Source organism: Lygodium microphyllum, chromosome 14 (assembly GCF_053477565.2).
Source record: "Lygodium microphyllum isolate KBCC chromosome 14, Lygodium_microphyllum_v1.1.10, whole genome shotgun sequence".
In the NCBI taxonomy this organism is placed as follows: Eukaryota; Viridiplantae; Streptophyta; class Polypodiopsida; order Schizaeales; family Lygodiaceae; genus Lygodium; species Lygodium microphyllum.
In genome coordinates, this window is record NC_141148.1 from 140,758,294 (window position 1) to 140,830,382 (window position 72,089).

The following is a 72,089-nucleotide window of genomic DNA, read 5'->3' on the forward strand; positions in this document are numbered from 1 at the left end:
GATCACATGGATGTGCATCCAACAATGGTAGAGATTGGAAGATATGATGGCACAAGCTTAGATATTGTGAGTGCGATCATAGCAGCACAGGAGCATATTACCTCAGTTGAAGAAGATTACCTTGAGCCCGATGCTGAAATTGAAGCACTATAGCATGATTTGTTTGGATCAAGGCCCCAGCTTCCTACCAAGGAGTTTGTAGATCCCTTTGCCCAAAGAGGTGCCTCCCTGACACACGAGAAAATGAAGATACAAGATGATCTGGAGAATGTGAGATTTCTAACAACCATATATTTTTATGCAATGAGACTTGATGGTAGGGTGCATCGGGTCCCCAGAGTCCACCGGTGAAATCTTGGCAAAAAATGATGCCTCCAGCTGCCCTATCTGAAGTCTGGCGTCTGGGCCCAACACATCCTACCATCAAGTTTCATCGCTTTTTTATAACTCTAGGTTAGTCACAAAATATATTATTTGATTTGACTTTGTCATTCAGGACATACTTTATATAGATGAATTTGCATCAAGGCAAGGAGGAGCTCGACATGTGGATCAATGTAAGGATTCAGCTCTTAAGGAGTATATCGGTAGCCTTATTGCAGATTTGGTGGTCTTCCATAATAAGTACTCACCAGGAGGGCAAGAAATAATCATGAAAATTCGAGCTTTGACCAGGTTTAGACCTTTTCAAGTGATACCTGTGACATCTAGCTTGGAGAAGGTGGTGCTAATCAAGCGGTCAAAGCTTCTTTACTTGTTTGACCAAACGCGGGGTGGAGCAATGTGTGTGCTTGCAACATTAGGCGACCTCGCTAAAGTGTCAGATCCGCTTCTCCTGGAGAAAGAGCTAAAGGGCGAGCGCATCATTTTTGAAGCAAAGAAGGAACTTATATTTTCATCGAAAGCTGGCCCCTCCTCTCCACCACCGATGAAAAAGCCAAGGAACAACTGAGAGTTCTTGTTAGCTATCGGCTTTTTGTATCTACCATCACTAACAGCCATCACATATATTTTTCTTAATGAATATAAGATACTTTACTTTGTCCCTACAAATAAATATTTATTAAATAAATATATGGTTCATATAAGTGTGGCAATAATGTGTAGTACGTGAATCATGCATTCGCATATGTTAACATAATTCAACGCATAGTACTGCACTTGCGATTGTATAAGTGTGATGATAATGTGTGGTACGTGAATGACGCATCTGCATATACTCACTACAAGATATAGGCCTTATACCAATGTTAAAAGCGACAAAAATGTAAATAACAAAATTGTCCCCCGTCGTCGCCAAAAACGTCGTTATTGATGACGCCATAGAACAATCAATATTAGCGACGTATCACCGTCGTTATTGGCATCAGTATCAGCGTCACAAGATACCAACGCCAATAACAACGTTGATACCGACGGTCTGCGACGATAATAACGATGCCAATAATGATGGGAGCAATAAATTTGCGACACTGATAGTGACGGTAACAGGGAAAATTAAAATTTGTGACAGGGCAGCAAGCTGCCTTGCCACATATAGCAATGTGTGCTTTATTTGAGCCATACAAAATAGTTTCTGCACTGTGTACAATGCTTGTGAAAACAAAAGCAAAGTATACTGAAATCATAACACTGATACATGAAATAAATACATGATCGCATAATGAAAGCGATTGGTACAATCATGACAAGATATCACTAATACATAGAAAATGTCTACACAGATCTGGTGACCAAAAAAGAAAGGTGTGTGAGGTCCAGGGATCCAAGGGCGAGCTACATATCCTCGCCATTCGAAATCTTGTCCCACCGCAAAGGAGCATTGAATGGACTCTGCAAAAAAAGAAACAACAATACATTAGTCCACCATACAATAATGCATTCTAATTAAACATGGTAACTACAGATAAGAAAGATGAGTGACTTATAGGGCCACCGCGTCTATACAATCGGTCGATCAATGCAGTGAGACCGTGTCTCTCTGCATATCGAGTCTCAAGGCCGGTCGGATCGCGATTTGTAATGGAGTGATGCAAAGAAAACAAAATACTAATTGTTAGAAACATGATTGTCAGTACAAAGGCTATTGCAAAAAAATAAATAAGCAAAACAAAAGAAAAACTTGCAAAGTCCTCCAAATATGTCCTGTGGCCGCCACTCCCAAGATGATGGACCACTCCGACCTCGAGTCGTGCCCTCATTGCCTCACGCTGCTGACTCCAACGTCCTGGAGAATCTGTAGCCTCCTCCCTCAGTCGGCATCAGTCGTCTGTGTCTAACCACTCGGGCTTTGCAGCCGCACTCTTGAGTGCCTTCTTGCATGCGTCTGATCATCTGTGTGACATATATGCACTCATGCAATCCATCATCCAGCCCGTAGAAAATCTATCTACTGAGGCTGGAACCGGAAACTCCTTATGCAAGGATGCTACTATGTAGTCCTTGCTCCCCTCTGATATGCTACTATGTAGGCTGGAACCGGAAACTCCTTATGCAAGGATGCTACTATGTAGTCCTTGCTCCCCTCTGATATGTTCTTTCAATGATCTAAGACGTTATGCCCAAAAACTTGTTGGCACAACTCTCTCATGCAAGCCATTAGTCTCCTCTCCTCATCATTCATGATGATGGCTCCTGACCTATCATCGACTAGATATGCATATCCCCCTGGGGTATGCCTAAGATGGGTGCTCTCCCATCTGCGTCCACGCTCATGGGCATATCCAGGAGACCCCTGTGCATCCGGTGTACCGGCCGGGGTAATATCTGTTAGAATGGCACCCATAGGGGTGCCACCTGCAAATGCCTGAGTAAAAGCCAGAGTAACTCGAGTAGACATCGCCACAAGTGTGACAAATCCTGGAGGTGACGCAACTCTAGCTGAACAATGAGATGGAGACACCGCGTCCGTGCCTCCACAGCATCCACCTGAGCTTGAGCCACGCTCCCTGGAACTGCCACGAGAGAGAGGAGTCGCACTTGTATCGCATGCCGACCGCATGCTCACTACCTCCCTATCTCTGTAGCATCCCCCTGACCCTGAAGCACTCCCTCCCTCTGGCCCAAGTCTGGAGCGTCAATCTCAACTACTCGAAGCTGAAGCATCCGAACGCACTAAAGTAGATCTAGCAGAGCGGCCTGACGATGTCCAAGACAGCTCCTGGTCTGCCATGTCTCTGAATCTCGTGATCTAGTCTGGAGACATGCGCGTGAAGATATGCTACAACTCCTCATCGCTCATTCCTCGACTCATCCTGAAAATGTCACCTACACAGACAAAAAATGATGTTAGAATAATCAATTTAAATCATGCAAAGCACAGTAATATAAATCCTTAAAAAATGATCTCACTTAAAATGCATATCTTATGTACCCTTATAAGCGATTGGTCAATGAATTGAGTAAGTGGATGCTCCAAGTATGAAGTATCCTATGGTCCCATATCAATCTCCTGACATAACTCCACATAGACTGGAAGGTCGATAGACATGTCACCACAAAAGGATAAGTCCACCTCGTTCTTAAAGAATTCTTGGACTCCTATATTTCCATCATTGTTAGCCGATGCTGGCTCCAAGCTTTCGATGGCCTCCATCCCTTGCAATATCGACCCCCCTATTTGCATATTGTCTTTATCTATGCTCAGAACATTGCTTTGATAATATATTTTGGGAGATGAAGGTTTAACATACCACCATCGAGGTTGTCGGGGGTTTGGATAGAAGATTACCTGTTCACAAACACGTACAAGAGAGTTTAAACTATTGTGACATGCACCATGTCATAATACAATTAATAAACAAATGAGTCCATGCACCTGTTCACAATGGGCCGGCAACACAAAGGTGTCGCACAAATCCATCCATTTTTTTTCGGAATCTATTTCGAGAAATCTAGATGGACCTCGTCGAACTGTTGCTCTAGTTTCTTCAAGTACCACTTTGAACCACTGCACATCAAATAGTATCATCATGGAGAAGCTACGGTAATCCACCATAACAATACTTTGCAAGTTTCTAAAATACTCCATCTCATCTATAACCATGTTTGGATCCGTTTCTTGTTGCCGGCTCTCTTCCAACACCACGACCCAGTGAATACAAGCTTGAACGACATAAAATATAGATATTACCAACGAGAACGAAGGCCTATTTACCTGAGCACTCTCCGAATCCCAGAAAGCTATGCATCATCCACATGAGAATGGTTCGAATATTGGCAGACCGCCGACCATCGTGCTTGCTCATATCTTGCACAGTGACCCCCTTCTCCCACAAAATCTTAAGCTCATCGACTAATGGATGAAGATACACGTCCATATTTTTGACTTTGTAGCGGCTAGGGACGAGTAAGCTAAGGATGAGATGTTCTTTCTTCGTAGAAAGCCATGGAGGGATATTGTAGTTGACAAGGACAATAGGCCACACACTGTAAGAAGTTGAGCGCAAACCAAATGGGTTCACACCATCCCTTGCAAGACCGAGCCGAAGATTCCTTGGCTCTCGAGCAAAGCCTGGGAAGGTAGAGTCAATGTGGCTCCATGTATGTGAATCCATTGATATTCGTTGAACTCCATCCATGGACCTATTTTGGGCATGCCACATTGTCAAGCTCGCCATGCCAGACGTACGAAACATGTGGTTTATGCGGGGGATAAGCAGAAAGTGTCCGAGAACTTTTTGAGGGATGGTTTGTCCTTACAAGTCCAGTCGATACGTGTGAGCACCACACTTTGGACATGTCTCCATAGTCTCGTATTCTCCTCGAAACAATATGCAATCATTGATACATGCATGGACGTTGTTGTAGTCCATGCCAAGCTTTTGTAAAACATGTCGTACATCATCATGAGACTCAGGCATGGTATTTGCAGGTGGTAATATATGATATTTCAATAACCTGAAAATAATCATAAAACACCTTGAAAAAGTACAATTTTTTTTAATAATAGTGCCGAAAAAAATCAACAAAGCGTATATACAAGGTACCTGAACAACTCGGTCACACTCGCATTGCTCTACCCGTATTTTGCTTGCACACTTAAGAGTGCAAGCAGTGTCTTCAAGAGAGATACTCGGCACCCATCATATAATGGTATGGATGCTTCCTCTCTAAGCGGATCAAAAGTCTCGACATCCATGGGAATCAATGCATCTATCATTGCCTCCATCTCAGGCTCCAAGATTGTAGGTAAGTGTGGAAGGCTGCCTGTCTCCTCTGGCAGCATTGATGGTATAGATTGGCCTTTCAAGTGGTGGATTGTCTCATGCACTCCATCCATCGCACGCCCATGAACTCTTCTAATTGGCTGCAAAGGGTGCACTCCTCCTTGGGACGAGACGTCACCTCCCTGGATAGAAAATTTTCCAGCCAGACCCAATCATACTGTATATGGTATTCAATTAGCTTGGGAGTACAATGCATGATTGATATTAGCGTTTCTTACCATTTGTTGAAAATCCACAATTGCTTGATTAATGATCTCAGATTGAAACTCGCAAAATCGTCGTACATGTTCTATAAGCAATCGACATTTTCCTCTAATTGCCAGCTTGCATTGAGAGTAAGGACATGGGACAAGCTGATTGAGATACACCTCGCGATCTTGAACAACAGGACCTCCCTCGTTTTCTCCTCTCCTTCCATCTCTCTCTCTTTTTCTACGTTACGACTACGACCACGACCACGACCACAACAACCACGATGATGACTACGACCACGACCACGACTACGACTATGACTACGACTACCACCATGACTATGACTACCATGACCACGACCACGACCACGACCACGACCACGACCACAACCATGACGACCACGACCACGACGACCATGACCGCAACTACGACTGCGACTACGACCATGACCACCACCACGACCATGACCATGACCACAACCATGACGACCACGACCACGATGACTATGACCACGACTACGCTATGACTACGACTACGACCACAACCACGACCACGACCACAACGACTACGACTATGACCATGGCCATGACCACGACTACCATTACGACGACCATGACCACAACCCACGACCACGACTACGACCACGGCCACGACCATGACTATGACTATGACTACGACGACCATGACCATGACCCACGCCATGACCACGACTATGACGACCACGACCACAACCACGACTATGATCACAACCACGACGACGACTATGACCACAACCACGACCACAACCACGACCACGACTACCATGACCACGACCACCATGACCACGACTACGATTATGACTATGACTACGACTACGACTATGACTATGACCACGACCACGACCATGACTACGACTACAACTATGACAACCACGACCACGACCACGACCACGACCACGACTATGATGACCAGGACTACGACCACGACTACAACTACGATCATGACCATGACCATGACCACGACTACGACTACGACTACTTATATAGAGATGAAGAGAGAGACAAGAGTTGAGAGAAGAGAGAAGAGAAAGAGAGAGAGATCCGACGAGAGCATTTGACACCCATAGTCAACACACTGTGGAAAACACAAGCACAAATTGACTTTGAATTATGGCAAGAAAATCGACCACAAAACAATAATTATAATACTCGAGGTAGGATTTCGAAGTCTTATTGATTTCAATCGGTCATGGATGCCATACTATGGGTAGGTTGCACTCACTAAGAATAGGATTGGAGATTCATCTCATCTTCTCTCCATCATCAATAGAATTCTCCTTTACCATTTACAACTCACCCACCTTCTCTCCACACTATTGCACACTATAATCTCTATGAGGGCATGAGATTGGGATGGACAAGGGGGGGATGTGGGTTAGAAAAAGAGGGGACACGTGCGAGCGGGGAGGTTAATGTGGGGGGGGAGGGGGGGTTTACACGAGCGGACAGGGAGGGAAATGTGGAGGGGGGGTTAAAAATAGGAGGGGGGGGAAGAGATGGACAGGCGGATGTCAAGAAGGACGACGGGGCGAGGGGTGCAGAAAGATACTACACGGAGGGGGGGAGGAGGGGAGAAGTACGACGGGGTGGGGGGTGTAGAAGGACAAAAAATGAATAACAAAAAATCCAAAGGGCAAAATAGGGCGAAGGAAAAAGGAGAATTGTGCAAGAAGGGTGGTCGGAGAAGGCTATCTAGTCAGAATTGAATTTTGAGGAAAATAGGGCAAGTTCACATGGAAAAAGGTCAAAAACGTACGCGAAAAAGGCACGAAACCACACAAAAATTAATTACAGACAAACCGTACGTCAGAATGATAGGTGATGAAAATAAAAAATATCCAAGGAAAAGAATAGGACATGGTTGGTATGTTAGATCACTGTTCCAAAGCGAGAAGGGCCGTTCGCATGGAAATACATCCAATTGTGTAGGAAAAACTTCAAAAATTAATAACGCAAAAACGGTAAGCCAAAATAGGGGGATATAAAAAGGAAAAGTGTGTCATTCAAAAAGAAAAACATGGCTATAAGGTTGGATTGGGAGTTTGGTGAACGTAGGGTATGTTCACATAGAAAATGAAAAAATTACACAATAAAAGCAACCACAAGGAAAATGGCCTTGACGACAGAGGGGGTGCGAGGGTGGGTGGATGAGGAAGGGACCCCATCAGGGCAAAACTAGTATGTGGTAGACATGCATGATTGGGTAATGACATATGTAGGGGGTATGCACATTAGATACACAAGGACGCATCCCCACACTTAAGACCTTACCGGTTAGGGTAGATTGATTGACATAGCCGTGGACTTGTCAACCGACTAGACGCTAGCGTCCCCACACTTAAGACATAACATGCACTTGCAAACAGAAAGGTAGGGTTAGGAACACTTGGCCCATGTTGTAGATGATTGAAGGGAACCGTCATGGTTGATGCAGGAATATTGAAGCCATCGTCGAGCGGCAAGAGGGACCAGGGCATGCCACAGAACATGTCCAGCATGGTAGGGACTATGCAACAACACCCAGGGAGGTAGCTTTATCGATAAAGTCCGTCGAGTCAAGTGTCGATGATGAAGAATAGAACTCTCAACTCATGGGCACTCAAGAGGATGATGGAACAATCGCTCACCCCATGACGTACATTGTTCAATGAATAAGCATGAAATCCCATAACTCATGACCGGTGTAGAACTAAACAAGGGAAAAGTGATTGGGAGGGAGTATGTCAATGTTCACAATTAATTGTACATTTGTGCGTTCCACCTATCTGGCATAGGTGCAAGCAAGAAGGCTAGGGAACCTTATCATGCAGTGCACAAAATAGGGTGGCATGGCTTGTGATGGTGGTAGAGACATGTCCCATGTGGGTAGAGGAAAACAAAAATGTACCTAACTCCAATTGTCGTAACATCCCTCAATGTCACCTCTCGGAATTGATTGAGGAGAAACACCAGTCACACTCAATCCACCCTCTATCACACACTCTGTTGAAAGATACAGAGGGTAGCCCATTCCTTACACCCATTGATGTAATCCTCACATTCACTTGTGTAGAATTGTTGTATGCCTTGTGTGCATTTGATAGTACAACTATGTATCCCACCCTTTGCCGCTATAAGGTGCAAGAAGGAAGGCCAGGGAGCCTTATAGTGTAGTACACATAAATAGATCCTGCTTTGTATATTGAGAGGCCCAACCGGTGCGTGTAATACTTCATTCACACATCACACCTCTCAATTGAATTGATGGAAAAGGATTGGTCACTCACACCACCCTCTGTCTCATGCTCACTAATAGATATAGAGGGCAGACCATACTCACATTCCCATCTGGTTAGGATGAAATCTCACATCACTTAGGAGGTTGTCAATGAAGGTTTCTTTGTCTGTTGATGAAGAGGCATACCCAGGGAGGTAGCCAACATATTGGAACTATGTATCAGATATAGATCATGTCGTCTACTAAAAGACATGATAGAGAGGCACATGACATAGCGTACCAAGGGAGGCAGCTTCGAAACTGGGTTCTGGAGATCTCAACTGATGGATCAACTTTCTAGACTAGTGGATGTTACTACCTTTTCCACAGCCAGCTTTCTGCCCAACGATGTTGGCCACTTTTCCTTGGAACAAGGCTCGCTATGACAAGGAATTGCTTCCTTTTCTTCCATAACAATTTGTTTGTTTTTAAAAAAAAATAAAGAGTATGGTAGAAATACTATGTGGTAGGACCATCCACATTACCATTGCTGGATCAGACAAGAGGAGAACATAGTAAGGATGGGAGGTATCTAGGAGGGGCTAGAAGAACGAGATTGCCTCATGAGGAAGATCATAGGGGCTATTAGAAGCATAAGGAGAAGGACAGTGCGATGCCCACAAGGGAAAGGGTGCGTCGACTGTGATTGTTAGGATTCCTAGGGAGGGAAGTACTTCTTCAGGCGATAGCCATTGATCACAAAGGGATCATCAAAGGCATTAACAGACTGCACTTGGATAGAGCCATTAGGATTGATAGCAAGTACCTTATAGGGACCCATCCAACGTTGTTGAATCTTGCCACGAAACTTCCCATATCGGGAATCATAGGCTAGGACAAAATCACATTCTTTGAAATCCTTGTGCTTGATGAAGCTATCATGATAGGCCTTGCATCACGCTTGAGTGGTTTCCATGCATTGTAGGGCCATCCGTCGAATCTCATCCAAACATTCCAAATGTAACAGGCGGCATTGGAGGGACTCATCATCTCTGAGGCATTCTTTAACTGCCACTCGCAAAGAGGGCAACTCCAGCTCAACAAGGAAAATACCTTCTATGCCATACACCAATTGGAAAGGAGTTTGTCATGTAGCTATCTTATAAGAGGCTCCGTATGCCCATAGGGCCTCTGTAAGTCGATCATCCCAATCGCAATGATATGTGGCAATCGTCCTTGTCAGGATTGAGTAGAGGATGCAATTGGTGACTTTGACTTGGTTGTTGGCTCTAGGGTAATAGGGGGTGGACTTGCGATGGGGGATCTTATATAGTTCCGTCAACTCTTCCATGATCTTGTTAAGGAAATGAGTGCCTCTGTCATTGACCAGCTCAAAGGGACTACCAAAACGCATGATAATTATGTTCTACATGAATAAGGCTATGATGTTACCATCATCCTGTTTCAGAGCTTTAGCTTCACATCACTTTATGACATAATCTGTATATACTAAGATGTATCTATTCTACTTCCGTCTGGTAGGTGGATCAATGGGACCCACAAAATCAATCCCCCACTTCTCAAACGGCTTTAAGGGAAGGATAGGTTGCAGTGGCATGACACTTGTTTTGGTGGGTTTCCCCATTTGCTGACAAGCATCGCATCTCTTGCAATAGTCATAGGCATCCTTGTGGAGGGTCGGCCACTAGTATCCTACGAGCAGAGCCTTTTTGGCTGTTGCTTCTCCTGCAAAGTGTCCACCACATGGCTCCTAATGACAATCCTTAGGAATAATCCCTATCTCATCTCCTGCAACACATCTTCGCAACACTTCATCTTTGCCTTTCTTGTACAATGCACCACTTCCAACAGAATCTTCTTCTTCTCACAGCCTGAGATGCCAGGAGGATACTGTTGAGTTTCTAGGAGGTTGGCTATGTCTACATACCATGGAGTAACTATTTCAACTAGAAACAAGGAAGCATCAGGGAGGTCTGGATCATCTTGTTCCTCTTATGCAGTTCGAGGGATCCGTGACAGATGATCGGCTAGGACATGGGAACGGCTGGGCTTAGTGATCACTTCAAAATCAAACTCTTAGAACATGAGCAACCATCTCATCAGTCATCCTTTGACATTTGCTTTGTTCATCATGAAGGATAGGACTTCATCATCCACGTAGAACTTGAAATGTGTTGACAATAGATAGTGTCGAAACTTCTCCAATGCAAGCACCATTGCTAAGCACTCAAGCTCTATCACTGTGTAGTTCCGCTCGTGCTTTCCAACTTGCATAATAGATCGGTTGATCTGATTTAGAGGGGCCCTTTTGACATAAGACAACACCTAGCCCTTCAACTGATGCATCTGTGTACACATGGAACTCCTTTTTCCAATCAAGTGGCTGCAGGATGGGTGCTCTGAAGAGGCACTTTTTTAGGGTATTAAAGGCTTCTTTGCAATCATCAGTACAAAGGAAATCCACATCTTTCCTTAGGAGCTTGTGCAAAGGGGTTGTCTTGGTTGTAAAATATGTAATAAATCATTTGTAGTAGCCCATATGGCCAAGAAATCCTCTGAATTGCTTGAGGTTTGTTGGTGCTGTCAAGGCAGCAATCTTCTCAATCTTTTTGGGGTCTGCTGCAATCCCTTGTGCAGAGACAATATGGCCTAGAAGAACTCCTGATGAGATGCCAAAGACACATTTGTCAGGATTGAGAGAGATTCCATACTCTCAGCATCAGTCAAAACATTGCTCTAGGCGTCCCCAAGGCTCAGGGATTAGGCTATAGACACAGAAGATATTTGTGCCTTCTCTCTTCTCACGTACCTCTGCACTCCTTCTAGCACTTGCCTCTTGATTGCGTCATTCATTAGGGGGTTGGCTCCAAAAATTTGGTCTATACTCAACAGAATAGAATCAGAGAGGGGCTTTAGTCTCTGGAGGATTCTCTTGCCAACATCTCTTCTACTTCCTTCTTTTCAATATCTTTGAATTCGGCTTTCAAACCACTACAGAGGGGGAGATATTCCCTTATGAAAGTATCAAAACTCATTCTTCTTAGGTTCTTTGTTGTGCCATGATTATAATAATGCTAGCTTATGATGGATTCAATAGTGTATGTTGTAAAGAACACTATATCTACCAACTTCTTGGGGGTTGCTAATTGGACAAACAGAAGATTGTCAAAACACCAAGCATTCCACATATCTTGTTGTTGAGCATCCACGAATAAATTCAGACTCTTTTCTTTCTTGTTTTCGTGAACCTCCACACTGACCACAAATCCTGAAACTTCTTCATGATCTCCCACTTGATGATGTCTCGAAACTTCTCAATGAATGCCAAATCTTCCATGGATGGTCATTCTCTCTGTTTCTACCCTTCAGTTTGTTCTCAAACAATTTGCCACCAAGATGCAAGTTTCTGCTGCTTCAACAGGAAGAGGAAATAATCCACCACATAGAGCTTGCATCATGATGGTAATATGTTTTTGCCATTGTGGGATGAACTTCTTATAGAAAGTGGCTTTGATAATGAGAATCTCCAACTCTTTAGTGGAAGAAGGAACTTTGCAAGCATCCATTAAATTTTCCTCTTCTTGGCAATGCCACTTCCTTCATTTTGAGCCTCTTCTGATGCTTGTTGATGGCAAATTTCCTCGGCTGCGCACCAAAAACATGGAGCCCAAAAAGGAACACCAAGGAAAATGGGTTTCTACTGCAAGAAAATCTATCTTATATCATCAACAAGCTTTTGTTTCATTCTTTAGAGAACCATAACAAGGAAAAGAACAAATCTTCGCGCAACATCATAGTAGATATCTCCCACGGATTTAATAGAATCAACCATAATATTCAACATCTTCATAGAATCCATCAATAGAACAAGAAACACAAAACAACCATCTAAATGTCACCTTCAAAAGAGAGATATAGCATTAAGAAGCATAAAAGATACATCCATGGGTATCAGTGAAGATGATTCCAAAGTAAACATCCTGCCATCCCTTCTGCCCTTGGCAATTAGCTTGCAGCCATTTCCATACTCCTCAATGAAACATCCATCCTTGTTAAACCTCACTTGCAGATTCTGTTCTGCCATTTGATCCACAGACAACAAATTCTTTGTTATGGTCGGTACATGTAAGACATCATGCAAGCCTTTCTTCTTGCCATCAGGCATCATCAATGGAACAATCCCTTTATGCTTTATGTCATGTTGGGTATCATCCCCAGTACATACATGACCATGTGTACCTGCAACCATCTCATCAAACCACTCTCCATGCGGGGTCATGTGGTTTGATGAACCAGAGTCAATGTACCACCTGTCATCTCTGTTCTGCCTTGACGCAGTCTTGGACACATGCTGCATGGCAAAGAGTCTATCAACTGACTCATCATGAGCACCACTGGAAGATGCATAGTGCCCATGCTGTCTGCCCTTTGCCTTCATATCTCCTTGCTTCTTGTAACAATCCTTCGCTATGTGCCCATACTTACCACAATAATGACAGTGCCAAAAGTTCCTGCTGCTTGTCTCTCATACCACTGAAACGCCGTGCCCTTGAAAGTGGCGGGGAATATTCCTAGCCGATGCTAAGGAGTTCTGGCATTGTTAGCCACACATGCTACCATAAAATCTGCTACATGAAGATCAGGGTCTTCATTGCACTCTCCCTTAAAAAGTGGCAATGGGACTACATTTGCTGGCCTGTCATCAATATTTCTAGGATGAATCTGACTAGGAAGAGGACCTTGAGGTACCATGGGGACTTTTGTAAAGAGTGCTTTTAGGGTGTCAAAGGAGGCTTTTGTTGCGAGCTCGTTCTCAACTTTGATTCTTGCCTTCTCTCTTCTCACGTACCTCTAGACTCATTCTAACGCTTGCCTCTTGATTGCGTCATTCATTAGGGGGTTGGCTCCAACCAGTTGGTTAGTACTCAACAAAATAGAATCAGAGAGGGCTTCAGTCTCTAGGGGATTCTCTACCCAACATCTCCTCTACTTGAAAACTTGATGATTAAGAAAAGGATCCATGGATAAGGATTCATCTACAAAAGATTTTGGAGGGTTCTGAAAGAATTAGACATCCATTCTAGCAAGACAAGGTATCTGCTAGGTAGATAACGAGCATGAAAATATAGGCCATCCAGTTGTTGGGAATCAATGTTCACATTGATATTCATACAAATCTTGGGAATGGCCTTTTGATTGTTATGGGAATGTCTATGCATATATTGATGTAGAGTTGAAATATGAACATACTATGACTGAGTCAGGTAGAGTGTTTGAAGATGATGTTCAAGAAGTGTATTTTGATACCATGTCTTGTTCTAAATTGATAAAGTCAAGAATATAAGCATGGGTAAATCGACACATTAAGAAGAAGATATTTAAGGAGGACGATCTTGTCATGGTGTATAATTCAAAGCTTGGAAAGAATCCAGGAAAGTTGAAGTTGCAGTATACTGGTTTGTGTAAGGTTGTTAAAGATGTGGATCAATGAACTTTTGTGTTGACTACATTGCAAGGTGAGATAGGTTACAAGGATAGGTTGCAGTGGAGATAGGTGAGAAAACATAACGGGGTGGAGATAAACAAAGAGAGGGGCAACAAAACATAAGGGGGTAGAGATAAACAAAGAGAGGGGCAACAAAGAAAGAGAGAGAGAGTCTCACATAAGGGGGTTGAGAGAAACAAAGAGAGAGGGGCAACAAAGAAAGAGAGAGAGAGAGAGAGAGAAAGATATCAATTGAGAGAGTGAGAAAAAGAAAGGAAAATGAAGAGAGAACAAGAGAGAGAGAATATACATAAAAGACAACAAAGAAATGGGGAAAGAGAGAGAGAGAGAGAGAGAGAGAGAGAGAGAGAGAGGAAGGGAGAGAGGAGAATGAGTGAGAATATAAGGGGGTGGAGAGAAACAAAGAGATAGGCAACAAAAAAAGAGAGAGAGAGAAAGAAAGAGAAAAATGAGAGAATATAAAATGAAGAGCACAAAGAAAGGTGAAATGAAAGGGGGAGAAAACCAAGACTTTAGTTTATTTTAATTTTGTTGAGTTACAAGAGAAGAAATCCCTTTTCAAACAAATTAAGAAAGAAAAAGAGAATGAGAACAAAAACAAATTGTTTTTCATAATGTAGAAAAAATGGAAAACGATGAAGATTGTGATATTCAAGATCGTGAGGTATATCTTAATCAGTGTGCCCTATGTCATTGCTGTCAATGCAAGCTGGCAATCAGATGAAAGTGTTGCTTGTTTATAGAACATGTACGACGCTTTCGCGAGTTTCAATAATCAGAGATAATTGATCATGCAATCTTAGACTTTGATCAAACGGTAGGCTTAGTATGTATCAATTGTGCATTATATTCGCAAACTAATTGAATATCATATACATAAACATTGGATGTGGCCATAAAATTTATACAGGGAGGTGATGTCTCATTCCAAGGAGCAGTGCACCTATTGCGGCCAGTTAGAAGAGTTCATGGGCATGTGATGGATGGAATTCCTGGGCCAATCCACCACTTGGAGGGCATTACCCAGTCTATACTGTCAATACCAGAGGAGACACAAGCAACATTTTAGCCTTTCCTACAAACTTGGAGCCTGAGATAGAGGCAATGATCAATGCATTGATGCCTATGGATGCCAAGACATGTGATCCACTTAGAGAGGAAACATCCATACCATTATATGATGGGTGCCACGTATCTCACCTAAAGACGTTGCTTGCACTCCTAAGTGTGCAAGCAAAATAAGGGTGGAGAGATGCAAGTGTGACCAAGTTGTTCACGTACCTTCTACGTACTCCTCGTTGATTTCTTTTTGATAGCATTATAAAAAATAATTGTGCTTTTCCAACGTGTTTCATGATTTTTTTTCAAGTTTCTAAAATATCATATATTACAATTTGGAGATACCATGCCTAAGTCTCGTGATATGCACCACATATTTTACAAAAGCTTGGCATAGACTACAACAACATCCATGCATGTGTCAACACTTGTATGCTATTTCAAGGAGAGTACGAGACTATGGAGACATATCCAAAGTGTGGTGCTCATAGTTATCGACACTTTTCACTTATTCCCTATATACATCACATGTTTTGTACATCGAGCTTGGCGAGCTTGATAATGTGGCATGTGCAGTATAGATCCATAAATGGAGTCCAATGAATATCAGTGGATTCATGCGCATGGAGCCACATTGACTTTACCTTTCCAAGCTTTGCACAAGAGCCAAGGAATTTTTGGCTCGGTCTTGCTATGGATGGCGTAAATCCATTTGGTCTTCACTCAACTTCTTACAGTGTGTGGCATGTAGTCCTTGTTAACTACAACATCCCGCTATGGATTTCTGTGAAGAAAAGACACCAGATCCTTAGCTTGCTCATTTCTAGCCAGTACAAAGTCAAGAATATGGATGTCTATCTCCGTCCATTAGTTGATGAGCTTAAGATCTTTGGGAGGAGGGGGTCGCCATGGAAGATATGAGAAAGCACGATCATCAACGGTCTGCCAATATATGAGCCATTCTCATGTGAACCATGCATGACTTTCTGGGATTCGGGGAGTGCTCATGTAAGTAGGCTTCCATTCTCGTTAGTCATATCTATCATAGCTCGTGGAGCATATCGACAAAATGTGCTCCACAACCGATTGTGGTGTCATGGCAAAGTTCGAGCAAGAGAGCTGATGGTTAGCCACAGTGTTACGCGAGCGGCGATTGAGAGCAAGCCTCTTCCACAACCCGATAACGAGACGTTAAGGAGTGCTAGTTGGGATAATTGACTTTGTTGGATGCACAACACAACTTGAAAAATTCAAATATTTGACAATACACCAAGAAAAACAAAACAATAAAAAACTGCCTCTTGTAGCTCAAACAACTAAAACCCTAATCCGGGTAAAGCATCACACAACCACAACTCAACAAAAAACATCCAACAATTTGAAAATAAACCAAGTGAAAAAATATTCTCGTACCTTAACAACCATGATCGGACGCTCGGCGCTTTGACATCCAAAGGCTCCGACCTTCAAATTAGCATGACAAGAGCTCATTCTAGCATGCGACCCTCCTCTCTCCTCTCTCACAAAATACAATTGTACAAGAGGGGGATGGCCCTTAACTCTCCATTCTCATCTCCTTATATAATTTTCTATCCACACTCACACACATTAGGCTTTTTGCTTTTAGCTTTTGGCTTTTGCTTTTCTACTGCTTTTTACTATTTTCGTTTTTTCTACCATATGCGTGTTTGCAACTTGTTTGGATCATAACTTCTCATTTGAACTCTGAATATAGTCGTTTGGGTACTCAAAACAATTGGAATGTATCTGGTCGACAAGCTAGTGCATGCAAAATTACGAAAATCCATCAAAACTGAGCAAAAATATTGATTTTCATAAATCACATCATTTTTCTCCATCTTTTATCTTGGATAACTTATTTCCTTCCTTGGCCTATTGTTATTGTAATTGCACACACTTTCACCACACATGTCCTCTTTTTCTTCAAGAAATACTCACTGACGATGTAAAACGTACAATCTTTTCCTTTGATCCTTGAGTCTTCAAAATAAATATTCTCTGGATATGAACCTATTCTTTTTTATGTAGTGTGCCCTAGCAAGAATATGCTATGAAAGAGAACTTCGTGCACAACCATACATGATTTGAGAAAACATGCAATTGATCGAATCCATAACATGCTACCATTCAAACAATGCTCACACAAAAAATATGGATGCACTGAAGATATTTGTGCCTAGCCTATCTAGAGGTGATTGTGCGTCATGCAAGATGCAAACAAAATTCCTTAATTAATTAAAAAATCCTTATCCTCACCTCTCAACTCTCATAAAAAAGATATGATATACTCCACTCCACCCATCCAAAAATCTCACATTCACTCTAGAAAATGATGGTTCTCAAGATGTTGACCAAATATGAACAACCCTTCTCATAATTGATGGCATCCTTCACGACTCTCTAACTCTCCCAACCACCTTACACTCTCAACCAGAGGTTCCTAACTTTGTGATGAACATCCCAAATGGTGCATGCAAGAAATGTGCATGCTCAATGATAGGTGCTCTCTCATGTGTGCGTGCATCTAAAACTTACTGCATATAGTTACAGCGGATCTCATGCTGTGCAAGTGCTCAACGATGGTGCAAAGCGTGCATAATTCCAACCCATGGCATGGAAGTATTTGATAGGAACAGGAGACGACCCCTGAGTACAGTGCATCAACAAGTGCAATGTGAAGTGCTCGTGAACCCATAATCCCCGTGATGTGCAAGAGTCTCGACAAGAATGCATACCTAGCTCCTCAATGTTCAGTAGCTATTGACAAACACAAGCTTCATCCTTTTCAAGAAATACCAAGCTCGACCAAGGCTATCAAGTTTCACACTAAAAAAAATGATAGAAGCAAATTCTAAGCTAGAAAAACACAAGAAATCCAACTACGAAATAACAAAACAAACCGTCACGCAAATAACTAAGCTAGCAAAAATCAAACCTAACTACAATTTGACTAGGGCTTTTCAGTTTTAAAAAAACTCTTGACAACGGATCCAAACATCATTATAGAAGAGATGTGGAGTATTTTGGAAACTTGTAAAGTATTTTGATGGTGGATTATTGTAGCTTCTCCATGATCCTATTCAATGTGAAATGGTTCAAAGTGGTACTGGAAGGAGCCGGGGCAACTGTTCGATGAGGTTCATCTAGATTTCTTGAAATAGATTTTGAAAAAAGATGGACATATCTCTCTTATATGTGATTTTGAATATGTAATTTTCTATCCAAACCCCCGCTAACCTCGATGGTGGTATGTTGTACCTTTAGCTCCCTGAAGTGAGAGAGTATATGATGAAAGCAATGTTCCCAATGTAGATGAGGATAGTATATAGATAGAGGGGTCGATATTGCAAGGGGTGTAGGTCGCCCAAAGCTTAGAGCATGTAGAGGAGGCGAAATCGAGTAATGATGATGAAAAGACAAGAGGCTAATAATCCTTTGAGAACAAGGTGGACTCATCCTTTTGTGGTGACCTTTCTATTGACCTTCTAGTGTATGCGGAGTTGTGTCAGGAGATTGACATGGGATCATAGGCTACATCATACTTGTAGCATCCACCTACTAAATTCATTGATGTATCGCTTATAAGGGTACTCTAGAATATGCATTTTAAGTAATATCATTTTTTTTAGAGTTACATTACCGTGATTTACTTGAAACCTTATATTGATTATGCTAACATACATTTTTGTATGTGCAGGTGACCTTTGTGGATATTTGGATAGCACGATGAGTCGAGGGATGAGCAACAAGGAGCTGCAGGAGATCTTCACACATATGACTCCAGATCAGATGGCTTGATTCTGAGATATGGCAGACCAAGAGCTGTCTTGGACACTATTAGGCCATTCTGTTAGATCTACTTTGGCATGGTATAATTCAGAGATATAACGGATTAGGAGCTATCTCGGATACCATCAAGCCATTTCATTAGATCTACTTCAGCACGATCTGATGCTTTTATTTCTAGTATACGAGGTTGATGCTCCAGACTTAGGCCGAATGGAAGGAGTGGTTTTGGGGAATGCTGTAGAGATGTGGATACAGTGAGCCCACGGTCGGCTCATGATAGAAGTGCTACTCCTTCCTCTCGTATAGGTTTGAGAGAGGGTGGCTCAAGTGGTTATTGTGGAGGTACCAATGCAGTGTCTTCATCTCGTCCTTCTATTGGAGTTGTGTCACCTGAGGAATTTATCATACCTATGGCAACGTGTACTACAATCACTCCAGCTTTTGCTCAGGTATTAGCAAGTGGCACCCTTATGGGTGCTACTCTAAGAGATATACCACCCCCGTGGATACACCACATGTACAAGGGTCTCCTAGATATTCCCAGGTGAGCTGTCACAGGTAGGAGAGAACACATCTTAGACATATCCCAGAGGGGTATGGATACCTTGTACATGATAGAATAGGAGGTTTAATTATTTTTCTCTCTCCTTTTCCTCTCTTATTTTTTTCTCTCTCCTCTCCCTCTCTCATTTCATTTTCTCCCTTTCTCTCTCTCTCTCTCATTTCCTCTCCCTCTCTCACCCTCGCCCTCTCTTTCTCTCTTTCTCTATTAGATTTAATGATTTTTTTCTCTTTTTCTCTCTCCTCTCCCTCTCATTTTTTTCTCTCTCCTCTCCCTCTCTCATTTCCTCTCCCTCCCTCACCCTAACCCTCTCTTTCTCTCTTTCCCTATAAAGGTTTAATGATTTTTCTCTCTCCTCTCTCTCTCTCTCATTTCTTTTTCTCTCTCCTCTCCCTATCTCATTTCCTCTCCCTCCCTCACCCACACCCTCTCTTTCTCTATTTTCCTATTATGTTTAACATCTTTTCTCTCTTTTTCTCTCTCCTCTCTCTCTCATTTCCTCGAAAATCTAGGGAAAGGAACCAACTTTAGTTCTTAACGAATGAGCAACAGCAGGTTGTGACAACCTTGGCAAGTGAGCTGGAGGAGGGAAGAAAGAAGATGGAAGAGAGAGCCAATGAATGGGAAAGAAACAATTTTGAAAGAGTTAGGCATTTAACAGAATGCTTGGCGGTGGCTGAGTGCAAGAGAGTGCTTGTTGCGAAGTCCAGGGCAGAAGCTGCTGATGTATGTGCCAACGCACAAACGCAAGCCTTCCTCAGCACAGAACTACATGTAATCCAGGCGGAGGGCAATGATTCAGTGGAGAAGATAAGAAGGAAGCTAGAACTGACCACCCGAGCAGTAAAGTATGGCCTTCAAGAATAGGAGCTTCCAACAGGCACAGGAATCACAAAAGAGCAGCAATTTCACTACCTAAGTTGTGCTGGCCGCTCCACTGTTGAGCTTAAGAAACTTGGGTTTGAAGAGCAGTAGCATATCATGAGTGATGAGGGGAGGAGGGTAATGGCTTGTATGAGAGAGTTGTGCTAACATGTTTTTTGGCATAACACATTGGATAATTGGAAGAACATACTGGAGGGGAGCAAGGACTACATAGTAGCATCCTTGTATGAGGAGTTTCCGGTATCCAATGTACCAAATAGGTTTTTCACATGCTGGATGATGAAGAGCATGCGTGTGTACATGTCCCACAAATGATTGAATGCACACAAGGTTGTTAAGAGTGGGGTCTCAAATCCCGAGTGGCTAGATGTAGATGGCCGGGACTCACTCAAGCAGGGGAGCCTACAAATCCTCCAAGACGTTGGAGATAGTAGCACGAGACAACAAGGGCACGAATGGAGGAAAGAGTGGTCCATCATCTTGGGAGTGGCAGCCACAAGACTTATCTAGAGGACTTTGTAAGTTTTTCTTCTGTTCTTGTCACTTATTTTTTTGCAATATCACTTGTATTAACAATTGTATTTCTAACAGTTGTATTTTGTTTTCTTTGTAGCACTCCATTACAAACCGCAATCCCGCTGGCCTAGAGACTTGATATGCAGAGAGACAAGGTCTCACTACATTGATCAATAGATTGTATGCACGCAACGGCCTAGTAAGTCACTCATCTTTCTTGTCCGCAGTTACTATTTTTAATTAAAATGCATTATTGTATGGTGGACTGATGTGCGTTTTTTTTTTGTAGAGTCCGTTCGATGCTCCTTTGTGTTGGGACAGAGCTTTTGGATGGCGAGGATCTATAGCTCGCGCTTGGATTCGTGGAATGCACATCCTCTTATTTTTTGATCTTGTGATTTATGTAGGCATTTTCTATGCACTATGTTATTATCATCCTTTGTATCTTGCCATGATTCCATGAGTGCTTTCATTAAGCGATCTTGTATTTATTTTATGTATCAGTCTGGTGGATTCAAGTACACTTTGCCTTCATTTTGATGAGCGTTGTACACTTTATATGTAACCCATTTGTAGAATGTAATCACAATACATAGTGCTACATATGGCAGGGCAGCAAGTTGCCTTGCCACAAATTTTTTTACTCTGTAATCATTGCTATTAACGTCACAATTTTACTGCACGCGTCGCTATTGGCATCGCAAAGCGTTGCTATTCGTGTCGCTATCTACGTCATTATTGACAATGCTAATAATGACACAGATAGTGGCGCTAATAGCAACACCAATAACAATAGCTCTATGGAGACACTAATACCGATGTGCTTAGCGATGACGGGGGGTAATTTTCTTTGTGAATATTTTCATCACTTTAAATGTTAGTATGAGGCATGTATCTTGTAGTGAGTCCTTATTAGGGCACATATATACTTTGCAAACAAAATTAAAGCCAAAATATGCATGCAATCATATACAAGATCCGAGGATAAATCAAAGCCATAGAGATCATATAATCTCCACAAGCATGATCTACTAGAAAGTCCTATGTCTTTTAATTACCCTTCTTTATTTGCTTGAGTGAGGGCTCTCTCTCTACCATGATCAAAGAAGTAAACATTTTATCACTTGATTTTTTATTGGTCTAAATTTCAACTGAAACTTATTTCGATCATACAAGTAACATCTCAATCCCTTAGTTTCCAAGGAAGATATTTCTTTGTCTCTATGACAAAAAGATTAACCACCCTCTTCAAAAGATCCAATCTTACATTGAGCTGGATGATCGCTCATTAAATGAAATTTTTACTAAGATAATTTCTATATTCTGTAATGTGTGTTATTGGATAATGAAAATATACTTTAAATCTATCAATAAATATACTTTCTAACTCATCAATCAATGTGGCTGCATGAAGATATGAAAGAGCTTGATAGAGCTCCCAAGAACCTTTTTATAACTAAATGGGATATATAAAGCTGGTATAATTCCAATTAAAGATCTCTTTCTAGCATTGAGAATCTTGACCTCAACAACTTCACAATTCTTTTGGGTTATCTTTGAGGCTTTAAATCCATCCCAACATAATAGTAAAGTAAAATTGCATGGATCACCCTATTTATTAAAATAAAAAACATGTGTATTTTAGTAATCTATAGAAAAGACTATTAATGAGGATTTTTAAAAACTTGCATGGCAATAAAGTGTACCTTACAGAGCCTTTTATCCTTGTTGATATGAGTTTGATATGATTTGTAAAGAAACTTATAGGTTTTTTCTAACTCATTCCAATCATCTACAAGTGCTCATGACCATTGGGAAGGAGGTCATGCTTTGTACACTTGCTTGTAATGCACCTTGTTACATATCACTGAAAGCTAGATGTATGATTTTGGATCCCAAAAATCTTTTACACTCCTACACTTTCCACCATCCCAAAACTCATTTATTTGTGAAGTACCAATTGTATTCTCCTTTGTTAACCTTTTTTTTTAATTTCTCCACATTTCCAACAATTTATAATATATGATTTTACTTCTAGTAAGCAATTGTAGGTGCTATAATAAAAAGAAAGCATATCTTTCCTAGGTAGTGAATAGTTGGAGCACTTTTCATAGCATTGTGAGTAATTGCACTTTAACCTCTTCCTCCCCATGGCATTGGCATTGCATTAACATTCCAAAGTGTCTTGGGTAGAATTATCTTCCTTACTTGGTTGGTAGAGCAATGGTACATGAGATGAACTCTCAGGTCCTTGGCATATCCTATATTGTTGAGAGTTGATTGTACCAAGTAATGTTAAAATGACATACCAACAAGTGGTAAAAATTATAACACCTAATTCTCCATCCCATGTATTGGGTAATTGAACTTGCAGTTTGCCTAATCTTGCAATAAATGTATTATTTGTATGAGTTTGAGAAGGTGTCCTCCTAACAATATCAGGAGAAACAAAATCTAAAGCATCTTGTCTTGAAACTCAATCAAATCTTGATGCTCATCCCAAAGTTCTTGCATTTGAATGATTTTATCAAACAAAGATGGCTCAATATCATCCATCTCAAACCCATCAATCATATATGGATCTAACTCATCATCTTCACCATCATCCAAGCTATCAATCTCATGTGAGGACCCATTATGGGCTTTCTTATCCAACTCATTATCATGGCCTTGCAGAATGTCATCCAATAATAAATCTTGAGTCTCATGTAAATGTAGATGGATTGTAAAACTCTCCAATCTCTCCTCAATGTTTTGGTGTCTTTGATAAGTTGAAGGAGGAACCAAACTTCCACCACCACAATATGTTTTGCATCTACATCATACACGTTTTCCTCTAGGTAATGATTAAGATGATACTTGACTTCCAAGAGGGTTGTCATCACCCATACTAGCATTATCACTCAAAGAGTTTTGACTAGTTTGTTCAACCACAACGGATGGATGTGTATTTTCATAATACCTTGATGACTATGTACATAACAAGTTTATCTTGTAACATCTTAATAATCAAGAGATGAATGTCTGCACTTGTAATTACACTGACATCTCATGATACGACTCATTATAACTACCTAAAATATAGACATTTATCAAAGATAATCAATCCATATATTCAAAATTTATGTTAAAGGAAGAATCTTCGTGCATATTACAATCTATAAATGAACTTATGTTAGATGTGTTGTTTCTTAAGCTAATCCTAGATTTGTTCATAAGACTCCATCAATTGTCTTGCCTCGATGTGGTTGATAGGTTTCAAAAAGTGGGTAACTATGATAAAAAATATCATGAGGGATGGCATGATGCCTTTCCCCAACTTCTATGTGCAAACCATAAGCACCAACCAAATGATGATCAGATGAGGAAAATGTGCTTTGTCCTAGCCTATCAACATGCAAGCTTGCACTCAAGGGGTTGCTAGGATTTCCTAAGATATTACACTTCCAAATTCAATAGGGACACAAAAATGAAAGAATATTTGTAATATAAGGAAATCATATTCATGAAAACTTAGATATTACAATCCATATCATGAAGATAATACTTGAGGATATTATAATCTATAAAGAAACTTGTGCTAGACATGTTGTTTCTTAAGATAATCCTAGACCAGTTTGTAGGAATCCATCAACTATCTTTCCCCCTCCCGACATAGTTGATGGGTTTCAAAAAGTGGGTAACTACGATAGAAAGATTCAAGGGACGGAATCATGCCTTTTTGCACCTTCTACCCATGAATCGTAAGCACTAACTAAATGATGATCAAACTAGGACACAGTGCTTTGTCCTAGCCTATCAACATTAAAGCTCACACTCAAGTGGTTGCTAGGATTTCTTAAGATATTGAAATACTATAAGCCTAAGGTTTTATGTTTTTAAACTAACAATACAAATGGAATCCGAATTTGGTACTTGTGGATGTTGCAATGTGTAAAGGAACATGTGTGAGAAGTGTTGTTTCTTAGGATAATCCTAGACCAATCTATAGGACTCCCTCAATTGTCTTGTCCCTTCCCAAGGTGGTTGATGGGGTTTGAAAAGTGGGTAACTATGATACAAAGATGGTGGGGGATGGCATGACACCTTTCCCCACCTTCTACCCATGAACCATAAGCACAAGCCAACAAACTAGGACATTATGCTTTGTCAAAGCCCGTCGGCCTTGAAGCTCACACTTAAGTGGTTGCTAGGATTTCCTAAGATGTTATAGTTCTAAATTCAATAGGGATATAATTGCAAAATATAGTGTCTCCAAATATTTCAACTAATCTCTCAAACAAGTACAAATTGCTAATATGAAACAATAGCAATAATCTAGACCTAGACTAGTTTAAGAGCTACATAAATATGAACTATCTCAATACTTAAAGATACCAAACCAAACATAGATAGAAAAGTGGTGTCCTTGGAACTTAGTAGTCCATCACAACAATTATCCCTTCTAAGTGTGGTTTAAAATCTCCTCGTATGATGATAGAATATATATCTCATGGTTAAAATTGCACACTAGTAAGCACATGGAATCAAACTACACAACTAGTTAGGACCTAGAATAGTTTAAGAGCTACACATGTTTTTAACCATTGAAATGTTTTTATTATACATTTAAGTAAATATTCATAACTTGACTTGCACAAAACTCTGCTATGACAACACCTCAATGGGGATCTCTGTGCTCTACATGTCTAGGTTTAAACCTTCCAAGCTAGAACTATGTCTTACATTCAGCTTGCAGAGAAACGTATGTCCATTATTATGATATGCACGTGAACCTTTCAAGCCGTTAGAATATTGTGTTATGAATGTGATTGATAAAACATAGCTTCAAAGGATAAACCTTCCACCACAATCTCCAAATGATAAAATACATGTTAATTAAATCACAAAGCTTCAAGTACACACAATACACCAAGATAGGTGACCTACTAATTCTATGATAAAGCTTCAAAAGTGTATAGTACAACAAGATATATAGGTGCTAAATGACCTAATGAGAATATGATCATGATTATAGCAGGTCATTAATAGATTGATAGTTGGTCTAGCTAGTATCATTGTGATCGTAGGAGGGTAATAGGTCATTAACTATTTGATAGGTTTTGAGTATCATTGAATATTTTTACTCTTGGTCTTACTATCCTTGTCGCTATTCATGGTCCACCTCGATACCAACACCATTATCTTTGACTAAGAGTCTAAAATGAGACTAAACATATTGTGTCAATGATAGCTGTATATGCATGCATATTAGCAATTGGAGCCTTCATCATCTTGCATGGACTACCCACTTTGCTAACTGAGCTATGTGACTACATGGCCAAGGTGGCACAAGAGCACACTCAATCATGGACACATGTATAATGACCTAATCATCAATTATTGATGATGATCATCATTGCAAGGAATGTTCTGTGATTTAGGTTTCCCTCTACTACCGTCGATGCCTATATAGGTATCTATTCATGGAAATCCAAGACCCCTTATATCTTTTAGACCCTGTGTGTGCCCCTTTTAATGATTAGTAGCTTGAAAAAATAACTATAAAGACTATCAAACATGTCTCATTAGATAAAAAGAAAAGTTGTATAAACAATACCACTCCTATCTGACAACTTATCCCATGGGCAAGAAAGGTCCTTATTGTCCTTGTAGCTCTTCATGCTCCACCTCAACGGCAGTGCCAGTAGCTCTAATCAACGCTCCAAAAATGAAATTGAACCTATCAAGTCAATGATAGTATATCCGTGGTATGAAACAACCTATCAAATTAATGACCTATACTAATACAAGGGACTTTTAATTGATCCCTATATAGGAAATCTTGTAAAATGTAGCAAATGTTGCAATATTTCCTATGTTTGTATGCATGTATTCCCTATATACAAGTAGTGAATCACATTCCTCACATCTAATAGTAGGGAATTAAAGGTGAATATAGACTATTCTCGACCTTCTTTGAAAATTCCCTATATAAGAGTATACAAGAATGGAATTCCCTACTTCTACTTGTAGGGAATCATATGTCACTATGAAGATTTCCTGTGTTCTCTCAAAATTCCCTAAGAATGCCATTCCCCAACTATAATAGTAGGAAACTATAAATACATAGAGAATTGGCTACATTCTCTCAAAACACTATATATAAGATATTATAAGAAATTCAAACTTTGATCTACCTCGTAAATAAAAGATCAAAATTAATGAAATTGGAAGTAACCATATGGAGGTGAACCTAGATTTTCTAAAACCCCCCCCCCACATATGAACAAGTTGCATGTGCACTCACACACATGAACACATGTACACATGCATACACACACACATAGATGCACACACGCAACCCTCTTCACTTTTAGGCAAAAATCCATATCAAAATATAGTCATGAGCTTGTTTATCCTAGCATTAAATGTTGAAAATCACCACCATGTTGTAGAAAAATGAGGCTTCAAACCAAGTAGTTACATACCTATTTTGTGCAACATTACTCTCTTTTCTCTAATTTTTTCTAGTGATGTAACCATTTAACGCATATGTTTTGATATTTCATGCTGACATAAAATATAGTATAATGGCACACATGGGAATATTTTGATTAAAAACCTTATATGGTTTCATGTATACCTTGCATGAATTGGTCTACAACTCATGCTTCATTCAAGAACAATAGTGAAGTACCCACCCTTGCAAGATTGGATGTGCCAAAGTAAACAAAATCTTAGTCTAGCACCCTATGAGCCTTCGGTGAGAAATCATCAAGATTTTGAATGGTTTTAGTACTTGGACTAATGAACTAGATGGTTGAAATGATCCAATTTTTTTGAGATATCCTATTGCTCTTGTTAGAAGAAAATGTTGGTATTTGTATAACCTTTTAAGTGAGTAAGATGGTGCTCGCCTTTGACTACCATTGTGAGGACAAGTGTCCAATGAGACATAATATTCCTTTAGTAGTTCTTAAAATAGCATGATACATATGTTGTATCTTCTAGATAAATCAAAAACCCTAGGATCTCCTAGTAAGGCCCCTTATGGAGTAATTTTTAGATGTCTCTAGAAAGAAGGAGTTACACTCTATGAAAATTACAACCATAAAAAGAAAAATACAAAATACAAAGCAACAAAGTTCAAAAACCCATTGTGATGCCTTGGTTGGTAGTCAACATGATAGAAGAATCATCCAAATGAATGTAAGTGTGGCATTATAAGCTTGGATGGGGGCCCTAGTCATAAACAAGAACTCCACTTTTGCTTCTTTAACACAACTCATTCTACAGTGACAATGTTAGCAAATATCCATTTTTTAGCTATGTCCATGTAGTACATAAGGGACATGGGCATATAAATTAAGACAAAAGTGTTTTCCATTTGGATCAATGCCCTAGAGTGACTAGGTGCCATTTCATTTTCATTCAGGGATAGATGGGTGCAACAAAGTTGTTAATTGAGGTCGAAATTATCCAATGGGGGGTAAGGACTATCTTAATGTTGCTAAATTTGAGAATCAGGAGGTGAGTGGATAGTTCTCTATAGTACACAAAAAGGAGTGGCTAGCCGTTGACACTGATCAAATGCATGCAAACATCCAAACAAATTTGAAAGCAAGAGCACCCAAATCATGTTTTATCTATCTTTCATTACTTTTGATTTATGCATTCTAAGGTGTTTGTTTATCTAGACATTTATGAAACCTTCCTAAGCCAACAAATTTTCTTAAAGCGATGAGATCCACAAGTTATCTTTGGCTCTTTATATCCATAACCTGGTACGTTTAACCAATAAAGCACCATTCCACCTCTATTCATAACCTAGCACATCTAACCAAGCTCAAACAGAGCACCATTCCAAGTATATTCATAAATCACTCTTGTTGGCTTGTATATTGTCCAACTTACAATGATAAAAGGTACAATTCGAATATAGTGATGAGAATACATCTCACACAATATAGTTATCAAAGATAGCATGGAGAAAATCAAATTACACCAATCAAAATACATCATAGAGAGAAGAAATGGATCCATGCAAAACAGAAACATAGTTTAATTCTGGTTATGGCATGTGAGCTTTTGGACGGCTTGTGCCTATGTGGTTTTTGAAGCATGTGTGACTCACTTCAATATTATAGTGTTAGGAGATACAAATGGATCCCATAGAGTTTCGTGCACTAATGGAGCGTTGAAAGGTAGAAGTGGTTATTGAAGGTAAATTATGTGCTCTAGGATTCGTTTTAATTTTCTAGGAAGAATGGACATGAGAAGTGGACAATTCTGTTGGAATATTTTCTCTTGATCTACTTCCAATGTATTCAATAGTCAAATTTTTGCATGTTTCTACTAATATGTAGATAGCTAAGGCATACATTTCACATTTGAACCTTTAGCAGTTGTTGACCTCTTGCCAGTTGTATGACAATTCCACTATGCATCATCAAGCCACATGCAACTAAGCAATTAAATAGGGGGGGCTATTCTTGGATAAGCAACGAAAGAACCGATTATGGTGAGCCCATGAGAACCTTGAGTAGGGAGTGCTACTATCTTTAGAGGGAGGAAAATGATATTTTGGACTTGCATCAAAAAGAAGAACATGGTGAAGAAGGTAACCAAAATGTGAAGAGGCTGATCCAAACACAACCAATGATTGTAGGAAAGAATCAATAAAAGGGTGGAAAAGTTCTTTTGAAAGAAAGACAAAGGGAGCATTGCAACAAACTGATCCTGGTCTTCTCATGCATTGTACAACCTCATATACCATGTATTTATTTCTACCATAAGGGAGACCATTTAAAAATACCTACAAACCATCATCCACAAGTAGAGAGCAAGCACAATGTAAGCATAAAGATGATCAAACAATCATAATGGAAATCAAAGGGCACTATTATATTTCCATGTCTACACACCATGATTGTACTACTATTGAAATCCAAGATCGCTACTTCTGCAAAATAAATTATGGCTAATTTGTAATGTGGGAATATAAGAAGAGGGATGCTATTTTGAGGTAGATAATGTGGAGGTTCAACACTTCTTCAAGAAATGAGGCATGCATCTCATGATACTAGCATGAGGGGTGACAACACAAGTGTGGAGATCTTGAAATTTAGATTTGAAAGCTTGTCAAGATGGCTGTGAAAATGAAGACTATCTAGAACATGAAGGAGAGAGAGGTGAAGGGAGAGTTGTGAAAGCAGGCCAAAGGATCTCAAAGTTCACATGGACAAATTATAGAATCATGTAAGTGTAGGGGAGGGGGGTTTTCCTAAAAGTACATGAGCATATACATTAGGGGTAGGTCCCCATTAACTCCCCCTTTCAACCATAAAAGTAAGGGAGGGTGATAGGGCCTTTTTTTTTGGGAAGCTAGGGCGCAAGGTTCGCTTTACTAGTTAATATTTTCCAATTGGCTAAAACTTTATAGATGTGAAAATATATTAAGCTTGTCCCCCACTAAGTAAGTTTCAGCATGTGAACCTTGGCTTGGATCTTATCCTTGAACTATCCAAGACTCTAGTAAAGCAAGAAAACAAATACCAATGGCATGTTGAAGCATGGGAGTTGGTCATAACTAAGAGGTCAAAAGCAGGACTTGGATTATGAAACGAAAAGAGGGAGCATATTTCTTGGTGTTTCAACTACTTAAGAGGTTGGATGCACAACAACTATGGGCTATCATTGCCAAGAATGGGTTGGCTCATGTATTTGAGAAGCTTAAACTCTTAAGGATGTTGTACACCCTAGGGGTTAGGACTTGGAATGATGTATTAGATAGGGATCATTAGGGAAAGGCATCAAAATACAATGGAATCTAGACATCACCCTTCTCCCCTCACCATTCATGATCACAACTCCTATCCTGTCATCTATGAGGTATCAATACCCCTGTGGGGTATGTCTAAGATGTGTCCTCTCCCACCTATGACCACACTCTTGGGCTTAACCAGGAGACCCCCTGTACATCTGGTGTATCCATGGGGATAGTATCTCTTGGAGTAGCACCCATAGAGGTGCCACTTGCTAAGACGGCTGAGCAAAAGCTAGAGTCATTGGAGTAGATGTTCTCACATGTGTGATAAATCCTATAGGTGACACGCCTCCACTAAAACGACGATACTGAGATACTACATCTGTGGCTTCACAATATCCACCCGAGCCACCCTCTCTCAAACCTGTATAAGAGCGAGGAGTAGCACCCCTATCTCAAGCCAACCATGGGCTCATAACATCCACATCTCCATAGCACCCCCCAAAACCACTCCCTTCGTCTGGGCCTAGTCTGGAGCATTGACCTTGTCACCTAGAAACCAAAGCATCAAAATGTACCGAAGTAGATCTAACGAAATGGTGTGATGGTGTCTAAGATAGCTCCTGGTCTGCCATATCTCCAAATTGGGCAATCTAATCTCAAGATATACATGTGGATATCTCTTGCAACTCCTCGTCACTCATTCCTTGACTCATCTTGCTCTCTAAATATTATCAAAGGTAACCTATACATATAGAAAATGATGTTAGAATAATCAATATACAGATTCAAATAAAACATGGTAATATAACTTTGAAAAAAATGATGTTACTTAAAATGCATATTCTAGAGTACCCTTATAAGCGATTTATCAATTAATTGAGTAGGCGGATGCTACAAGTATGACATAGCCTATGGTCCCATGTCAATCTCCTAGTACAACGCCATGTATAGTGGAAGGTCTATAAATAGGTCACCACAAAAGGAGTCCACCTATTATCTTTCCATCATCATTACCCAAATCTGCCTCCTCTACATACTCCTCTGAGATCACATTGCAATGGACAAGCACAAATGATTAGCTCTTTGGAGTGGGCATTTTGAATTTGTCCTCGACTAGCTCTACCACATAACACTATCCATAGTGCTACAATGTGTGGATGCAGTCATGGAAGAAGCTTACAAAGGTGTGGTTGGAGGTCACTTTATGATCGATATTACAATCAGAAAGATCCAATAAGCAAGACTCTGGTGGCCTACTATGCATGGTGATATCTGTTGGTTTATCTAGAGGTGCGATATATGTCAATGGCTTGGTCAACTGTTGTCCAATGATTACTTACCCTTGCAACCAATTCTGCCCTTGGATCCCTTTTCAAAATGAAGACTTGACTTTATCGGTCCTATTAAGCATGCCCCATCATACACTAGAAACATGTATATTGTGATAGCAAAATAGAGTATTGTACCAAGTGGATGCAAGCATGGACACTACCCAATAATTCCACACAAGTAGTAGCCGAGTGCCTCTCAAGGATATCTTCATCTGCTGTGGTTGTCCAATTGAATTAGTTGGGGACAAGAGAAGTCACTTTGTAAATAAGGTTATCAACCATATGACTTTCATCTTCTTGATCAGTCATAAGAAATCATTCTTGTACTATCCACAATCTAATGGCCTCGTCAAATCTACAAACAAAACTCAATGCAACCCTTTGGGCTTACCATACTTCATTTGAAGTGGCTATAGCCCTCAATCCATACAAGATTATCTTTGGTATTGAGGTAATTATGCCTCTACAATTTGTATTCCTGAGCCTTCAGATTGTTGTCAAAGCACTACAAGATATAGGCCTTATACCGACGTTAAAAGCGACGAAAATGTAAATAATAAAATTTTCCCCCGTCATCGCAAAAGGCGTCGTTATTGGCGACGCCATAGAACAGTCGGTATCAACATCGTTATTGGTATCGGTATCAGCGTCGCACAGCAATAACGACGCTGATACCGACGTTTTGCGACGATAATAATGACACGAGTAGTAAAATTTGTGACAATAATAGCGACGGTAACATGGAAAAAAAAATTATGGCACGGCAGCTTGTGTGCTTTATTTGAGCCATACAAAATATTTTTTGCATTGTGTACAATGCTCGTACAAAAAAAAAGTATACTGAAATCATAACACTGATACATGAAATAAATACATGATTGCATAATGAAAGCGATTGGTACAATCATGACAAGATATCACTAATACATAGAAAATTTCTACACAAATCAGGTGTCCAAAAAAGAAAGGTGTAACATGTCCACTAATTTCATCCAAGACACGTCTTAGTAGTTTATCGGAAGGATGTCTAGAAAGCTCCGCCCGGCACTCCCATGGAATGTTACGGGTTTTGCGATCTAGGTCTCCCCCCGTCTGCCACGTAGCGGAAGTATCCTGGCCGTTCCCACTTAGGATCGACCGGATTAGGGTTTTCCTGATGGGTCATTAGCTAACAGCGACTAGCGTCAGACCCGAGCGAACTACTTTACGCAGAAATGCCAGGTCCGAAGCGGATTCACGCTGCACTTGGTTCAAGGAGAATGGGAAACGAGAGGGATGCAAAGCTCAACCTCTCTGCCATAAGGCATAGTCCCATTCCGTTCCCCTAAAATAGCGTAAATCGGGTAAGACGTAACTTTAGGTCATCGTTCTCGTTATTCGTTTTGATGATGATGATCATTTCACTGTTCTTCGAGATTTTTGAGAAAAGTTCCCGGCTAACCGGGACCACCCAACCGTAGGACGGACCCATGGCCCATCCTCCGCACTTTCCTCGGTTTGTTTTAGTTATGTAATTATCTAACACATTAATTTGACATATAACAATCAGCTTCTTTAATTAACCCTGTTAAGCACAGGTTCCTTCACGTAATCTTATCACGTGACATAGAAAAACAATGTCAAGCAAGTTCTTTTAACATTTCATCATTTTATCTTTGAAATACAAGGAGTTCCGCCAGTAGGCTTGTCCATAATCTACCCGAAGGCTTATCTAGTAATCCCCAGGGATCACTATTCCAAGCTTCCGCCCGTAAATTAGTATGCGGGCCTCGAGATCCAATCCCGAGTCACGTTAGCCTCTTGTGCAGGACCGGGAAGGCGAGGGATTTACGGCCAGAGCCCCCCCTGGCACCCAAGCATCCTCCTACTCCAAGTAGAGCTCAACGGAGAGACCTCTCACGGCAGGTTCTGTCCACGTTCCCGGCACGGTCAACAACCCCCTTGGTTAGGGTTAGGTAGGTAGTCGGGGGTAACTGAAACTGCCTCTTCCTTCAGGCCTTTAACCTGAAGTATAGGTACTCATTTAATTTGTAATTCATAATTCAAACAGAGCCCTAAAATCTCTAGCAAGCACAAGCATTTCCATTAAACAACCCAGTTGTTTGGCAAACTGCTAAGGAAAGTGTTCTTTCCTTTTTGAGTGTATCAGCACTCGTTCACAAGGTGTCTTGTAAATTGGCAAGATCTTTTACATTCCGGTGTAGGGCATACCCAACTTGGTTAACCCTAAAGTTCCTTAGATATGCTAGTTTCCGGTTTACAACTTTCCTTATTTAGAAGGATATCCAAAAATACATCTTTTTGCAAGATAACTTGCGCAGGGATCTGCCATCCTTGATGAGGGTTTTTACCCCTTTCTCCTTGTGAATCAACCACAAGACTAAATGATTTCATACTTGTTGCGCAAGTCCTGCGATGGAATAATATGTTTAGATCCTTTAAGCTGACGTATGTCAGGCCTAGGGTTTCTTCTTTTAAGAACCTTAGGGACAAACCCTAGTTCCTTATCTTTACGAATTTATTGTCCCTACAGTAAGGAAAGTAGTCAAGTGTTTAGGGTATGAATGTTTCTATGTTTAGATTGGTTCAGTTATCTTTTGAAAGGTGATATTAATCGTCTTGTCACAATTTTGCTATCCTTGTAACAATTTACTTCCTAGTCAATAGAGTTTAATTTAACTTCCATTTTTCTTAAAGATGAGCTCATGCCAACTAACAACACTTGCCTTGCTAAGATGTGCAAATATTCAAGATAACTTCCTAGTAATTTGAGCATCGAAAGAAACCTTTCATGAATTTAACCATTTACAATGATTCGTTGCGAAAAGAATAAGGCTAAGGGTGCAAGATATAATTTCTACACCTTAGGATTTAACTAAAATATACTACTATAGTAAATGGATAATCTTGCTTGTAATTTATAATGCTTGATGCAATTTGAAGAAAACTAAGTTCTATACATTGTCATTCATAAGCTAAACTCCTTCGTTACAAATAACTTGAACAAATATATCCTATCCTTAACAATTTTTCTTTGCATGATCGACTTAAAACCGAATTAAAGCCAAGAAGAAAAATCTGGTTTTGGGGTGAGATATCCACATGGATACCGGGAGATGACCCTCCCGCAGCTACACCTTGGACTTTCTTCGGTGGCATCGTAGTTCAAATGTGAGATAGCCTTTTTCTCTTTCTTCTGAAATTCCACCGTCTCTTTGGATTTTAAAAAAAAGTTTATGGGTGAGTGTGGTTTTGCAACCACGGAACCTTTGTAGGATTTTGACTTGGGGTAGAAGGAATAGAAAGCACTTATTCTCCTTCCTTCCCTTTCTTTTATCTTTTTTCCCACTCTTCCTCCTTCACTCCTTCTTTTCACTCCCTCTACTTTCCCTCCCTATCTTTTCTCTCACGGCTACCTTTCCCTTACGAGATATCATACGAGGCCATGATGATGAATTGGATTTTTAGGTTCAAGGGGGGAAAAATAATAAGGGGGATACGGGGGATTAAGAGGAAAGCTTAGGGAGTTGTGAGAAAAAAAAAAGAGTTATGAGGGGGTTTGAAAAAGGGTTAAAAGGGCTATAAGGGGGTGATAAGGCTTAGGGGAATAAGACACGGGGGGGTAGGTTCCCAAAGTCAAGGGAGGGGCTTAAGGGAAAAAAAGAAATTCAAAATCCTAGGGGAGTGTGTGGTTCCAAAACCATGGGAAGGGGTAAGGGAATTTTTGAAACCCGGGAAGAGAGGGGGGGGGAACAAGGGCCTTATGGAGATTAAAACCGGGCAGGGGGGGGAAACAAGGGCCTTATGGAGATTAAAACCGGGCAGGGGGGGAAACAAGGGCCTTATGGGGATTAAAAACCGGGGGGGGAAACAAGGGCCTTATGGGGATTAAAAACCGGGGGGGGAGAATTATAGAACCCTTGGAAGGGCTATGGAAGCCCACAGGAAGGGGGCCTTCCTAAGGCCTTAGAAGCTTCCTAAGAAAGCTTCTTGGAAGCTTCTCTGGCCCACGGAATCTACCACGTGGAGGAAGAAGACATTTTGACGACGCTGATGGCCGCCAGTTTTTGTCCCTCTCCCTTGAGTCACGACGGCTCCATGGCCTGGCGCAGTTGATGATCAAGGGAGAGAGAGGCGGCACTCTGCCTGGAACAGCGGCTTTATACAACACCTCCTCCCTCCTCACAGCCATATACCACTCTCTCCTTCCTCATAGCAGTTCATGACTCTCTCCTTTCCCTCCCTCTCTCAGGCTAACAATGGCATCTCATGGCGGCACAGCAGGCGGCAGCAGTCTTCCGTCGTCCTCCTTATCTCTGATCCGTTATTTAAATAGTGAAGGGGAGGGGGATCTTCCCTCCCCTAGGTGTTGACACGCATGTCCCCCCCTCATCCCGAGCTCCACCAAGGAGCTTAATGGCTCCTTCTATTTCCCTCCCTCTCCAGCTCGTCAGTCGGGTGGAGAGATAGGGGGGAAATTAGAAAAAAATATTTCTCCAAAATCATATGCAGTTCACGCGGAATATTACATTCTCTCCCCCTCAGAGGAATCGAGATGTCCTCATCTCGAGATAAACTGGGGATATTGATGGTGGTTGAGAGAGCTTTCATCTATCCTAGTGGCATCCTCTTCGGGATAATCTTTCCACTGGACGAGGCATTCTCTCAGGGTTCTAGATCTTAACTGTCTTTCCCTAACATCTAAGATCCTATCTGGCCTTAGTTCAAGGACTCCTTGACTAGGCATTACAATTTGTTGGTCATCAAGTACATGATTAGGGTTGGATACATATTTTTTCAATAGGCTGATATGGAATACATTGTGAACCTTTAGGTTATTAGGGAGTTGCAATCTATAAGCATTGGGTCCTAGGCATTTGAGGATTTTGTACGGCCCACAATATCTTGGACTTAGCTTCTTGCATTCTCCTAGGGATAGAGAACTCTTTTTAGGGCGTACACGAATGAAGACCATGTCTCCTTCTTCGAAGACTCTATCTTGACGTTTCAAATCTGCGTATGCCTTTTGCCTATCCTTGGCCGCTTGTATGTCTTATCTTATTGACCTTATTTGATCATTCATGTCCTCCAACATTTTTCTTGAAGCTTCAACTCTTAAGGTTGGATCAGAAAAGTTTAGGGGACTTCTGCAATCATGACCATATAATGCTTGGAAAGGGGTCATTTGAATGCTCTGCTGGTAAGAAGCATTGTAGGCAAATTCAACTAAAGGCAAGAATTGAATCCACCTCTTCGGCTCTCAACAGCAGTATGCCCTAAGCATATCCTCGATGACTTGATTTACTCACTCAGTTTGGCCATCCGTTTGGGGATGGTAGGCGGTGCTAAAATAGAGTTGAGTCCCAATAGCTTCAAAGATAGCTCTCCAGAAGTGTGATGTGAAGAGAGAATCTCGATCACTAATGATTCTTCTAGGTAACCCATGTAGCTTGAATATCTCCTTGATAAACAATCTTGCAATGTCGGAGGCTTCATAGTTTGTCTTTACTGGTATCAGGTGTGCAACCTTGGTAAGCATGTCAACCACAATCATAATGGAATTGTATCCTCCTTGGACTTGGGGTAAGCCCACAACAAAATCCATACTGATGAATTCCCATTTCATTTGGGGAATGTCAAGCGGTTGCAGTTTCCCTGGCATCATGACATGTTCGGCCTTGATACGTTGGCAAGACAAACACTCAGTGACATACTTGAGAACGTCACCTTTAAGCCTCTCCCAATGGTAGCTCTTCCTAACTGCATTAAGAGTCTTAGCATAGCCAGGATGTCCTGCGAAAGGAGAATCATGAGCTTCCCATAATATCTTCTGCTTAAGTGACTGGCTTGCTGGTATACACAGCCTTGTTCTGTAGTAGACACGTCCATTATCAATGGAAAATTCTTGATACTTAGCTTGCAACTTCTGATTCTGCTCCTTGGTAGATATTTCATTTATCATTGTTTGGTAGGCCAAATCATGGCATGCTTCCTCTCTAGCTAGTTCAAGTATAGGGTTGTTTGGCATAGATACTTTTGTAGCCAGAGATCTGGCCGTTGATGGATTTTGCAAGATTAGGGAATTTAGGAATGCCTTGCGACTGAGTGCATCGGCAACTACATTCTCCTTCCCTGGTCGGTACTTGATTTCAAAATCATATTCCTCCAATACTTCAATCCACCAACGTTGCCTCATGTTGAGCTCGTTCTGGGTAAAAATCCATTTGAGACTCTTATGATCGGTTACTAGAGTAAACTTGTTACCCAGCAGGTAGTGTCTCCAAAGCTTTAGAGCATGGATGGCAGCTAGTAATTCCAGATCATGCGTGGCATAATTCTTTTCATGACTCTTTAATTTCCTTAAAGAGTATGCTACTAGATGACCTTCCTGCATAAGTATACACCCCAAGGCAAGAATGCTAGCATCAGTTACTACCTCGAACTCCTTATTGAGGTCAGGAAGTTTTAGAATAGGTGCTGATACCAAACTTTGCTTCAATTTGTCGAAGCTATTTTGTTCGAAAGTTGACCATGTAATGGAAGTCTGCTTCTTTAGTAAGTCTATAAGAGGTGCTGCAATCAAAGCATAGTTTTTGATGAAGACCCTATACCATCCTGTCAATCCAAGAAAGCTACGTATCTCCTTGACAGATACTGGTATTGGCCATTCAAGCACATCTCTGACCTTGGCTGGGTCTATGGATATTCCTTCTGATGATACTATGAACCCCAGATATTCAATCTGACACTTGAAGAATGCACACTTCTTCATTTTTGCATACAGCTTATGAGACCTCATTGTCTCAAGGACAATCCGAAGTTGAGGTTCATGATCTTCTTCCTGTTTAGAATAGACTAAAGTGTCATCAAAGAAGACAAGCACGAAATCATCAAGATATGGTCTAAAAATATCGTGCATTAATCTATTGAAGGTGGCAGGTGCATTGGTAAGCCCGAATGACATAACCAGGAACTCAAAGTGCCCATATCTTGTATTGAAGGCCGTCTTTGGAATATCTTCTTCCTTGATCCTTATCTGATAATAACCTGACCTGAGATCAATCTTGGAGAAGATCTTTGCACCTTGAAGACGATCGAGAAGCTCATCTATTCTAGGAATAGGATATTTATTCTTGATTGTTGATTGATTCAACCCTCGGTAATCAATACATAGTCGAAGTGTCCCATCTTTCTTTTTCTGGAATAGTACTGGAGCTCCCCACGGTGAGTTGCTAGGCCGGATGTAACCTTGATCTAACAGTTGCTTGAGTTGTTCCTTCAACTCAATTGCTTCCGGTATGGACATTCTATAAGGTCTCCTTGCAATTGGTGCAGCTCCAGGCACTAGCCTAATCTCATGATCCACTTCTCTTGGAGGCGGAAGTTCAATCAATTCCTCAGGGAATACATCAGCGTATTCCTTTAGCCAAGAAGGTCCTTCATGAGACTCTTGCTTTTGATCTAACTTGTTGAGTTTGATCAGGTAAACGGGTAATCCTTTTCTGACTCCTTTTATGATCCGAGATACTTTGGCTAATTGGATTCTTGGCACTCCTGCCTCACCTTGAGTTGTGAAAAATTCCCTTTCAGAGTTTTGAAAGGAAACTTGACCCTTTCCACAATGAATGTGGGCGTCATTAGGCTTAAGCCAATCCATCCCGAGTAGACACTCATGGAAACCTAAATTCATGACTCTGAATTTGACTGAAGTCTTTTTTCCTCCCAGAAATAATTCCACCTTAGTAGTTTGCCTGGTACAAGTTACCTCACGACCGTTTGCCAATTCCACAAGCAGGCTAGGTGCTTCTACTGTGGCTATTCCTAATCTTTTTGCACATGCTGGTGAGATAAAGAAATGTGTACTGCCACAATCAATCAAGGTTTTGAAACCTTTACCTTGATAGTCCGATGGTGTCTGAATCACCGAGAACTGGCGATTTGTTCCTTTCTTGTGTAAAGCGGCATGGATTGTCGCTTTTTCAAATTCTGCTTCCATAGTCGGATCTTCCTCTTCTTCTTCTTCGCATTTTTGCCTATTGGCAATGCAAGCAGTTCTTCCTCTTCCACGGGTGGCGGCTCCTTGACCGCGGCCTGCACCTTGGAAAGGCGTTTGACGATGTCCTCTGCTGAGCTTGGGACATTGCCTCTTGAAGTGACTGGGTTCGTTGCAGTGGAAACAACAGAGGTTTTGGCCATTACTTTGAGTAGGAACAAAGTTGTTGACGTTATTTGTCCTTGCTTTCTTCCTTTGTCCCTGATTATGACCTTGAACTCTCTTCATTTGAGGTCTGAATGCTCCTCTATTCAGGTCACTATAGGACCAAGTTTTGTTACCCCTTGGTCTAGCTTGCACCTCCTGAATTATAGGCGCCGCTCGAATGAGTGCATCCTGAAGATCTGATGGACGCATAGATTCGAGACGGGTATTTACGGGTGGATTTAAGCCCGCACAAAATGTGGACACCTGCTGCGTCATGTCCATCTGTGGCGCATACTTTAAAAGTGAGACGAATTTAGAGTAGTATGCGTCAAGAGTGAGTCCTAGCTGTTTTAGCTCGTAGAACTCATTCATTTTCTACGTACGATATGCAGGTGGCAAATATCTTCCCTGCACGGCTTTCTTCAACTTCTCTCAGGTAACGGACCCCTCTGAAGTCCCTTGATCCCTGCACCATTGCTTCCAGCAAAGTCTGGCTTCGCCGGTGAGTTTGGCCTGATTGGTAGGTGCAATACCAGCTGCTTCAAAGTAATCCTCCATGGATTCAATCCAAATTTCATCATCAGCCTGGACGAATCTACCTCTCCCGTCAAACTCAGGTGGCTTTATCTGCTTGAGGAGGAACTTCTTCTCCTGGGTCACAGCAGAACTTGATGTAGGAGGCGAATTTGAAACCTGTACCTGGGGTTGTGCCTGGATAAAAGTTTTCTTAACGTTATTATATGATAATCGATGTTAGCTTATCTTTCATTTTTAGTTCAGCTATCTCGTAAACAATGTAGCTACTTACTTTTTAACATCTCTTATGCATAGCCAGATATTGATAAAAGAAGTCTTTAATTGTATTTACATGGGCATAGCCTTATACAACGTTTCGTGTGATGATAATCCAATCATTACATTCAGTTTGGGGAGAACAATGTTGTATTGCATTTGTCTATAGGAACTGTGTAATAGTAGGGTTTTGGGTCATGGATCTTTAGGAATCGATAGTTCATTGGAAGTTCAGGATACCCTTTTCGTTGGAATCCATACTTCTCATGGCGGCCCAACACTTTAATCCTGTCGGCTGGGATTACACGGGTTACTTTCTCATATACATATGAGTTCATTTCAACCCTCCGACCTTGAATATGTAAAGTTGAATTTACGTGAGCTTCCACAAAAATGAACAGCTTCACGACTTTCAGGTCTTCCAACCACTTGATCCTCTTTAGGTTGGTCTGTAGATAAGCAAACCAGTGGGCGGCTATGTAGTAGATTCCTGAAGTCCCCGTCCATCTTCGTTCTATGTATAAAGGTGATGGATTATAAATCTGCTCCAGGATGTTCATCATCCCAATTCTTTGTCTATAAAGCGGAGAATGCATTGCAGTCATAAACATGACCCGAAATACCAAAAACTTGCTCCATGCTTCATAATTCTGCAAGACAGCATTGAAGATGAGAAAATGTTTGGATAGCAATAATTTCTTTACTTCATTTTATTGGGATCTCATAAAAACAATTCCGTTATTGGTCGGCTCTGATACCAACTGTAACGTGTCCACTAATTTCATCCAAGACACGTCTTAGCAGTCCATCGAAAGGATGTCTAGAAAGCTCCGCCCGGCACTCCCATGGAATGTTACGGATTTTGCGATCTAGGTCTCCCCGCGTCTGCCGTGTAGCGGAAGTATCTTGGCCGTTCCCACTTAGGATACCGGAATTAGGGTTTTTCTTATGGGTCATTAACTAACAGCCACTAGCATCAGACCCGAGCGAACTACTCTACGCAGAAACGCCAGGTCCGAAGTGGATTCACGCTGCACTTGGTTCAAGGAGAATGGGAAATGAGAGGGATGCAAAGCTCAACCTCTCTGCCATAAGGCATAGTCCCATTCTATTCCCCTAAAACAGCGTAAATCGGGTAAGATGTAACTTTAGGTCATCGTTCTCGTTATTTGTTTTGATGATGATGATCATTCCACTGTTCTTCGAGATTTTTGAGAAAAGTTCCTGGCTAACCGGGACCACCCAACCGTAGGACGGACCCATGGCCCATCCTCCGCACTTTCCTCGGTTTGTTTTAGTTATGTAATTATCTAACACATTAATTTGACATATAACAATCAGCTTCTTTAATTAACCCTGTTAAGCACTGGTTCCTTCACGTAATCTTATCACGTGACATAGAAAAACAATGTCAAGCAAGTTCTTTTAACATTTCATCATTTTATCTTTGAAATACAAGGAGTTTCGCCCATAGGCTTGTCCATAATCTGCCCGAAGGCTTATCTAGTAATCCCCAGGGATCACTATTCCAAGCTTCCGCCCATAAACTAGTATGCGGGCCTCGAGATCCAATCCCGAGTCACGTTAGCCTCTTGTGCAGGACCGGGAAGGCGAGGGATTTACGGCAAGAACCCCCCCTAGCACCCAAGCGTCCTCCTACTCCAAGTAGAGCTCAACGGAGAGATCTCTCGCGGCGGGTTTGGTCCACGTTCCCGGCGCGGTCAACAACCCCCTTGGTTAGGGTTAGGCAGGTAGTCGGGGGTAACTGAAACTGCCTCTTCCTTCAGGCCTTTAACCTGAAGTATAGGTACTCATTTAATTTGTAATTCATAATTCAAACAGAGCCCTCAAATCTCTAGCAAGCACAAACATTTCCATTAAACAACCCAGTTGTTTGGCAAACTGCTAAGGAAGTGTTCTTTCCTTTTTGAGTGTATCAGCACTCGTTCCCAAGGTGTCTTGTAAATTGGCAAGATCTTTTACATTCCGGTGTAGGGCATACCCAACTTGGTTAACCCTAAAGTTCCTTAGATATGCTAGTTTCCGGTTTACAACTTTCCTTATTTAGAAGGATATCCAAAAATACGTCTTTTTGCAAGATAACTTGTGCAGGGATCTGCTATCCTTGATGAGGGTTTTTACCCCATTCTCCTTGTGAATCAACCACAAGACTAAATGATTTCATACTTGTTGCGAAAGTCCTGCGATGGAATAATCTGTTTAGATCCTTTAAGCTGACGTATGTCAGGCCTAGGGTTTCTTCTTTTAAGAACCTTAGGGACAAACCCTAGTTCCTTATCTTTACGAATTTATTGTCCCTACAGTAAGGAAAGTAGTCAAGTGTTTAGGGTATGAATGTTTCTATGTTTAGATTGGTTCAGTTATCTTTTGGAACGTGATATTAATTGTCTTGTCACGGTTTTGCTATCCTTGTGACAATTTACTTCCTAGTCAATACAGTTTAATTTAACTTCCGTTTTCCTTAAAGATGAGCTCATGCCAACTAACAACACTTGCCTTGCTAAGATGTGCAAATATTCAAGATAACTTCCTAGTAATTTGAGCATCGAAAGAAACCTTTCATGAATTTAACCATTTACAATGATTCGTTGCGAAAAGAATAAGGCTAAGGGTGCAAGATATAATTTCTACACCTTAGGATTTAACTAAAATATACTACTATAGTAAATGGATAATCTTGCTCGTAATTTATAATGCTTGATGCAATTTGAAGAAAACTAAGTTCTATACATTGTCATTCATAAGCTAAACTCCTTCATTACAAATAACTCGAACAAATATATCCTATCCTTAACAATTTTTCTTTGCATGATCGACTTAAAACCGAATTAAAGCCAAGAAGAAAAATCTGGTTTTGGGGTGAGATATCCACATGGATACCGGGAGATGACCCTCCCGCAGCTACACCTTGGACTTTCTTCGGCGGCATCGTAGTTCGAATGTGAGATAGCCTTTTTCTCTTTCTTCTGAAATTCCACCGTCTCTTTGGATTTTAAAAAAAAGTTTATGGGTGAGTGTGGTTTTGCAACCACGGAACCGTTGTAGGATTTTGACTTGGGGTAGAAGGAATAGAAAGCACTTATTCTCCTTCCTTCCCTTTCTTTTATCTTTTTTCCCACTCTTCCTCCTTCACTCCTTCTTTTCACTCCCTCTACTTTCCCTCCCTATCTTTTCTCTCACGGCTACCTTTCCCTTACGGGATATCATACGAGGCCATGATGATGAATTGGATTTTTAGGTTCAGGGGGGGGAAAATAATAAGGGGGATACGGGGGATTAAGAGGAAAGCTTAGGGAGTTGTGAGAAAAAAAAAAGAGAGTTATGAGGGGGGTTGAGAAAGGGTTAAAAGGGCTATAAGGGGGTGATAAGGCTTAGGGAAATAAGACACGGGGGGGGGGATAGGTTCCCAAAGTCAAGGGAGGGGCTTAAGGGAAAAAAAGAAATTTAAAATCCTAGGGGAGTGTGTGGTTCAAAAACCATGGGAAGGGCTAAGGGAATTTTTGAAACCCGCGGGGGGGGGGCTAACAATGGCATCTCTTGGCGGCACAGCAGGCGGCAGCAGTCTTCCGTCGTCCTCCTAATCTCTGGTCCGTTATTTAAACAGTGGAGGGGAAGGGGATCTTCCCTCCCCTGCGTGTCGACACGCATGTCCCCCCCCTCATCCCGAGCCTCACCAATGAGCTTATAGGCTCCTTCTATTTCCCTTCCTCTCCAGCTCGTCAGTCGGGTGGAGAGATAGGGGGAAATTAAAAAAATTTATTTCTCCAAAATCATATGCAGTTCATGCGGAATATTACAAAAGGTGTGTGAGCTCCAGGGATCTAAGGGCAAGCTACATATCCTCGCCGTCTGAAAGCTCGTCCCGCCGCAAAGGACCATCGAACAAACTCTGCAAAAAAAAGAAACAACAACACATCAGTCCACCATACAATAATGCATTCTAATTAAACATGGTAACTACGGACAAGAAAGATGAGTGACTTACAGGGCCACCGCATCTATACAATCGATCGATCAATGAAGTGATACCGTGCCTCTTTGCATATCGAGTTTCAAGGCCGGTCAGATCGCGATTTGTAATGGAGTGCTGCAAAGAAAACAAAATACTAACTGTTAGAAACATGATTGTCAGTACAAAGGATATTGCAAAAAAATAAACAAGCAAAATAAAAGAAAAACTTACAAAGTCCTCCAAATATGTCCTATGGCCACCACTCCCAAGATGATGGACCACTCCGGCCTCGAGTCGTACCCTTGCTGCCTCGCGCTGCTGACTCCAATGTCTTGGAGAATCTATAGCCTCCTCCCTCAGTCGACGCCAATTGTCTGCGTCTAACCACTTGGGCTTTGCAGTCCCACTCTTGAGTGCCTTGCGTGCGTTCGATCGTCTATGTGATATATATGCACGTGTGCAATCCATCATCCAGCCTGTAGAAAATCTATCTACTGAGGCTGGAACCGGAAACTCCTCATGCAAGGATGCTACTATGTAGTCCTTGCTCCCCTCCGGTATGTTCTTCCAATGATCTAAGATGTTGTACCGAAAAACTTGTTGGCACAACTCTCTCATGCGAGCCATCACTCTCCTTCCCTTATCATTCATGACGATGGTTCCTAACCTGTCATCGACTAGATATGCATATCCCCCTGGGGTATGCCTAAGATGGGTCCTCTCCCATCTGCATCCACACTCCTAGGCATATCTAGGAGACCCTTGTGCATCCGGTGTACCGATCGGGGTAATATATGTCGGAGTGGCACCCAAAGGGGTGCCACCTGTGCAGACGGTAGTAACTAGAGTAGATGTTCCCACAGATGTGGCAAATTCTGGAGGTGATGCAACTCCAGTTGAACAACGAGACGGAGACACCGTGTCCATGAATCCACAGCATCCACCTGAGTGTGAGCCACGCTCCCTGGAACTGCCACGAGAGCGAGGAGTCGCACCAGTATCCCGTGCCGACCGCGGGCTCACTGCCTCCGCATCTCTGCAGCATCCCCCTGACCCTGAAGCACTCCCTCCCTCTGGCCCAAGTTTGGAGTGTCGACCTCGTCTTCTCAAAGCTGAAGCATCCAATTGCACTAAAGTAGATCTAGCAGAGCAGCGTGACAAAGACCGAGACAGCTCCTGGTCTACCATGTCTCTGAATCTCATGATCTGATCTGGAGACATGCGCATGAAGATATCCTGTAACTCCTCATCACTCATCCCTCGACTCATCCTGAAAATGTCACCTGCATAGACAAAAATTGATGTTAGAATAATCAATTTAAATCATACAAAGCACAATAATATAAATCCTTAAAAAAAGATCTCACTTAAAATGCATATCTTATGTACCCTTATAAGCGATTGGTCAACGAATTAAGTGGATACTCCAAGTATGAAGTATCCTATGGTCAGGGACGAGTAAGCTAAGGATGAGATGTCCTTTCTTCGTAGAAAGCCATAGAGGTATATTGTAGTTGACAAGGACTATAGGTCACACATTGTAAGAAGTTGAGCACAGACTGAATGGTTTCACGCCATCCATTGCAAGACCGAGCCGAAGATTTTTTGGCTCTCAGGCAAAGCCTAGGAAGGTAGACTCAATGTGGCTCCATGCGTGTGAATCCGATGATATTCGTTGAACTCCATCCGTGGACCTATTCTGCACATGCCACGTTGTCAAGCTCACTATGTCGGACGTACAAAACATGTGGTTTATTCGGGGGATAAGTGAAAAGTGTCTGAGAACTTTTTGAGGGATGGTTTGCCCTTGCAAGTCCAGTTGAAACGTGTGAGCACCGCACTTTGGACATGTCTTCTTAGTCTCGTATTTTCCTTTAAACAATATGAAATTGTTAATACATGCATGGATGTTGTTGTAGTCCATGCCAAGCTTTCGTAAAACATGTCGTGTATCATTACGAGGCCTATGCATGGTATTTGTAGGTGGTAATATATGATATTTCAATAACCTGAAAAAAATCATAAATACCTTGAAAAAGCACAAATGTTTTTAATAATAGTGCTTAAAAAAATTTTAACGATGCGTATGTACAAGATACCTGAACAACTCGGTCATACTCGCATCGCTCCACCCATATTTTGCTTGCACATGTAAGAGTGCAAGCAGTGTCTTCAGGCGAGATACTCGGCACCCATCATATAATGGTATGGATGCTTCCTCTCTAAGTGGATCAGAAGTCTCGACATCCATGGGAATCAATGCATCGATCATTGCCTCCATCTCAGGCTCTAAGATTGTAGGTAGATCTGGAAGGCTGCCTGTCTCCTCTGGCATTGACGGTATAGATTGGCCTTGCAAGTGGTAGGTTGGCTCATGCACTCCATCCATCACACGCCCACGAACTCTTTTAATTGGCCGTAAAGGGTGCACTCCTCCTTGGGACGAGACATCACCTCCATGGATAGAAAATTTGCCAGCCAGACCCAATCTTATTGTATATGGTATTCAATTAGCTTGTGAGTACAATGCACGATTGATATTAACTTTTCTTACCGTTTGCTGAAAATCCGCAATCACCTGATCAATGATCTCAGATTGAAACTTGCCAAATCGTCGTACGTGTTCTATAGACAATCGACATTTTCGTTTAATTGCTATCTTGTATTGAGAGCAAGGACATGGGACATGCTGATTAAGATACGCCTTGCGATCTTGAACAACAGGACCTTCATCGTTTTTCATTTTGTCTACGGTACAACAAACAATTTGTTTTTGTTATCATTCTTTTTTTTTCTTAAATTGTTATCCTCTCCTTCTATCGCTCTTTTTTTTTCTTTCTTAAATTTTTATCCTCTCCTTCCATCTCTCTCTCTTTTTCTATGTTACGATGACCACGACCACGACTACAACTACGACTACGACCACGACCATGACCACGACTACGACCATGACCATGACTACGACCATGACCACGACCACAACCACGACAATGACCACCATGACCACAACAATCACGATGACGACTACGACTACGACTACAACTAGGACTACGACTATGACTACGACTACGACGACCATGACCATGACCCACAACCATGACCATGACTATGACCACGACCACGACCACGACCACGACCGTGACTATGACTACCCTAAACCCTAAATCCTAAATGACCCATGACCACGATCACGACTACGATAACCACGACCACGACTACGACTACGACCACGACCACGACCACGACCACGACCACGACAACGACCACCATGACCACAACAATCACGATGACAACTACGACAATGACTACGACTACGACTACAACTAGGACTACGACTATGACTACGACTACGACGACCACGACCACGATCCACGACCATGACCATGACCATGACCACGACCACGACCACGACCACGACTACCCTAAACCCTAAATCCTAACCATGACCACAATCACGACTACGATAACCACGACCACGACCACGACCACGAGTACGACTACGAATACGACTACGACCACGACCACGATCACGACCACGACTACAACTATGACTACGACGACCACGACCACGACTAGGCCCATAGGTTGTACTTACTATGGCGATTCACCTCATCTTCTCTCTATCATCAATAGAATTCTCCTTTACCATTTACAACTCATCCATCTTCTCTCCACACTATTGCACACTACAATCTCTATGAGAGCATGAGATTGGGATCTCCACAAATACCAAAACATGATCTCTAGCTTGATGGTTGCATATATACTACTACTACTCGTGGAATAAACCTTAAAATTAAGTTTTGCGAAGCATATGAATGATGTTGTTTTAGTTTTTGTATTTTTCTTTTTAAGAAGAGATTGATTTTTATGGAATATCCAAAGTTATTTTTGGATTTAGTTATGAAAAATGAATGTTTTTCATATTGATAGGTTGATTGCCTTCGTTGTATACTTTGCATGGTGGAGGCTAGGACAAGCCCCATATATGAGAGGTCTCTTTGCAGGAAGAACATTATGCTAGGAGACACAAGTATGCTAGGGCTCTCTGGCCATATATCCCTTAGGTTTGTTGAGGATCAGCCTAACCCCTATGAGCCTAGGATGAGCTTATTATAAGGTCCTATTTACTTTTCTCTATTTCTCTCCCTCTCTCATTTCCTCTTCTTCCCTCACCCTCACCCTCTCTTTCCCTATGAGGTTTCTCTTCCTCTTCTCTCATTTCTTCTCCCTCCCTCTTCCTCTCTCATTTCCCTATTATTTTTTTGTCTCCCTCCCTTCTCCCTCTCCCTCTCCCTCTCTCATTTCCTCTCCCTCTCTCATTTTCCTATTATGTTTAATGTCTCCCTCCCTCTCTCTCTCCCGTTTCCTCCCCCTCTTCCTCTCTTTCTTTCTCTCTCCCTCCCTCTCCCTCACTCATTTCTTCCCTCTCCCTCTCCCTCTCGCTCTCCCATTTCCTCCCCCTCTTCCTCTCTTTCTCTCTCTCTCCCTCCCTCTCCCTCTCTGATTTCCTACTCCCTTTCCCTCTCCATCTCCCTCTCCTTCTCTCTCATTTCCTCTCCCTCTCTCAATATACACAAACTATACAAAAAAAAGTAAGAGAGAGAGAGAATGCACTCTCCCTCCCTCTCGTTCTCTCATTTCATCCCCCTCTCTCTTCCATTTCCTCCCTCTTCCTCTCCCTCTCTCATTTCCTCCCTCTCCCTCTCCCTCTCTTTCTCTCTCTCTCCCTCACTCCCTCTCCCTCTCCCATTTCCTCCCTCTCCCTCTCCCTCTCCCTCTCCCTCTCTTTCTCTCTCATTTCCTCTCCCTCTCTCAATATACACAAATTATATTAAAAAAAGTAAAAGGGAGAGAGAATGCACTCTCCCTCCTACTCCCTCTCTCATTTCCTCCCCCTCCCTCTCCCATTTCCTCCCTCTCTTTCTCTCTCTCCCTCTCCCTCTCCCTCTCTTTCTCTTTCTCTTTCTCTTTCTCTAAACAAGTAAAAGAGAGAGAGAATGGACTCACAAATTAAATCCTAAACAAGTAAAAGAGAGAGAGAGAATGGACTCACCGTAAAGATTCGAAGGAGGGTTTGGCGGCTCCTCTTCGCGACGGTGGCTCCTCCTCTCCTTTGCGAACAGCGGCGGCGATGGTGAGAAGCCTTCTTCCTCTCCCTCTCTCACCCTCTATGCAAAATGATTGCCCTCTCTCTCACTCTCCCTCTCGAAAACTTTCACGAATGCGCGAAATGAAACGCGCTCGAGGTTTGGCCTGCTTTTTTTCTCTGTGGGGCGTCGCTATTTGCATCGCTTTTAGCATCACATTTTCAATGCTAATAGTGACAAAAATAGTGACGCTGCTATTTAATGTCGCTAATCGGCATTGCTATGGCCTAGTTTCCTTGTAGTGAAGATTGCCTTCTTCCTCAAAAATCCCTCCCATTCTGAATAGAAAACCTAGCTCAGTGAGATGAGAACAAGATTTGGATTCCATGCCTCATGTCTAAAGTCTAGTCCAAACAAAAGCACCAAGTGGATCATCTCTCGAAGAGGTGGCTCTTCAAGCCTGGACAAGCAGTTCTCTCATCTTCTCCATTTCTGTAGGCATGCTTCCCCAAAAATTGAAAATCTGGTGGAGCGGCCCATTTTGGATATTTCATAACACTTCCACTAATTCTTTTTTATCATTGATTTGCACGATAATATTCTTCTGCAACCCACAAATGGATTTATCTTGTGGTACTACCATGTAGATAGACTGGTGTGCCCCTTCCCATTTACTTTGGAGTATCCTATTAACACTATCTGGTCCGCAAATTAGATGCTATATGTGCGCGTAGTGAATACTGGAAGGTCCCTAAGAACAAAGAACTCTACTAAAAGTCATAAAGTAAGAAGAAGGTTTTGCAGGACATGAAGCAAAAATACAAATTGGATACAATCTCCCCCCATGCCTTGTGTGAGCGCTCCACAAGGCATGTATTTATAAATTTATTAATCTCCAAGCTAAAAAATAACCCAATTTACAATTAGTATGCTTTGGCTTTTGTGATTGCTTTTGCCTGAATAAAGAATAAAACAATTGGGCGTCCAAAAAGTCGAGTTGTGCCCAAATACAATGTCTAATAATAAAATATTTAAACCGAGCATCTATGCACATACAAAATAATAAATGTTTATTTAGTGCTTTAATAAATAAGCATGCCTAAATAAATATTAGCGCCACGTCTTTAATGATAAGGTGCGCACTTATAAAAAATAATAATTCTTCTAGGTAATTTAAATACATGCCATCGCCCGGTGCTTCCCAACACCACCGCTATCTACTCTAGACATTAACTGAAGCATTCACAATTGTTAGAAAATAATAAGGTAAAGTCCACAAAAGTGAATACATAGCAACCTTCAGCTACAAAATAAATAAATAGGTTGGAACTCTGTCCTAACCTTAATTTAATACAAGTACACTCTAAAATCATAAACGTCCATTAATTTAAATATGTATTTTGTAGAATCACCCACCATAGAATCACCCACGTGCACATTAAATTAACATAATGCCTGAAAAGAACAGGCACCCCCATCAACTTCTCGCACAAGGAATACACCTTGTATACGAGCCTTGGTTGGTGCATAGATCGGATGCTGTATGCTCGCATAGTGAACGCCAGAAGGTCCCCAAGAACAAAAGAACTCTACTTTTTGCACAAAACTCAAGGTAGAAAGCATGCATGACATGAACAATAGACCAATTGGGTGCAATCTCTCCCCATGCCTTATGTAAGCGCTCCACAAAGCATGTATTTTTTGTATTAATCATCTTCAAGCTCAAATAATAGCCCAAATTACAAAATAGCACGCTTTTGGCTTTTGAGTTTGCTTTAGCACAAAATATAAATAAAGCTAATGGACGGGCGCCCAAAGAGTCAAGCATACCCAATACAATGTCCAAATACAAATATCATAATCGTGCGCCCATGCGCATACAAAATAATAAATAAATATCCAATGTCTCAATAAATAGGCGCGATAAAATATAGGCACCATGCCTAAGGTATGCGCCCATCAAAATATAAGTGATAACTCGAATACACGCTATCCTCCAATGCTTTCCTCCGCCACTCCTGCTATCTCTACACATCAACTGAAGCATTCACAATCGTTAGTAAAATAATACAATTAAACCGACAAAAGTAAATACCTAGTAGTCTTCAGCTACATAAATAAATCAACTGGTTAGAAATCAATCCTAACCTTAATTTATCACGAGTGCGCACTCTAAACTCATAAACGTTTATTAATTTAATATGTATTTTGCGGAATCACCCGCTATGGAATCACCCATATACACACTAAATTAATGAAACGCCCGAAAAGAATAGGCGTCCCCATCAACTTCTCGCACAAAGAATCCACTTTGTGTATGAGCCCCAGTCAACAAAGTTTACGGAATCCACCGTAAAACCTCACGGAATCCACCGTGACACGGAATCCACCGTGAAATATGCCTCCTGGCATCATTGGTAAATAAATATAGTTTTACGGAATCCACCGCAAAACCTCCCCGAATCCATCGTGGAATCCACCGTGGAATAAAAACCTCACGGAATCTACCGTGGTCTCTCGTAATCCACCGTGGAATATGCCGCCTACAATCATACCCCCCCAGGGTGGGATAGCAATTGTCCTTAATTGCTATTAGCTCAATGTGGAGCGAGTAGTGAGGGGTAAGCACTTAGGTCACGGGTGTGCATCCATTGGGCCTCTTCAACAGGATGATTTTTAAATTTAACCAAATATCTAGAATATCTACGGCCAATTCTGGTGGTCATAAAGTCAATATCTAGAATAATTTTAGGTTCAAGGATTTCAGTTTCTTCTTCTAACAAATGAGGGTTTTCATAGACAGGGGGATAGGTAATTGGCCAAGGTCATAACCAACTGATATGAAAAGTATTATGGATCTTCTAGTATGGGGATAATTCTAGTTTAAATGCATTGTCATTGATTTTGTGAATGATTTTGAAAGGTCCATAAAATCTAGGGCTAACTTGATATCAGGGTTCTCTTTCCAATGCATAACCAAACATAACCATCAACTTTGAAACTCATGGCTTTTCTTTCATTATTAGCTTATTTAGTGTATAATTGATGGGCTTTCATAATCATATCTCTAACTTTAGCAAAAATAGTAGCGTGTGTATTTGCAATATCATCAATAACTTTAACTTTGGTTGACAATGATGTAACAAGTGTAGGCAATCTATGTCCATAAATAATTCCAAAAGGTGCTTTATATGTAGCTATATGTGGTATATTATTTTATGTAAATTGAAGTAAATGCAAGTCTATATCCCATGTTTGTGATTTTGAAATTGTGTATGTACATAAAAGATCTAGAATTGTACTGTTAATAGCTTCTGTTTCCCCATTGTTGGTTTTCAAGATGAAAGGCAGATGTTTCTTCATTGGTTTTTAGGATGAAATACAGATGAGAAATCAATCTTAGTAACTAAATTATCAAATAAAGTAGTCCAAAAATTATTACAGAATCTAGAATCACGACCATAAATAATAACTTTTGGCAAACCATGGTTAGTGAAAACAATCTTAAAAAACAATTGTGCAGCTTGAGTTGCAGTTGAAGTTTTCTTGCATGGAAGGAAATATGCTTGTTTGCTAAATTGATCTAGTATAGTCCAAATCATATCATGATTATCTTGTGTGTTAGGAAAACCTGTTATAAAATCCATTTAAATATGTTCCCATGGTCGTTCAGGAATTGGTAAAGGCATTAACAAACCATATTGCTTACCATGGTGTCGCTTGACTCTTTGACAAATTCAACACTCAAAAAAAAAAGTTAGAAAAAACATCAGACTCCATTTGTGGCCAGTAAAAATCTTCAACCAATGTTCTCAAAGTAGAAATAATACCTCTATGGCCTTGATATGGGGGACAATGAATTTCGTGCAACACAAATGATCTAAATGCAATAACGACACATAATCTTTTCTCATAAAACATAAATCCATCCGAATAAGACAAAGAATCAATTGGAATCCAGTTATTAGCTACTAATTTGTTCCAATAAGCTTGAAAACTAGGGTCATGGTCATAGGTATCTTGCATAGGGTTAAGAGAATCGAAAGATAGAATGGAAATATTATGGATACTTGGTATTCTACTCAATGCATCAGTAACAACATTCTATTTTCCGTGTTGATATTGGATAAGTGGATGGAAACTTTGAATAAAAGCAGCCCATTTGATATGACAGTTAGAGATTTGTGGCTAACTAAGGAGATGTTTGATACTTTGTTGGTCAGTTTTGATCATAAATTCGGATCCAATTAGATAATGTTTCCATTGAAATAAGTCTTGTACTATAACTAATAATTCCTTATCATAGGTAGAATACTTCAGTTCAGAAGGTTTAAGTTTGCAACTAGAATAGGCTATGGGACGTGAATCTTGCATGAGGACAGCTCCTATTCTTGATCCGCTAGCATCTGACTACTAGAAAGAATTGTTGATTAAAATCAGGTAATTACAAAACAGGTGCATGTGTTAAAGCAGGTTTCAGTAAATCAAAAGACTTTTGCTGATTATCAGACCAATGGTATACAACACCTTTCTTTAATATTTTCATTAAAGGAAATGCAAGCAATGAAAAATTTCTTACAAAATTTCTATAAAAACCAATTCAACATGAATACAAAATTGAACACTCATGCACATTTCTATAAAAACTAGCAAGACCTAAGGAATTCAAAATTGCTTCTATCTTTTGAGGATTAACATGAATACCATTAGAAGAAAAAATGTGGCCTAAGTGTTAAATTTAGGTTTGGAAAAAGTCACTCTTGTCAGGGTTAGCATACAATTGATTTTCTTTCAACAATTTGAAAACCAAAGATAAATGTTCACAGTGTTCATTCTCATTCTTATTGAAAACCAATATGTCATCAAAGAAAATAATTACACAATGTTGATACTTTAAAAATATACAATTCATCATATGACTGAATGTAGCTAGTGCATTGGTCAAACCAGAAGGCATAACAAGGAATTCATAATGCTCCATAGTTGGTTCCGGCAAATCACCTTTTCGGTCATAAAATCTTCCATATTTTGATTGGATATCCTGCAAAATCTCAAACAACCTCACACACTCGAAATCTTGTTAGAGAGATAAGCGTAGCTCAAGTTTTGGGTTTATAAGGCTTGGTTTTTTTTTCTTGTAATATGGATTTTAGTGATCTTGCTTCTTTTGCGAGTACAGTAATTGATGACGGTCTTCTTCCAAAATAGACTGTGTATGACAATATGCTTGCTGGAAATCAACTCTATTAAAGCGTCAATGTGAACAAAGGCTTGCAGGGATTACAAAACTGGCTCAAGATTAATTGGGGGCGAACTTCCACTATGAAAGAGTTTGATGATGGAATCTTTAGCCTTAATAAGGCTTACCTTTAAGTTTTATATAAAAAAGCTTAAGGAATTTGAAAATCTCGTTGTAGGACGGCAGTAGCTTAACGTCAGATTCCGCGACGATCAGTACATGCTTCCACTGTAGACGTTGGATTTTGATAAGCTTAAGTTTTTTATAAAGATTATTAAGCTTTATAAACTTAAACTTATTGAAAGTTTATTGTCTACCTTCTCTGAGAAAAAAAGTCTTTATGAAGGAGCTTCTCGAGTGTTCCTCCATCGCTTGAGAGTGGTCCTTTGCGATCTGACAGCACAATACGAGGTTTCTCACCGCCAAGAACACATTGGTATTGACAATTCTTGCATGTAGAGCTCTTCGTTTCAGGAGCTTCGCCTTTGCATGAGATGGTAAGCGATTGGAAGCCCTTGATCTCAACTTCGCTCTGATACTACTTATGCGCAAATCAGATGTTGTATGCGCATGTAGTGAACGCCAAAAGGTCCCCAAGAACAAAGAACCATACTAAAACTCATAAAGTAATAAGAAGGTTTTGCACGACATGAAGCAAAAAGACAAATTGGGTACAATCTCCCCCCATGCCTTGTGTGAGCACTCCACAAGGCATGTATTTATAAATTTATTAATCTCCAAACTCAAAAATAGCCCAATTTACAATTAGCATGCTTTGGCTTTTGTGTTTGCTTTTGCCCAAATAAAAAATAAAGCGGTTGCGCATCCAAAAAGTCGGGCTGTGCCCAAATACAATGTTCAATAATGAAATATTTAAACTGAACATCTATGCGCATACAAAATAATAAATGTTTATCTAGCGCTTTAATAAATAAGTGTGCCTAAATAAATATTAGCATCACGTCTTTAATGATAAGGCACGCGCCCATAGAAAATAATAATTCTTTTAGGTAATTTGAATACACACCATCGCCCTGTGCTTCCCAATGCCACCGCTACCTACTCTAGACATCAACTAAAGCATTCACAATTGTTAGAAAATAATAAGGTAAAATCCACAAAAGTGAATACCTAGCAGTACTCTTCAGCTACAAAATAAATAAATAGGTTGAAACTCTATCCTAACCTTAATTTAATACGAGTATACTCTAAACTCATAAATGTCCATCAATTTAAATATGTATTTTGCAAAATCACTTTCCATGAAATCACCCTCGTGCACATTAAATTAACATGATACCTGAAAAGGATAGACAACCCCATCAACTTCTCACACAAGAAATCCACCTTGTGTACGAGCCTTGGCAAATAAATATAGTTTTACGGAATCCAGCGCAAAACCTCACGGAATCCACCGTGGAATAAAAATCTCATGAAATCCACTGTGGTCTCACGGAACCCACCGTGGAATATACTTCCTAGCATCACTATCGCACCTGATTCTGCACATACCTTTGTGAGTTCTTTATCTAGTTTTGAATTCCTTATGATCATGGGTTGCTCATGTGGGTACTCTTTGGAGAAGATCAGGATGGAGATTGATCATCTTGCTTGAACCGGATTGATATGAGATCATGCAGACGTTGAGAAGTGATGACCAGCACTATTTAAACACCAATGGCATGTCCCATAACAGTCTCCAAAATCAAATCTTGAGACCCAAAACCCGAAACATGGCAGTAAGTCTCTTTTAAATAGAAAATTATATTCTTTTTTATAATTCGTGGTGCAAATCTTCTTCACATGCAATGAAAATTTGTTTGAATCTTGGTTGTGAGGTTGTTGAGAGCTCTAAAACATAAAATACATAACATGTTGCATGCGAGTTATTAATTTTTGAAACCCTAAAATGTATGTTTTAAGAGTGAAAATGATGTTTTTTCTTGTTTTGCATGATCAAATCATGTTCATATGGGATAAAATCAAATGTCATGATGAATCAAAGTGTGAATTAATTTTTGAATAAGAAAAATAGAAAATTTCATTGTTTTATATAAAGAAAATTAAAAAATTACCAAAAATATATTTTGTGATAAAGAAAATACAAAAAAAAATATTTTTTATATTTGAAAATGTATGAAAAATTAAAAATCATGTTTGTGCAAGTATAACAAAGGTAAACCATGAGGATTGGCCCTAGTTTAATTCCATTTGTATATTTTAGTGCATGTTTATCACTTTTTACATAAAGAAACATACATGAAATATCCTTTTAACCTACCTGTCGAATGCAAAATATTAAATGGTAGGGAAAAGAAGATTATGGAAGATATCATGTGAATTCTAATTTTATGCATATTCCAGCATATAGGATTCATTTGATTTTTAAGTCTTAAAAAGGGCAATAGCATGGGTTATTCTGGTGCTCCCTTAGCAATGAAGCAGTACGCTAGATTGAAATCATAAAAGGGATGTTTGTGCATATCCAAACTGATTGATTTATAAGTTCACTTTTTTTAGCACATAAATCATTCACCTTGCATCTGCATTTTCATACATGGGATCGAGAGAATTATCTCCTGGATGCATAGAACTTGTTATCGAACTATTGATCCACGATGAGTATGAGTTCTCGATGTGCTATAGGTTTAGTTTAATCATTTTCTTGGGATACTGATGTGGTAAGGATTATATTATCTCCTGGAATGTCTTATCAAAAGAGAAGACTATGTTGTATATGTGTTATATCTTGAAACGGTGCATCATCCTGGGGCTAATCCCTAGGATGTAGGAGAGCCATAGTGGAGCCATAGCGATAATCCAGGGGGTGCTCCCTTCTTTTGTGTTATGAGGTGCTAGCCATTGATATGTTTGAGTACTCCATGTTCTTGGAGTTAGAAAGGGTATCACACTGGATTATGATTTAGAGATGGTATCTACAAATGAATTCTTTTAATAAATCAAATTTCATAGTGTGTATACGCTCCTGGCCAAGAGGCCATGGGGTTATTTAGGTGAGTTTAGGAGGCCCGCCGACTAGAGCCCTAGATCTAGTATCAAGCCCAATTTTGGTCCCAACATGGCCTAATGCATAAATGATGTCAAGTCTCTACAAGTGATGTGTGGGTAGCATTTTAGCCTCATGTTCCCCCGTCCTACCATTCTGGCCCCTGCTTGCTCTCTTTGTACTACTAAGGTAGTATATCCCTCCCTTTCATCCCCACAAACTTTTGCAAAGATTGTAATAGATGGACAACAAAATGGAACATAGGAGGGAGCCTACCCTTCTAAGAAAAAGTCCCCCACCAATCACCGAGAGGGCACTCATGCCATCCAGGGGATTACTGATGCCCTTGACCACACCATATGAGAAGTAGACCCCTCTAGTTCTAATTAGAGCAAGACGGACTTAAAGTCATATCATGCTTTGCTCAAGTAGTTTGTATGGGCCGAGAAGCACCCCAAAGAGGAGAAAGCGTAGACCAATAGCCACTCTACCAATATTGGTACTATGACTACTATCCCAACAATTCCCATAGCTATCATAACTCCCACTCTTACCTCTATGTAGGAACTCATCATTCTGATAGAGTTTTTCCTAGAGACTGCTGCCCTATGTTACCTCACATATGTGGCAAAAGGTCTCAAATGAACCTAGCTATTGTATCAATAGGTGTTGTCCTTGAAAAGTGAAGTGTAGCAGGTGTGGCTCGACAGCAAGGCCCTCATGGCCCAAGTCTAGTAGAAGTAGGAGGAGCTTCATAAACAATGGACACATCTCTAGACTTGTTGTGAAGCTCTATTTCCACACTTGACCAACATGAACCTATGGCTTTAGTACAATAGCCTTCACTACTTCTCATGCTCGTCACTCCCTCTTGCTCCTCCCAACCATTTGACTTTATCCCTCACATCCAAAACTCCCTATCCCACCCTCTCTTCTACCTTACACCCGCATCCCTCGGCCTCTCACAATACATACCCACACTAGAAGAAAAAGGAGCCATAGAACCACTCCCATGGGTTTGATTTCTCCATGCATGCCATGTGATACCATTCATGGGCGGAATCAGATCATCAATGTTGGTAGTAGTAGTGCAATAATACAAGGGGGTGGATTAGTTAAGGATTATGACACAATGGTTTTATGACAACACAGGTTTCCTAGTCTATATAGAAATCAAGGAATAAGTGATGTGGTCTTCTCCTTCTCCTCCTTCTCAATCTTATGTATTTTCCCCTTCTACTCTTGAAGTCATCTTTATGTGGACTCTCCCTCGATTATCCTAAGTCTATTTCTCTTCTTTTGACTTTACATCCATTTGTCTTGCTCTTTATTTTCTTATTTATTAATAGTTTTAGAAGCATACCAACATTAGATCTTGCGGCCACATATTTTTTTGGAAAATTGTATAAATTATTCAAACACTACAAGATACATGCCTCATATTGGCATTCAAAGTGACGAAAATGTTCATCAGAAAAATTGCCCCCATCATCACTAAATACGTCACTATTAGCATCTCCATAGAACCGTCGCTATTTGCATTATTATTTGCAAATAGCAACAGTTTGCAACACAATTAACAACACAAATAGCCATGGTTTGCGATGCAAATAATGACATAAATATTGCGATAATAGTAGAGATGTGTGCACTAAATTTATGACACTAATAGCAACGGTTACATATAAATTTTTTTTTGGTGGCAGGGCAACATGTGCTATATTTACATTCTACAAATAGATTACATATAAAGTGTACAATGGTTGTCAAAATGAAGGAAAAATGTACTTGAACCCACAAGACTAATACATAAAATAAATACAAGATCGTTGAATGAAAGCTCATGGAATCATGGCAAGATACAAAGTATGTTAATAACATAGTGCATAGAAAATGGCTACATAAATCACAGGACCAAAAAGGAAGAGAATGTAAGCTCCACAAATCCAAGCATGAGTTATAGATCCTCTCCATTCAAAAGATCATCCCGATGCAAAGGAGCATCGAACAGACTCTGCAAAAAAAAAACCAACTACACATCAATACACCATATATAATGCATTTAAAAAAAATAGTAACTATGGACAAGAAAGATGAGTGACTTATTGAGCCGCTGCGTGCATACAGTCTATCAATCAACGCAGTGAGACCATGTCTCTTTGCATATCGGGTCTCTAGACTGGTTGGATTGCAGTTTGTAATGGAATGTTGCAAAGAAAAAAAAACGCGAGAAGAACACAAGAAAAACTTACAAAGAACAAAAGTGATATGTAGATCTAACAGAACGGCCTGATGGTGCCTAAGACAACTCCTAGTCCGCTATATCTCTGAATCGAGCCATCTGATCTAGAGACATACATGTAAATATATCTTGCAACTCCTCGTCGCTCATCCCTCGACTGATTGTGGTCTCCAAAATATCATCAAAGGTCGCCTGCACAAAAAAAAAGTGATGTTAGCATAGTTAATATAAAGATTCAAGCAAAGCACTTAATATAACTCTAAAGAAATAATATCACTTAAAATGCATATTCTAGAGTATCCTTATAAGTGATTCATCAATGAATTGTATAGGCGGATGTTGCAAGTATGATGTAGCAAGGACTATAGGCCACACACTATAAGAAGTTGAGCGGAGACTGAATGGATTCATACCATCCATAGCAAGACTAAGCTAAATATTCCTTGGCTCTCGTGTAAAGCCTAGAAAGTCAAAGTTAATGTGACTCCATACACGTGAACCCGTTGATATTCGTTGAACTCCATCTGTGAATCTATTCTATGCATGCCACATTGTCAAGCTCGCCATGTCCGACATACGAAACATGTGATGTATATGAGGAATAAGTGAAAAGTGTCTAAGAACTTTTTGAGGGATGGTTTGCCCTTGCAAGTCCTGTCGATACCTGTGACCACTAGACTTTGGACATGTCTCCATAGTCTCGTACTCTCCTCGAAACATCACACAATCATTGATACATGCATGGATGCTATTGTAGCCCATGCCAAGCTTTCGTAAAACATGTCGCGCATCATCACGAGACTCAAGCATGGTATTTTTAAGTGATAATATATGATATTTTAGCAACCTGAAAAGAAATCATAAAATACCTTGAAAAAGTACAATTGTTTTTTATAATGGTGTAGAAAATAAATCAACGAAGCATATGTAGAAGGTACTTGAACAACTCGGTCACACTCGCATCGTTGCACTAGTATTTTGCTTGCACACTTAGGAGTGCAAGCAGCGTCTTCAAGCGAGATACTCGACATCATCATATAATGGCACGGATGCTTCCTCTGTTAGCAAATCACATATCTTGGTATCCATGGTTATCAATGCATTGATCATTGCCTCCATCTCAGTCTCCAAGTCTATAGAAAAGGTTGAAAGGCTACGTGCCTCCTCTGGTATTGATGGTATAGACTAGGTCGTGCCTTCCAAGTGGTTGATTGGTTTAGGCACTCCATCCATCGCACACCCACGAACTCTTCTAACTGGCCGCAATAGGTGCATTCCTCCTTGGGATGAGACGTCACCTTCTTGTATAAATATTACGACCACCTCTAATGTTTTTGTATACGATATTCAAATAGTTTGCGAAAATAATATAAGGCATGATTGATACACATTTTTCTTACCATTTGCTCAAAGTGCGAGATCTCCTTATCAATGATCTTCGATTGAAACTCACGGAAGGGTCGTACATGTTCTATAGACAAGCGATGCTTTCATCTGATTGCCAGCTTGCATTAAGAGCAAGGACACGGGACACGCTGATTAAGATACACCTCGCGATCTTGAACATCATGACTATCATCGTTTTTCATTTTATCTACATTATGACAAACAATTGGTTTTTATTCTCATTCTCTTTTTCTTTCTTAATTTGTTTGAGAATTGATTTCTTCTCTTGTAACTCAACAAAATTAACGTTAACTAAAGTGTTGATTTTCTCCCTCTTTCTTTGTAACTTTCTTTGCAGTCTTCATTTTATGTTCTCTCCCCCTTCTGTTTCTCTCTCTCTCTCTCTCTCTCTCTTTCTTGCCCTTCTCTTTGTTTCTCTCCATCCCCTCGTGTTTTCTCTCATTCTCCTCTCTCCCACCCTCTCTCTCTCTCTTGCGACAAGAACAAACCAAGAGGAGGATGGATTGTTCTTCACCTTCTCTCTTGGTTTTCTGAAGAAAGAACAAAAATAAACCAATAAGAGGATGGATTGTTCTTCTCCCTCTCTCTTTGTTTTATGAAGAAAGAACAAGAACAAACCAAGAAGAGGATGGATTGTTCGTCTCCTCTTTGCAACAAACACTTTTTTTTTCACTCCCACCCGTCGTGTTTTCTCACTCATTCTCCTCTCTCCCTCCCTCTCTCTCTCTTTAAATCAGCTAGAAATCTATAAATATTAACTTACTATTTTTAAACAAACCTACTAACTTACTAATCGATTATTTAAATAGATAACAATTTAAACAATATAAATCTTTCTCTCTCTCTCTCTCTCTCTCTCTCTCTCTCTCTCTCAATCATTGATCAGTAATCTAAACAATTTAAAGCAAAGTATCTAACTAAAATAAATAATTAAAAGATAAATCTATAAATCTATCACCCTCTCATTTTTTCTTACTCGTTCTCCTCTCTCTCTCTCTCTCTCTCTCTCTCTCTCTCTCTCTCTCTCTCTCTCTCTCTCTCTCTCTCTCTCATTAAATCAGCTAGAAATCATGACTAGAAATCTATGAATCTAAACTTACTAACTTACTAATCAATTATTCAAATAGATAACAATTTAAAAAAATAAAAACCTCTCTCTCTCTCTCTCAATCATTTATTAGTAATCTAAACAATTGAAAGCAAAGTATCTAACTAAACTAACTAACTAATAGAAAAATCTATAAATCTCTCTCTCTCTCTCTCTCTCTCTCTCTCTCTCGTTCTCTCTTTCTTTTCATTTCTTCTTCTCCCTCTCTCATTTTCTCTCTTTCTCCCTCAATGCACCTCATTCTTAAAAAAACAAACAAAAAAAGAGAAGAAAGAATAGAAATAAACCGAGAGGAGGATGGATTGATCGTCTTCTCTTCGCGACAAACCCTCTCTTTGCTTCTCTCCATACCCTCATGTTTTCTCACTCATTCTCCTCTCTCCCTCCCTCCATCTCTCTCTTTCTTACATTCCGTGGTTATATTTCATGTTTATTCTCTCTCTCTCTCTCTCGTGCTCTCTTCCTTTTTCTTTCTTCTTCTCCCTCTCTTGTTTCCTCTCTTTCATCCTCAATGCACCTCATTCTCAACAAAAAAAAACAAAAGAAAATAATAAAGAATAAGAAAAAAACCAAGAGGGGGCAATTTACTCACCGCAAAGCCTCGAGGATGGATTCATCGTCTCCTCTTCATGCACTTCCTCCTCTTCTTCGCGAACAGCGACAGCGGTAAGAAGCTCTCTTCTCTCTCTTTCTATCTTTCTCTTCCTCTCCCTCCCAAATGCACACTCTCTTTTACTCTTTACGGCAAAATGCTGCGCTCGGGTTTCACCCACTTTTTTTTCTCTAAGTACCGTCACTATTTGTATCGCTCGCCACTAAAATGCATCGCAACTGCCCATTGATATGCCCAAATATCCTTGTAGTGAAAGCCTTGTATCAATTCTTCAAGAGGTGGGCTTTTCTCCTATGCAAATTGTCAAAGAGTAGCATAGAAAAATGGACTAAAAGTGTGGAAAGGAGAGAAGAATAGTCAATTGAACAAGGGGAGGATGCCCAAGGGAAAGGAGAATCCCTAACCCTAGAATATTTGTATAAAAGTAATGACTTGAATGGAAATAGTTATTCTTGTGTGTCTTTGTTCCTCTACCTTCTTGCTCTAAAATCTTGTGTGAGAGTGGAGTGTGCAAGAGAGAGAGAGAGAGAGAGAGAGTGTGTGTGTGTGTGTGTGTGTGAGGTGAGAGACAAGGAGCATAAAAACTCCTTCCTTCTCTCTAGTACTCTCTTATGCCAACCATTCTTTCTCTTGTGTAACAAGGGCCATAGAGGGTTGAGGAGCAATGGAGACCTCACTTGGATCATGGAGCTAGGCCTTGTGACCTTCTTGGTAGGAGGCTCATGATCCTACACATGATACAACAATTTGTTTTGATCCACGTACGAGTCACTAGGTGAGAGCTAGTCTATAATGAATGCGTCCAAGCTCTTGGAAGAATAAGAGTGTGCTCATTGGCCCAACATGTTGAGCATATAGCACAAAATTTTATTTTTGTTCCTAGGACTTGAGCAACTTGACCATGGATTGCTTGTGTACGGGTGTTGCCCTACAATAGGAGGGTGCTAGTAGTATCAACTCTAAAATGTGTGCAATGCTGAGTTAGGTTTGATTGTATTTTTTTGATGATTTTTAAAAAATGCAATATGGATTTGATAATGGATTTCATTTTGGCCTAGTGTAGGATGCATTAAGATGCACATTTTTCTTGCAAAACTTCCCATTTTTTAACTTCAGGATACAATGTCAATAACACCTTATCTCATCCATGTGTAGAGTTGTTCATATAAAATTATTCATTAATGATATTTCAAGTATAAATTTTTCAATAATCACCATGAGAATGAAGGGCTTTGATCCGTGAGCAAGCTACATAAGGAAAGAGGGGAGTGTGGCCCCTTGGATAAAGAGCCGCATAAAGGGGGGTTAATCCTTTTCAAACAAAAGAAGTAGTTGTGCTGCTTTTGCCAAGGGAGGCTTACTATAATTAGTATCCGCTTAATCATTATCATTGTGCATGTAGCATGACTAACACTGCCGTCTCGTGCACACAAAGACTCTCTCTTTTCACTCATATTTATATGACTTTCCACTCGATTGACTAAATAAAAATCCCTCTTTGAATTGCAAACCTTCTCTAGGCATTCATAGTAACACACCATAATCATAAAAGGAATAACATGTCTTATAACCTAACAATGATGTTTGTGATCATTTGAGCCCATCTTCTCTTTATACCTTTGAAACTTGCAAGATCAAAACTAAGTTGAAAATTTTCTTCATTCTTCACAGTAGAGTGAATGACTTGACTGACTCTCATGTGCAACTACTTTTAAAGTCTTTTGATTCTTTGCACATGCTAGATGTTAGTATGCTAGATGTGTGGCTAATATCTATGCATGTAACTAGCTCTTATGGAAGTAAGAGGCAGCTCAAGAATGTGTAGAGACAAAGGAACCAAAGTGCATGGATTCCCTATAGGACACAAAGAGTGCTGATGTTAATTTGATTGCCCTTTGGTTTTGGACAAGGTCAAGCACATGCATGATAAATTAATCTTTGTGGGTATGCTCTTCTACTTTCTTAGTCCTCCCCAGTTAGGATGATTGTTCTTGGTGGTTTGAATAGACCTATTAGGGGAAGGTTACTTTGTTGCAATATCGCTTCATTAGTTGTGGCTCCTTTATGGTTTTGGTGGGTCCCCACATGGACATTACGGATTGTATTATTTCTTCTACCAATAGCCATAAAGGCAATCACATGTACACTTTGCCATGGTGCTTCTCATTCTTCCTAGATGGTGTTCTTCAATAGGAATGCCTCATCTAGATCACGTTTGTTGACCTTCCTCCATGGATTGATGAGAAGTTTGACAAGAATTACCAAGGCTTGGAGAAAGTCCTCTATTTTCTCTCTACTACTACCATCACCAAGAAGCTCAAGATTAAGAGGTGAGATTCTATTTTTTGAGATTGCCATAGAAAACTGATTGAATGTTTGTAGATTTTTTTATCCATATTAGTTCAAAGTTATATTAGAAGTTAAGTTCTCCCCATTTCCTAACTCTTGTTACTTTTGCAAGGAAAATAGTCATTTTACTAGCTTTTTCAAGGTGTTTTATGATTTTTTTCAAGTTATTGAAATATCATATATTACCACCTGCAAATACCATGCCTGAGTCTCGTGATGATGCACAACATATTTTATGAAAGCTTGGCATGGACTACAATAACATCCATGCATGTATCAACGATTGCTGTCTGTTTCAAGGAGAATACGAGACTATGGAGACATGTCCAAAGTGTGGTGCTCACAGGTATTGATAGGACTTGCAAGGGCAAACCATCTCTCAAAAAGTTCTCAGATACTTTCTGCTCATCCCCTGCATAAACCACATGTTTCATACATCTGGCATGGCAAACTTGACAACGTGGCATGCGTAGAATAGGTCCACGGATGGAGTTCAACGAATATCAGCGGATTTACGCGCATGGAGTCACATTGACTCTATCTTCCCAGGCTTTGCGCGAGAGCCAAGGAATCTTCGACTCGGTCTCGCAATGGATGGCATAAACCCATTCGGTCTGCGCTCAACTTCTTACAGTATGTGGCCTATAGTCCTTGTCAACTACAACATCCCTCCATGGCTTTCTACGAAGAAAGGACATCTCATCCTTAGCTTTCTCGTCCCAGGCCGCTACAAAGTAAAAAATATGGACGTTTTTCTTCGTCCATCTCTGTCTTTCTCTCTCTCTCTCTCTCTCTCTCTCTCTCTCTCTCTCTGTGTGTGCATGTATCTCTCTCTTCTACCATGGATACAGAAATTTGACCTTCAACAAGGCATCCAAGCTCCCAAATTACATCCATATCAGTGTTTAACTCATTCCAAACTGATGGAAGATTGATTCCTACTATCATTAGCAAAGGTAGTTGGATCACCATGCAACAAGCAAAACGTGGAAAAAGGCAAAGACATGAGAGCTCATTTATCTCTGCTTGGAAGGGCAGAATTCAAGATTTTAAGCTTGGAGCAAATAAGAATAGCATCAAAGAGGTACTAGTGCAACATGTATTCATGCATAGAGAGTTGTGTTTGAAACCTGGATCTTCAAAGCTTCCAATGCATAGACCAAATTGTAAGAATTTGATTCTTAAAGTTATTTCTTTCTTAAACATGGTTTAGGTTTTTCCATTATAATATTTGTTTGTCTTGTAGATGTCTATCCCTCTAATCTTGAGGAATGGCAACCAGTGGAATCTATTATTGATGTTATTGATGTTATACATGGTTCAATTGGAGAAGAAATGTATAGAGGCAGATAGAAGGCATAGCTTGCAGAGAATGGAATATTCTTTTATGACCATTCTTATGTTATTCCTATGCGGCGTTGCCAATGGGGATCAATAAAACTCCTTCCTTTGCCAGATTTTTCAAGCTTTGAGTGGCCTTTGCCCAGTCCAGCTACTAGTGAGGGCTATAGATGTAAGATATTTTCTGAGATCCAGAAAGCACTAAAATCTAATATCTCAAGTAGGCTAAGCAAAGTTACTTTATTTATGCCTATTAATATATTTATTGATTTCTTCTCTAATATGGAGATAAGAATAACAAAAACTATGCTTTCAGTGAAGAGACTAACATATGATCATTTCATACAATTTGTTGATGAAGGATGGGATACAAGGACAGAAGGAAAAATTATATGTAAGATAGATCAAGACTCTATAGCTTGTAAATATATGATTGCTACTCAAAATTTTATCCTTAGCTTTTACTATAGTCGATGGCATTTTGTTGGTAGTAGTCTAGTTGCTTTAGACCAAAATCTTAATGATTTAAGCAAGGATCCTATAGTGGATCTTGATATTTGGTTCAACGAGGATATTATTGCAACCTTAAAGATCAGAAAATCATGTACGCTACATCAAGTGAGGATAGATTTACAAAATGAAAACATTGAACTACCATGCTCCTTTGTATTTCAACTTGACAAGAAACGAGTAAGTTTTCACATCATATTATATCTACTAAGATGTATATCAAGATCTCACTTTCTAACTAGCTAACATTTGTAATTTATTTTTTGCAGATATCGAAAAGGAGAGAAAATAATATACACTGCAATGACATTCAAGAAAATATATCTTTACTATCAATATAAAATATATGTACAAATTTTGTAGCAGATGTCTATCTGCCATCTCTATGAGATATACAAGGGCTGAAGGGCAAATTTCTATATATGAAGGCTTACAAGGCGATATGGCAAAGCTATTTCTTTTTTGGAGAACTATCCTTTCTAGGAATCCTTTTGCCTTTCTTTGATGTCTTGGGTATACAAGGTGTTGAAGCTGTGGATTTGCCTTCCATGGTTATAGGCACCGCATCTCCTTCATGGTGCAAATCCCCACCAATCTCTGTTGTTGGTTGTATACAATTAACCATTATATACTTCAAGAGCTTTGCTCTGATGTACCAAATATGCTCAGATGTATAGCAATCCTTCGAAAACTGTCACACATTTATAGAAAAAAGAGTTTTAGTTCATTATTGTTCTTACAATAGACTATATTTTTATCATCAATGGACTATTTGCAATTAATATCTATCTTAAAGTTTAGCATCTTTCATATTACCTTTACATGTTTATCATCATTAAGATAAACAAAGTTAACCATTCTTCTAGCATTTGCAATCACCCTCCAGCCACACAAGAATGGCTATCATCTTGATGGGGACACTGCAACCACCAACACAAAGTAAAACTATAAAGAGGACGAATGGTAGTTCATAGAATAAACTCATGTTTCAATTATTTTAATGAATAACTTACCGCAACTTGTCTATATTGCATTGTTGCAAGCAAATAAGACGGCATAGGGGGTCTTTTCTCTAGCTCTTCAATTAATATTTTGGCACCTCAGTATATAAAATATGTTGAAATTTAGAGTACTTACAAAAAAAACAATTGAAATATCAAGGAGCCCTTGGATAATATAACTTACAATTTAGCATTTCCATGGCTTCCTTTCATAGAGTTGATTAAAAAGCATATCCACAAGGTCTATTGCAATCAAGCTCCAATGAGAACTAAAAGCGATCATATCTCAACAAATTAGTAGGATAAAATCTCAAAGCCTCTAATAGAATATTGAATCACTTACTTTTCATTATATGGAATTATAAGGAGCTCCAAAGTATCGAAGTTAATCAAATTGAGCCAGTGCTCAATAAAACTTGTATCAAGCTCATTCCTCATAAAGAATGAGATAAATGGATCAAGAACCTCAATTTTTTGTTGTATATCCAAAGAAAACTCATGCATTATACACCTAGAAAAGGCATAGAAATAGTGAGTATAAACAAGAAAAATCTTATTGTTTAAAAAAAATCAAAAAGTATAAGTAATTATGGATGGACATACCTTAGGCCAACAAGAATAATACTGTCATTTACTTCTCTTCTTTTATCCTTAAGAATCTGAACACATGCAGCATCAAAGGGGATAACCTCAGTTCTTTTGCCTAAGTCACCAGGTAAGAAACAAAACACATTGAATCCTTTTGGATTAGCTACCTCAAGAAGGGTGGCTAGCTCATTTTCAAAGGACTCTAGTTGCTCTGTTTCCCTTTCTTCAACCCTTTGCCTCCTATACTCTCTCCATTTATCTGCTTGTTCCTCTTTAGCTTTCTCCTCTTTTTCATGTTGCCTTGTATCCTTCTCATGGGTGACATCCTCAACCGTGAGACCAGAATCATCTTTCTTTCTCCTAGCTGGGGGCACATTAAGGATATTAAATGTCTTCATATCAGTGAGTGGAATTGGCTTAAGGACCTTTGAAAATCTATATCTTAGCCTCCTAAGAATTACCATGTCCTTGTCCATGAGTGTGAGCCTATGAGCATGAGCAGCACAAATGTAGGCATCTTGAAAAAACTCAACTAAAAAATCCTCTGTGGCTTCTTGTATACAATTAAGAGCTGTTCTTGTCCATCTGAAACTATCCAAACTATATCTGTTACAAATTTCCCTGACAAGTCTCTCAAAAGACAACTTTGGAATTGCATTGTCAAGAGCATTTACTGCCTTCCTAATCTCCCTTAGGCACCTGACATTTTGAGAAAACTTTCTCCTTGGCTTTGACTTTCTAGAGAGCTTCTAAGGCTTTGAAGACTGATGAATCTTTGATGCTAAATCCCTAGGATCAATCTTCTCTTTTCTTGCTGTTGCCTTAGTCCTAGCCATCTGCCAAAAAAGCCATGTTACTTCTTCTCCAGCATGTCCAGCGAAATGCGAGTCCTAGACAAGAGGTATCCATGCTCCATGGTGTTTTCACGTTTCAGCTGAATTTTTCTCGAGGTGTCTAGTGAAACGTGTGTCAAGCAAGGCGCCTCCTTGCAGCTGCTTCTTTTCGCGTTTCACCGGACTTGTTGTCCATTGTGTCCAGTGAAACGCGAATTTAAGCCAGGAGACCTGCTTGAAGCACCTTATTTTCGCGTTTCACCGGACAACTCATGAATAGCATAAAAATCAACAAAACCAAGAAAAAAGAGCTTTGATCTAAGGAAAGCTTTTAAGATTACATAAAATATCCACAGAATTAGGGAAGAAGTTTGAAGATTTCCTTAAATCTCCACAACATTAAGGAATGCTCCCACTTGGAAAACATTCTTCTGTAGTGGTCATAAGCTCATAATAACATAAAGGATTAAGGAAAAGTATCAAAAGAATGCATTTAATGGAGCCTGTTATTGAAAAGCAAGATGCAGAAACCATACCTTATTTTTAGCTTGTTCTTCACAATCTCGGCCTAAAGACGACAATATGCTCGAAGGTTTCCTTTGTTGGGGAAGCAGTGAAATGCTTGGAGATTGGAAGGAATACCAAAGGTAAAGGTGGAGTAGCGATGAAATGCAATGAAAGGCAAAGGCGGTGAATTTGCATGGACTCAACGTTCTTGGCAAAGTGTTTATAACACACGTGTGACGTACTCTCGCTTACCGGAATTTTTTTTTACTTGAAAAAGGGTTATGTAACACACGTGTGACGTATTTTTGGAAAAAGAGAGTGCGCACGTCTTCTGAGGAGTTTGATACGGTGTGTTAAGTGAGACACGTGTACACGTAATTTTCCATTATTACACAAACTTTTTCGTTGAAACTATCACCACATGCTTAACGGTCAATATAAAAGTATTTCAAAGCCATTTCTCCGACATTGTCTTCTTTTCTGTTGAAATTTCGTCTCCACTTCCCTTCAAGGTCCTTGCTTCCTGTGTGGAGAGCAATTCAACAATCTTTGATAGGTAACAAAATTTTTTTATTACAAGTATTTTAACAAAATAAATTTGATTAATATAGAAATAATTTTTTATAACACTTGAATAATTACAGATGTTATGTGCTTTGTATCTTTTAAAAGCAGCATAGCTTTTCCAAAAATGATTTTATCATCAATTTCTGTGTCTCCATAGAATTAATTTATAGTTCATGTTTCTCTCCTTGATTTGCATCTTTTGACCAGTGAAACGCGAAACAATGTCCCTGTTAGTGATATTTTGCTAAGTATCGCATTTCACCGGCGAGATATTGGAATAATTTTTGTCTTCAAGGTATTGTCCGGTGAAACGCGATTTCTTCACAGGCATTTACCTTGGACACTTGAATTTTCGCGTTTCACCGGTCAACTTAAAAAATTTCTCATTTTTTGATTTTTTTGTCTTGGAAAATCAATTTTGGAGCCTCTTTCCATGGTTCCATCTTGTTTTATTGGATATTGGTTCTATTCTGCTTTTTTTCCAGGGATAAATATTTTCCTAGTCAAGATGACAAAGAGGAAGCTATCTCTGGAAGGAATGGATGAGGAGGAGATAATTGAGACATCTGATGATAGGCTCTTTGATTTCTTACACATCACTGGAAATTCTTCCAAGTTTGGCTATAT